This window comes from Microtus pennsylvanicus, chromosome 8 (genome assembly GCF_037038515.1).
Source record: "Microtus pennsylvanicus isolate mMicPen1 chromosome 8, mMicPen1.hap1, whole genome shotgun sequence".
Lineage (NCBI taxonomy): Eukaryota > Metazoa > Chordata > Mammalia > Rodentia > Cricetidae > Microtus > Microtus pennsylvanicus.
Genome location: NC_134586.1, coordinates 25287988 through 25339966, shown reverse-complemented (window position 1 = coordinate 25339966; position 51979 = coordinate 25287988). Strand labels below are relative to the sequence as shown.

The following is a 51979-nucleotide window of genomic DNA, read 5'->3' as shown; positions in this document are numbered from 1 at the left end:
GCCTCAAGGCTGCCTGCTTTCCTGGACTTGGGGTTAGTCTACCACCTTCCAAGTATCATTTCTACTTCTACTTCCTCTGTAGCATCTCCTTTTTCTGACTCACTCGCTCCCCCGTGAGTACATTGGGAGCACAAGGGCGATGCAGCATAAATACACATAAATCATGGCTATAAACTCAGCACTTGTGAAACTGAGGTCAGAGAATCACAAAGTCCCAATCAGCCTGAGGGTATAGTGATGACGTGTGTGTGTGTGTGTGTGTGTGTGTGTGTGTGTGTGTGTGTGTGTGATGTATATGTGTGTATGTTTTCTATATACATAAGTCAATCACAACTACAGAGCACCTTTTGCCTTATAAGGTACTGGGAGCCATTACTAAGCCTGTCACAAACGGTCAGATTAACATAAAATAGACCCAATCAAAGATATCTTTCATGATATTAGTCACAACTCTGAGCCTATCTAACAACTACAAGTGAATACGTGTATCCAATTCAAAATTTCAGAACACTAAAAATGAAACTTACTGAATTAAAGCAAAACCAACAAATACATAACCATGAGTTTTTGCTAAATTTCTTACTATTACTACATTTTGATTTGGGATTCTTTTTATTCTAAGCACTTTTCTGTTTACTCTGGTTTTAATTTGCTGTTATCAACTTTCAAACCCTAATTATTTTTCTGTCCTATTTATTGGAAGTTGCAATAGTTCTAAGCATCATTTAGCTAATGTTCTTCAGTAACTGGTAAAAATACTAGGCAAAAAAAATCAGTAGTAATTTTAGAAAACTATTTCTTACTAATGATCTTTCTTTCCTTTTCTTTTTGTGGTTTTCTGAGACAGGGTTTCTCCAACTAACAGCCTTGGCTGTCCAGACCCCTGCTTTGTAGACCCCTGAGTCGACTAAAGGCATGCGCCACCACGCCTGGACCAGTGATCATCTTCTTCTTCTTCTTCTTCTTCTTCTTCTTCTTCTTCTTCTTCTTCTTCTTCTTCTTCTTCTTCTTCTTCTTCTTCTTCTTCTTCTTCTTCTTCTCCTTCTCCTCCTTCTCCTTCTCCTCCTCCTCCTCCTCTTCCTCCTTCTCCTCCTCCTCCTCCTTCTTTTTCTTCTTCTTCGTGCCAACATTAACTTTATTTAATGATTTTCTTCATGATGAGGAAAATGCTACCCAGATAAAAGACATCAGATGTTGGCTCAATTCTACACAACAGCACCGCTCTGGAGCCAAGAGAGACATGCTCACCATGGTTTAACCTAAGAAATTAATGACAGCTTTATTTTTTCTCTCTCTCTCGCTCTCTCTCAAAGTCACCTAAGAGGGACCTCACACTGTGATTTTAGGCACTCCAAAAACTATCCAAGACCCTGAAAGTATCCTGGGGTCACCACTCTTGAGTCCAGCCTTGGATGTCAAAAGAAAAGCCAGTCGATGGGTGCTCTCATTAGTCTACTGGGCTAATGAACTTTGGTTTGGACATTTTCAAAATACCAGTTTTGGGTTTTGCTGAGTCTCTGCCTAGGGTTTGTAATGAAAAACTCCTGCTTTCTCCTTTCTCTCATGTCTCTTTCTAGACTCAAGCACTTCTCTAAATTACTTAGAATGAGTATAACTTTTTTCTCTTTTCTGTGTGCATGCTTTCCCTAACACTTAGCTCTAATTCCTGTGGACTCGCCCTGCGACAGCCCCATTCTTCCTGTGTGTAAGCCCTCTGGTGCTTACCGTTAGTCCAAGACCTATGCCTCGTTAATGAGGTAGTTACTTCAACATATCCACGGGTCAACAGCCTGTAAAACCGGCTTTCTATCATCCTCCTCCAGCCTCCCACTTTACCCCCCTGGACCTGAAAGATGCCCTTACTGTCCCCTTACACTCTGACTCATGCTTCCTCTTTGCCTTCACCTGGAAGAACCCTGACACCGGGTCCTCCAGGCAGCTTATGTGGACTTACTTCCTCAGGGCTTCCGGGACAGCCTTCATTTCTTTGGTCAATCCCTGGCTCAGGATCTTTCCACCTTTGACCCCGGTCCTAGCACACTCATCTAATATGTAGATGACCTTCTTCTCTGCAGTTCCTTCCTGCCTCTGTCCCAAACAGGCCACCTCTTCACTTCTAAACTTCCTCAGCTCCCTGGGATAATGTGTTTTCCCATCTAAGGCTCAGTGATACTCTCCCACTGTGGTGTATGTGGGCATTTGACTCAGCCCAGGGTCTAAGACCTCTGACAGAGTCCAAGCTCTGTGGGATCTACAGTCCCTGAGCACAGCAAATCAGATTCTCTCTGATAGAGAGCCTGATAGGATTCTTCTACCACTGGGTCCCTAACTTTGCCATCACAGCCACACCTCTGTACCCAGAGGACAGGGAGACCCTCATGGTGCCCCTCACACACCTGGCAACCATAGGCTGCCACTTTCTTTTACTGCGGGATGTCCTCCTAACTGCCCCCTCCACTCTTCCAGGCCCCACTAGACCTTAGCACCTCTATACAGATGAAAGGTTGGGAGTGGTCATTGAAATTCTAGTCTGGGGTCTTCGAATTAGACGGTTGCTTTTCTGTCTAAACAACTAGACCCCACCATCTGTGGATGGCAGCCTTGCTTGAGAGAGCTCTAGCAGCAGGGGCTGAACTCACCCAGGATCCTCTCAAGATCACCCTGTTCCAGCCAATCACAGTAAACTCCACCCACCACCTCTTAGACCTCCTGAGCTTCTCTCTTTCTCTCTCTCTCTCTCTCTCTCTCTCTCTCTCTCTCTCTCTCTCCCCTTGGGCCCTCATGAGTCCAAGTCTTTCATTTATTGTTTCTATAAAACACACAAATTACCATGGTCTCCAGGCCTGCCCTGAACCCTGAAACCCTGCTTCCTAGCCCTTCCTCCTCTGGTACCCCCTCATGTTGTGGAGGCCTTACACTCACCTCAGGCTGGCGTCCTAGACCAACCCCTCACAAACCCCCAACTCACCATCTCTGTTAACAGAAGCTCTTATAGACAGACCAGGAAACCACCAGGCAGCATATGCAGTGGTCACTTCCACTAAAACAGTTGAAGTGGCCCACCTGACAATGGAAACCTCTTCACAAAAGGCCAAATTAATCACCTCGACTAGAGCACTCCAAATAGCCAAGGATCAGCAGGGTAACATCTATGCCGACTCTAAGTCCTTCTAATAGTCCATACCCATTCTGTCCTGTGGAAGGAAGGGTCTTCCTCACTACCAAGGGCACTCCCATAGGAGGCCCTCCAGCAACCTGCAGAAGCAGCCATAGTCCACTGCAGGGGACACCAGTCCTCGAGGACCCAGTGGCCTTAGGCAATGTCAGAGCTGACTCAGTATCCTGGACACTGGCCTCCAACTCCACTGAATTAAAAGAATATGTTTTGTTTTGGGCACCTTCCTATCAGCTGCTATCAACCAGAGGAGAGAGACAAACTCCTAAAAAAAAAGGGGGGGGGCATGTGAAGGATGGATGGATCTACTTAAAGAACTTCATCATCCTTCCCCAGGACCGGGTTCTCTCCATCATTTCAGACACCCGCCAGACCTTACACATAGGCCCCACAGCTTCGTTCCACTTCTTAGATCCCCTCTTTGGCCCCACCCATCTTCAAGCCTGTATTTTACAGGCCCACTCCTCCTGGCAGACATGTCTGCTAGGAGGCAGCCTTCGCTGAGACTTCGCTCCCAGCTGAAGGTGTGATGTGATGGCTCAGGTACCCCTTGAACACATTATCCCTCGATTTAGGTGCCGCAGACCATCCAAACAGACAACAGGCAACAGGCCAGCCTTCGCTGCTAGGGTCATGGAGCTTGTGTCAGAAGCTCTCAACATTTCCTGGAAGTACCACATTCCCTACTGTCTACCATCCTGGGGAAAGGATGAGAAGGCCAACAGGCTCATCAAACAACAGCACCAACTCTTCTTTGAACTCAGGTTATCTTGGCCCTCCCTTCTCCCCATTGCCCTTACACACATCCGGGCCACCCCACATTCTCCTACAGGCCTAAGCCCTTTTGAACTCCTTTATGGAAGGTCCTTTCTCCTCAACCAGCACTTCCCAGCCCAAACACCTCCACTGCCTGGGTACCACCCTATCTCTCCCTTTTGAGGTCCCTTCTACATTCACATGCTGACAGCTATCTGCCCCCCACACCAACAGACCCAACCGCTCCTGAGCCTGCTCCACTGTCCCCTTTGTATGAAGTGAGGATGGACATGACTGCTCCAAGGTATGACTGAGGGGGAAGGTTTTTATTTTATATATACGTGTGTGTGTGTGTGTGCGCGCGCGCGTGTGTGAGATAAAGAGTACAACCGGAGGCATCTAGAAGAGTCGAGAGCAGGAGAGAAAGTAGTAGACTTTTCAACATGGCCAGGAGACTAAGCTGGCCCATGAGAGGATGGGGAGGGGGGGGGCAGCAAGAGAGGAAGAGAAAAAAAGAGAAAGAAAACAAAGAGGAGAGAGAATCAAGAGAGAGGGGGCCAAAGAGAGTCAAGAAAGAATGGCAAGAGAGAGAGAGGCAAGAGGACCAAGAGAGGGCCAAGAAGGTCAAGGGCCAAAATGGCAGGGTTATATAGGAATGATTAGCTACAGGGAGGGAAACCCATGAGCTGGAGTTTAGGGTGGGGTGTAGAAGGTACAAAGTGCCACGTGTGCACAGATGGCACCAGAGAAGCCAGGAAAGCTACGCGTGCAGGCATCCTTCAAGGGAAAGAGGTGTTTAAGCTGTCCTCCTCCTGGAATGCGGGCCACGGGTGTAGTTCACAGGCTGGTGATCTTTTGCTGTCTGATGAGCCAGGCTCTGCCCACGTCTACCAGAATTTACATTTCACTTGTCCCAGTCCCTCGCCCTCTAAATCTTGAGCATCGTTTCTAAACTATAAAACTCATTCTTGTGAGTGATGTCATTTGTACTTTTCAACAGCCTAAGTGACTTCTCTGTTTGTTATCTTTGGGCCAGGCCAATCCTGACTCCCACAAGGACTATGCTTACCTCAGTCACTCTCCCTAGACCCTAATCTTTAGCGGTGTTTCTAAGTCAACAAGAATCTCTCTTAGTAACAAAGCCATATGCGTTTTCTAAAGAGCGGCAAAGTAAACGTGTCTTAAGCTTTGTTGCATTCGTGGAACTAAGTTAATTGTTATCAAAAAATTTATTTCCAATTGTGCTGGGTTAAAATAAAGGATCTGGTGGTCAGACTGTCAAAGTATTGGTTCAGCACCGGTACCAGAGTTGGGCAGAACCAGTTTCGTTCCTGTCTCTTCAGGGATTCTTTCCCAGCCTGCTGTAAAGCCTGCACGGAGCCTCCACAGTAGGGGGCGGGATAAGAGAGCTAAGAGGAGCCAGTGGTGCATCCTGGAAGCCAGAATACACTTTGGTGTGTTAATAGACAACTTGGCTAGTCGTTTGTTTCCCGTTTCTTTTTGGACCCGGCACCTGTCTGCCCACTTAATCAGCGGACTTCATAATGCTATCTCAAAACAACAGCAGACCCAGACAGCTTCATCCAACGCAAAAGCAAACCAAGAGCCCTGTAGATCGCTTTCCCAGCCACTTTATCTGCTCCTCCAGCTGGCTCGGTCCACCGACAGTCTCTTCCTTTCACAGACACACTGGGGGACCTAATTCTCCACCCCTCTCTCCTCTCGCCCCCTCTTTCTTGCCAGTGCTCAGTCCTTGTCCCTCAGCAGGAGAAACCGGGCAGCTGGAGGACACCCAACTGCAGTTTTTCTCTATGGGAGTTCCCAGGGCTGCGGCTGAGGACAGTCTTCCTCGGGAGCCAGGCTAGGGTGCGGAACAAATATGGAAAGTGTAAGGCACAGGCTGGCTTATCGCTGCCACTTCCTTCCTTTCTGGGAGGTTCTCTGTAAAAGCATCCCCATTTCTGTATCCTTCTCCTTTTTCCTTGCCCAGCACGGCTAAGCCCCGCCCTCCTCTTCCTTGTCAGCCGGGCTCTCGCGACTCCCGCCCCAAACCATCCTAGCTCGCGGCCATCCTCCTCTCTCTGGTCCAGCCTCCAAAATCTTACTCCAGCACTGCTTTTCTCAACCGGAAAATTCACCTCGCCTCCCCTTTAAGTTTTCCTCCTGTCCAGAAGGAAGAAAAGTCAATAGCTACCTTCTTGCCTTCTCTAGAATGATGAGTTCCTCCCCATCCCCCTCGCAGCTGGTTTGAGTCCAATTTCAGCCTATGAAATCCCCCTCCAGGTCAATGCGCGTTGATCTGACCAGCCGCAGCTCTGAAGTGGGACCCTGCTCTACCACCTCGCCCCCCCACCCCGCCCCCGCTGAGAATCAGATTATGACCCTCACTTCCTTGCACTCAAGCCTGGATTGCGTTTGGAAAATGTTCAGTTTAAAATGTGTCCAATTTACCAAGTCCCAAGCTACTTTATTTAGCCTGCAAAATGCTTTCTTTCAGTAACACAGTCCACCTTCCTCAACCAGTTTCTTTCTTTTCTACCATGCTGCTTCTTTCTCCTCCTCCCTGCTCTCCAATTAGTTTCTTTTCTCTCCTCCTCCAACCTCGGAGCTGCAGCCCCCATACACACACGCATGCGCGCGCGCGCGCGCGCGCGCACACACACACACACACACACCTATATCACAGCTCTCAGTTATGAGCTATAAACCAAAAAAGGGCTTAAGACCTCCCAAATGTCAAAATTCCCTGCCTAACCTCCCCACCCGCCACATACACACTTATTTTCAAAGCCCAATACAGGCTTCCAAAACCTCATGCAACGCTCTCCCAGTGTCCATGTGTTATTTGGTTTGCTTATTGACTGTGGCTGTGTTTTGGAGGGGTCTTATGTGATCTGTGGATGTCATCTTGAAAGACCCCCAGTGTGGGGAGACTCTTACTACTCATGTCTCGGGATAACACGACCCCCCCAGTAACTCACGAGAGACCATCCTTGCTGCAATCACACGAGGTTTATTTGACAGGTACCAGTGCACTGGGGCCGAGACTCATAACCCACGCAGGGAAGGAGTTCGACCCTGAGTAACTGGGAGAGGGGGTTTTTAAGGGAAGAAACCACAGCCCAGTAATACAAAGGGGTAGGGAGTGCATCATAGAAAATTCCAAAAATACCAATGAAATCACAAGGGGGCAACTCCCTGTTTCTCAAGATTATTCTCAAGATTACAATCTAACTTTAATCTTCAGCTAGTTCCTGAAACTGAACGGGTTAATCCTAGATTTCTGATTCTTCCCTCCCTGCTTAGATTTTTGGCTCTATTTTTTCCTGCTGGGGGGGGGGGTCTGGATTTATCCAGGTCTTTCAATCTTCTGTCTCAAACGCAATCTAAATAATAAGGCCACTTTTAAGGTTATCATGTATTATACACCTGATTTTTAAGGTGTGGGTATATATGTTTTAGTATGTATGTGTATGTAAACTGTTATGTCATTCAAATCCACTGGGAGAAGCCAGAGACTTAGTGAAAGCACCAGTATTAGCACAAGACACCCCAAGACCAAGTTCTCAGCACAGAGGAGATTTGCCCCAGAGGGACAAACGGCAGGGAATAGGAGACAGAGAGATAGAGGACAAGGGCAGAGGGGAAAGGAACAAGGGAAAGGGGACAGAGGTATTTGTCCCAGAGAGAACTGCCTCTGGATAGAGAGGAAACAGGTGTAGCCCACAGGCAAAGGGCAGTTTATGAAGGTAAAAGGGGAAACTCCGCGTTAGGATGAGGTGTTTAATTTTGATTGGACAGGATAATTAGGGTAGCCAAAGGGGACTTTTGATTACTGGACTTCAATACTTTGATAGCTGGACCTTGGTAGTCAGCCTAGGGAGGAGGGGGTGGCCAAATAAGGGACTAGACCTTGATGGCTGGCTTTAGAAATGTTAAATACTAATTTAGCAAGGCAGAGGGAATCAGGGAAGGGCAGGGTGGCCAGAGCCACGTTTGCCACACTCTGGGGTCCTTTCACTAAGACTCAATTCAAATTTAGATTAAGTGAATGTATTCTTACTGTTAGCAGAAGGGTGATTGTCAAACAGCGTGCTGTGCCAAAAGGGGGTTAAAGTGAGGCTTTAAGGTGCTCATTACTGTTAGGATTATGCTGGGCTGCCCTGTCACCTGGCAGTGTGAAACCAGGCAGTACCCTGATTCTTTTTTTTTTAAAGATTTATTTATTTATTATGTATACAACATTCTGCCTTGATGTATGCCCGCACGCCAGAGGAGGGCACCAGATCTCAGTACAGATGGTTGTGAGCCACCATGTGGTTGCTGGGAATTGAACTCAGGACCTCTGGAAGAGCAGCCAGTGCTCCTAACCTCTGAGCCATCTCTCCAGCCCCCAGTACCCTGATTCTTTAAGAGACAAGCTCTGCCCACTCCCAGTCTCTCTCTGCCCACTGAGGCAAGCTAGTCTCGACCCCTCTGAAGAAGCAGCTCTCTCTCGCACCTTCTCCCTCTTCCTTTTCTCTTCTCTCTCTCCTCTTCCCTCTCTCTGTCTCTCTCCCTTCCTTTCTCTTTCTCTCTCCCCCCCCCACACCCTCCCAATACCCTCTAAATAAGCTCTCTCTACCCAAGCTCTCTCTGCATGGCATATTGTTTCCCGCCCACATTTCTCACCCGCCATGGTGCCCACCAAATCCTTCATTACAGCTATCCATAGAATCCACAGCTGGGCGGGAGGGCTTATTTGCTTCCCTCAGTTATTTCTGACTTCTCCGGTATATAGTAATAAAAAGACCATGTCATTCCTTCCCCATAGACATAGCAGGTTTTACAGTGGCCAGGGCGGCAGTCAGTACCTCACAACCTATTCTTATCTCACCTGTTGGCCACTAGGATCTCCCAGGCATTCCAGAGCAAAAGTCAATGGCCCTTAAGGGATGTCAGGCTTCATGTTAAGCTTCTTTAGTCATCTCAGGGTCCTGTGTAAGTTATTACTCGGGTCTGAGCACCCCAATGCCTGGGAGAGAGCAGTTCATTTCCAGACAGTCGGAAAAACACAGTGCCATTAGGTTAGGGCTGGCTGTCATGTCCCCATAAAAAAAAGACAAGATCTCCTGAGTAGATTGGGAGCATGGAGACCTTGGGGAGAGCTGAAATGGGGGAGGGGAGAGGCAGGGAGGGGAGCAGAGAAAATGTAGAGCTCAATAAAGATCAATTTTTTAAAAGATGATATTTTGTTTAAGGACCTTGGAATTTAAAGCAAGTTCTGACATGTTTCATTATGTTATAAATATATTTATATTTGGAGGTAATAACTAAATTCTACAATGCAATTTCCTGAGTATTCATTTAAAATACAATTGTTAGGTTGACAAAAAGAAAAAGGTGTTTTCAGGACTTTAAAAACAAAATAAATCAACGGAGAAACATCTGGTGGAAACATCTGGAGGAGGGGGAAGGATGAAAAATTCAATGGCTCCTTGACAGGCACAGACAGGGAAAGGGGCCACAGAAAGATAATGAAGATGGCAAACTTGCAGCTTCTTCTTGGCCTTCTGACCTGAGGTAACAGCCCCAGGGCTCCCCCACACACTTTCCCCCCACCCCACCCCCTCCGACCTAGTTTCTCCCTCAGCTGCTGGGCGTCCCCGCAGCTGGTAAGCAAAGACCTGTCAGGACAAGCTCAAGGTCTGGCCTGGAATTCTTCACCCAAGGTTGTTGTGGGCCTTCAGCTTGCCTGGGCTAAACTAACCAATTCTGAATGAGAGGAAGAAAACCCCACCCCCTTCTAGCCCACCACCTTTAAAATCTCTCCCTCCCGGCCCCTTCCAGGAAAGACGTGGCTTCCTGAGTACCCTGCTTTGCCGAGGGTCACCTCTCTGTGTACTTTACTGTGTGCACGCTTTAGTTTCCTTTGTTATTGGTCTTTGTTTTGTTTTGTTGTTGTTGTTGTTTCCTTCGAGATTGTGTTTCTCTGTGTAACAAACCTAGTTGTCCTGGAACTAGACCAGACTGACCTCGAACTCACAGAGATCTGCCTGTCTCTGCCTCCCTGGTGCTGGGATTAAAGGCGTGCGCCAACATGGCCCGGGCTGGGATTAAAGGCATGTGCCAACATCGCCAGGCTTGTTGATTTTTGGGTTGTTGTTGTTGTTTTAAAAAAGATGTACCTATTTTTATGTCTATGAGTGTTTTGCCTGTGTGTATATACACCACAGGCATGCCTGTAGAGGTCAGATGAGGGCACTGGATCTCCTGGAGCTAGAGACAGACAGTTGTGAGCTCCACATGGGTTCTGGGAATTGAACCCCAGTTCTCTTTCAAGAACAATAAGCTTGCTTCCCTGCAAGTGTGCGTACTTGCGTGCATGCTTCCTTCCTTCCTTTCCTTTCTTCCTCTCTCTTTCCCTTTTGTTTTTGTTTCTTGAGACAGGGTTTCTCTGTGTAGCCCTGGCTGTCCTGGCTGTAGACCAGATTGGCCTCAAACTCAGAGATCTGCCTGCTTCTGCCTCCTGAGGGTTGGGGTTAAAGGTGTGCTCCAGTAAGCATTTTTTTTTAAGGAAAATATCTTATTTACCTACTTACTTATTTACCCCAATAGTTTGTAAACTAATTTAAAACACTTCATTTTTCTTGAGGCCAAGGCAAATGGATCTCTGAGTTTGAGGCCAGCCTGATCTACAGAGACCAGGGCTACATAGAGAAACCCTGTCTTGGTGAGTTGGGGGGGGGGGTGATGATCAAAAAAGAAGAAGAAAGGAAGAGAAAGAGAAATTGATCTTGGACTGACTAGGATCCGCCTGCTGGCTAGCATTCATTCACAGCGCTGGAAGGTGCTGTGCAGGCTTCTGGGCAGGGATGGGGTGGGGATATGACACATTGTTGGTTTTATCTAGCACTGGACCCTGCATGCTGTACTACTGATCTAGCAGGCAAGATGTGCCCACTCGTTCCCAGCGTGGAATACACTTTTACTGGGGAGACACGCATACCATACATGGTGGCTCACCCCAGAAAAGGAGCTTGTGACAGACCAAAACAACTGTTGTACCAAAGTCCAATATGGTGAGCCAGTGGGTTTTTTTTTTTAATTGGGGTTACTAACAGGAGTGTGGGTGAGGGGTCACTTACAAGAAGCATGGATGATTCAAAGGCTGCATCCTCAGAAAGCCCACCCAGCAAAGGTGATGACTCTGAAAAGCTACAGTGCTGGAGCTCTCTCCCTAGTTAATCCCAGCAGCTCTTTCTTACCTCAGTTTGGCTGGTGTAGTCTCCATCCCCAGCAACCATCTATTCCCTTTCACACGGTTGGTATGAGCACCCAGGCATCTTTCAAGTTTGTGTTCTCCAGTATACCAACCTTTTGTGACTTTTTGCTTATCCCCTCAGGTTCTTGGATCTTCCCTTCCCTCCTGGGAGAAACGTTTCCTTTTGGAGGGAATGTTGCAAATCTGAGCTTGCCACATAACAGTGCACTAGTGGCAAAGCTGCTGAAGGAGGTAACAACTGCTCTCTTAATTGGATTGGAGGCCTGCTCCAAAGGAGGAAATTAAGGCCTGGTACGTCAAAAACCAAGACTAGGGGAAGCATTGGCCTTGGGGGAAACCTAATAGCATTGTTTTGCTAAATAGTAGTGCTATCAAACTGCCTTCTAAATAGTTATGTTTACATTCTAGATTTGAGCTACTCTCAACCTTAGTCAAGAAGCTTCTTCTTGCAATAGGTAGAGGTTAATGCAGAGGCTCAGAACTGTTCAAAATGCTGAGGATATGTGACCGGATGTTCAGTTATGGATGGGATGTCTATGTCAACCCCTGTCTCCTAAAGCTCAGGGAGCATTCTGGAAGAGGCAGGTGGAAAGAAGAGGAGGAGTGATGTGAAATGCTGTCCTCTGGACATGAAAAGCTGTTGCACACAATCTCACAGCAGCTGTGGTTGCCTGTACACAATCACACCAGTTAAAATTACAGCATGAGAGGAAAGCACCCAAGGGCCCACTCACTCCTGACTGAGGATCTATGGCAGTCAATGGCTAGTAGGAAAGGGACAGTCATTTCTCCCTCAGAGTAGGTGGCTGCCACTAGGTTTCCAGTAACTCTGTGAATGATTCCACACCCGCGTGCACATGGGCATCCCTAAATAGACTCAGTGGGTTATTGCGGGGGGAGGGGACATGAGGTTGGGAAGTAGATGTGTTGAGGGGGTTCCTAATGGAACTTGGAAGGATGGAATGGGGTGGATATTAAGACCCATTGTCTTATATGGAATTTTCAAAGACTTAAGAAAAGGGAATATCAGTTCCCAAGTGGAAGTTCATTGTAACCAGGATTGTTCTACACTCTATTATCAAAATGTGGCACACAGTAATTGCTTATTAAGCATTTGCTGGGTAAGTGATTAAAGCGAGTCAGTAGAAATAAGTCAAACACTCACCATTTTGTAGCATCGGTTAGACTGTAATCTATGAAGCTAAATAATACGCAACTATTCAAAAGCTTATTCGTAGGCCTGGGGATGTTGCTCAGCAGCTTTGTATGATTGCTTGTTAGCTCTATTTTCCAGTATCAAACAACTTCTATTATTACATAATTCAGGGTTTTTTTCCACTTCTTCTCCCTCCTCCCAGAAAATATCCAATACCCAGCCCACATACTCACCAAGCCTAATATAAATGTATCAGTTAAATAATGTAAATCAACTCTAAGATGTGTGCCTGTAATCCCAGCACTCAGAAGAGGAAGAAAGGAAGACCTCAAACTCCCACTGTCCCTGGACTACAGAGCAACATCCTGCCTGGAAACAAAAATGAGCAAAAAAAAAAAAATTAACAACAACAACACTCACCTCTATCTGGTTTAGCTTATTCACCTATAAAACTGGGTAAGGTACTTCCTCATAAGTATGGTGGTGTGAGGATTTCAGTGAAGAATACTGTAAACCACTTTTAAAAAGTGAGATCGGTAGGCAGAAGCAGATGGATCTCTATGATTTCAAGGCCAGCCTGGTCTAGACATTGAGGTCCACGTCAGCCATGACTACCCAGTGACTCCAGATCTATTCATCTCAATAAATAAATGAACAAACCAACAATCAAACTATATTACCCAGCTATAACATGACTCGGCACATAGCAGAATGACTCAGCATCCTACTCCATAGACACTTGCTCAGCTGTGTCCATTGCATCTCTCTTCATAACAGCTAGGAAACGGAAACAAGCTATATGTCCTTCAGGTGAGAAGTGGATGATGAAAATGTGGTACCTGCATGCTCTGCAATAATGTTCAGCTGTAAAGAAAAGGGGAAAGCAGAATGCTTGAAGGTAAATGGATGGGCCTAGAAAAGATTATATTGAGTTTGGTAACCCAGACTCAGAAAGACAAATGCTGAATTTCTCTTTTATCTGTGGTTCCTAGCTCCAAATCTTCAGATGTGAGGATATACACAGAGTAACAGCAGAAACCAGGACACTGTAAAGGAGCTGCATGATGGGGGAGGAGCTTGAGAAGAGAATGGCAGGACCTAGGTGATATGAAGTGGAAAATGGAAAAGTGGGGAGGGGGTTCCAGCTGAGTGGGGAAGGGGAAGGGCAGTCCGTACAGAAGGAGGGAGAAGGAAAATGGACAAATAACACCAAGGTTTTATGATAAACCCTTGTGGAAACTTATTTTATATTTGCCTAATATGATACATAACACACACACACACACACACACACACACACACACACACAGGTGTATCATACCATCTGGACTGACTATTGCTCCCCACAATTACCATAGATTACAAAAAAATTGGAATAACCTCCTGTATCTTATTGAATCACCATGGTTTAAAGCTAGAATTTAACAACACTAATAGCAGAAATGCTACAAAATGATGGAAATTGAACAGTGCTCAGTTGAATCACCTCTGGGTCAAGTGAGAAACAAAAAAGAAATTAAAGACTTCCTAGAATCCAATGAAAGTGAAGGCACAATGTACCCAAACCTATGGGACACTATGAAAGCAGTGCTAAGAGGAAAGTTCATAAAGTGGAGAAATCTCACACTAGCAACTTAACAGCACACCTGAGAGCTCAGAACAAAAAAAGCAGATTCACCCAGGTGGAGTAGAACACAGAAAAAAATCAAAATGAGGGCTGAAATCAATAAAATAGAAACAACAACAAAAAACAATACAGCCGGGCAGTGGTGGCGCGCGCCTTTAATCCCAGCACTCGGGAGGCAGAGGCAGGCGGATCGCTGTGAGTTCGAGGCCAGCCTGGTCTACAAGATCTAGTTCCAGGACAGGAACCAAAAAGCTACGGAGAAACCGTGTCTCGAAAAATCCAAAAAAAAAAAAAAAAAAAAAGAATCAATGAAACAAAGATCTGGTTCTTTAAGAAAATAAACAAGATAGACAAACCCTTATCCAAACTAATCAAAAGACAGAGAATATAAAAAATAACAAAATCAGAAATGAAAGGGGGGATATAACAAGAGATACCAAGGAAATCCAGAAAATCATTAGGTCATACTACAAAAACCTGTACTCCACACATTGGAAAATATAGAAGAAATGGACAATTTTCTGGATAGGTACTTCATACAAATATTAAATCAAGACCAGGTGAACAATTTAAATAGACGTATAACCTGCAGGGAAATAGAAGCAGTCATCAAAAGCCTCCAAAATAAAATAAAATAAAAGCCCAGGGCTGGATGGTTTCAGTGCAGAATTCTATCAGAACTTCAAAGAAGAGCTAATACCTATACTCCTCAAAGTGTTCCACATAATAGAAACAGAAAGAACATTACCAAACTCTTTTTATGAGGCTACAGTTACCCTGATATCAAAACCACACAAAGACTCAACAAAGAAAGAGAATTCCAGACCAATCTCACTCATGAACAATGATGCAACAAAAATACTCAATAAAATACTGGCAAACCAAATCTGAGGACACATCCAAATAATCATCCCAGAGGTGCAGGGATGGTTCAACATATGAAAATCTACCAATGTAATCCACCATATAAATAAACTGAAAGAAAAAAAAACCATATGATCATCTCATTAGAAATCCAGCATCCCTTCATGATAAAGGTCTTGGAGAGAGCAGGGATACAAGGAACATATCTAAACATAATAAAAGCAATATACAGCAAGCCAACAGCCAACATCAAACTAAATGGAGAGAAACACAAAGCGATTCCACTAAAATCAGGAACAAGACAAGGCTGTCCACTCTCTCCATATCTCTTCAACATAGTTCTTGAAGTTCTAGCTAGAACAATGAGACAACAAAAGGAAATCAAGGGGATACAAATAGGAAATGAAGAAGTTGAACTTTCGTTATTTGCAGATGATATGATAGTACACATAAGTGACCACAAAATTTCTACCATGGAACTCCTACAGCTGATAAATACCTTCAGTAATGCGGTAGGATACAAGATCAACTCAAAACATCAGTAGCCCTCCTATATACAAATGATAAAGAAGCTGAGAAACAAATCATAGAAACAATACCCTTCACAATAGCCACAAAACCATAAAATATCTTGAGGTAACACTCACCAAAAATGTGCAAGACCTGTTCAATAAGAACTGTGAGTCTTTGAAGAAAGAAATTGAAGAAACATCAGAAAATAGAAATATCTCCCATGCTCTTGGATATGTAGGATCAACATAATAAAAATGGCACTTCTACCAAAACATATCTATAGATTCAATGCAATCCCTATCAAAATCCCAACACAATTCTTCACAGACCTTGAAAGAACAATACTCAACTTCATATGGAAAAGCAAACAACTCAGGATAGCCAAAAGAATCCTGTATAATAAAGGAACTTCCAGAGGCATCTCCATCCCTGGCATCAAGCTCTATTATAGAGCTACGGTAATGAAAACAGCTTGATATTGGCATAAAAATAGACAGGTTGACCAATGGAATCAAATCAAAGACCTAGATATTAATCCACAAACCTATGAACACCTGGTTTTTGACAAAAAAACTAAAATTATACAATGGAAAAAAAGAAAGCATCTTCAACAAATGGTACTGGCATAACAGAATGTCAACATGTAGAAGAATGCAAATAGATCATATCTATCCCCATGCACAAAACTCAAGTCCAAATGGATTAAAGACCTCAAAATAAATACAGCCACACTGAACCTGATAGAAGAAAAAGTGGGAAGTAACCTTCAATGCATGGGCACAGGAGACAACTTCCCAAATATAACCCCAGTAGTACAGACACTAAGAGCAACAATAAATAAATGGGACCTCCTGAAACTGAGAAGCTTCTGTAAAGCAAAGGACACAGTCAATAAGACAAAAAGGCAGCCTACTGAATGGGAAAAGATCTTCACCAACCCTACATCAGACAGAGGACAGATCTTCAAAACATATAATGAACTCAAGAAATTAGACATCAAAATTCCAAATAAACCAATTTTTAAAATGGGGTACAGATCTAAACAGAGAATTCTCACAGAAGAATCTCAAATGGCCAAAAGACACTTAAGGAAATGTTCAACATCCTTAGCCATCATGGAAATGCAAATCAAAACAACTCTGAAATACCATCTTATACCAGTCAGAATAACTAATATCAAAAACACCAATGATAGCTTATGCTGGAGAGGATGTGGAGTAAGGGGAACACTCTTCCATTGTTGGTGGGAATGCAAACTTGTACAACCATTCTGGAAATCAGTATGGCAGTATCTCAGAAAATTGGGAATCAACCTACCTCAGGACCCAGCAATATCACTCTTGGGCATATACACAAAGAATGTTCAATCATACTACAAGGACATTTATTTAACTATGTTCATAGCAGCATTATTTGTAATAGTAAGAACTGGAAACAACCTAGATGTCCCTCAACTAAAGAATAGATAAAGAAAATGCAGTACATTTATACAATGGAGTACTACTCAGAGGTAAAAAAAAATGACATCTTGAAATTTGCATGCAGATGGATAGAACTAGAAAAAAACACCCTGAGTGAGGTAACCCAGACCTAGAAAGATGAACATGGTATGTACTCACTTATAAATGGATACTAGCTGTAAAGCAAAGGATAAGGAGCCTATATAGTTCATGATCCTAGAGAAGCTAAGTAACAAGGTGAACCCTAAGAAAAACATATACAAATCACTTTAGGAAGGGGAAATAGACAAAATCTCCTGAGAAAATTAGGAGCATGGCAGTGGGGGGGAGGTCAGAAGGGGAAGAGGAAGGGAGACGAGGAGAAGGAGGAGAATGGAATAGTCAAGATGGGAGAAGGATAGAGACAGAGAGCAAGAAAAGAGATGTTTTGATTGAGGGAGCCATTATGGGGCTAGCAAGAAACCTGGCTCTAGAGAAATTCTCAGCAATTCACAAGAATGACCCCAGCTAAGACTCTAAGCAAAGTGGAGGGGGGCCCAAACTGGCCTTGCCCTGTAGTCAGACTGATGAATATCTTAAATGTCATCATAGACTCTTCATCCAGCAACTGATGGAGACAGGGGCAGAGACTCGCAGTGGAGCACTGGGCCAAGCTCCCAAAGTCCAGTTGAAAAATGGAAGAAGTGAGGATATAAGCAAAGAGGTCAAGACCATGATGAAGACACCCACTGCAACAGCTTACCTGAGCACATCCACTGCAACAGCTTACCTGAGCACACCCACTGCAACAGCTTACCTGAGCTAATGGGACTCGCCAAGTCCAGCCAGATAGGGACGGAACCAGCATAGAACTAAGCTAGACCCTCTGAATGTGGGTGACAGTTGTATGGCTGTGGCAGACTGTGGGGCAACAGGCAGTGGCCCCAGGATTTGTCCCTGCTGCTTGAACTGGTTTTTTTTTTTAACCCATTCTCTTTGGATGGATATTTTACTCATCCTGGATATTGTGCGGAGGGCCTTGGTCCTTTTTTGGAGCAAACAATGTGCCTTGCTGTCTCCGGGGCATGTATGGGGGGGGAGGGGAAGGTGAAAGAACTGGGAGGAGGGAAACTTGAAAAAAAATATAGTTTGTTTTCTCTTTTAAAAAAAAGTAAAGAAGGCATAGTGCTTTATAATAATCATCATCATAAAGAACCGTAGACTAACAAAACTCCCAGTACAAGCCATGAGAAATCTCTTGAACAACAGTTAGTCAGGGTCGTCCAAGTGACTCCCAAAACAATACAAACTGTGTCTGTTGCCCTTGGTTGCCTCTCAGAGGTTGAAGATAGGCCCCTATTGCTGAAGACACTGCACATGTAGGATTTGGGAATCTTGCTATTTGAGCTGGATCGAAGCCTCCTTCTTGCAGTCTAGCTTCCATGGTACCAGAAAACACTATACAATCAGCCACGGGAAGGAGGCAATTATAATCCTACCCATCTGTGACACCTATAAATCAGAACAATAAACAGCATAGCCAGAAATCCATAAAGGTACAGTAAGTCTTACTTACAGGTAAGACTCCGCAGACTGGAATATATTTATGCATGAATATGTAACAATAATAATTTTTTAAGACGCTATCAAATTGAGGGGGGCATGGAAAGATCTAGGTGGAGGGGTTTTGGGGGGAACTGGAGGAAGGAAAAGAAAGAAGGAAAGGGAAGTAATTGTATTTTAATTAAAACTTATTAAAATTTTTAAGTTAACTTTTGAAAATAGTGTGGGACACTTCAGCGCTAGCAGTTTCAAACATAATACTACCTCTAACATAAATCCGTATTGAAGCAGAGTGAGAGAAGTGCACACAAAAGCATAAAGCATGTAAGAGTCAGAAGGGCACGACAAGCTAAAGCCAAAAGAACCGTCAGAGGAAGAAATTAGGAACTTGGAGAGTGAATCCAGGAAGCCATACCAATTAAGTTTCAAACCGAGTAAGAACAAATAGCACTTCAGAGAGTGGCTAATAAACCCAAGGAGTCTTAAAAGGATCTTACCAAAGGCACAACGACCCCCGGGAAACAAAATGCAGGCAAGAGGACCCGCACACATAGGGCAGGCACCTTGGATGAGCAGAGTATGCTTATTTAGCAAGATGCCAGAGGACATGTCATTGCAGAGGTAACAGTAATAACAGCATGTCCCCAGTGAGTTAGAAAATTCTGAACAAAGGTGTTAGGAAAAGGAGAGCACGCAGGGTCCTGACGTTCCGCTGTCCTAGCCGCTGAGTCAACTAAGTTTAGACCAGGAGAGATCCCAGCTGGCGGGTGGCTGAGCAGCGCCGCACAGAGGCCACCACGGTAGCAGAAGAGCCCTAAGAACAATTCCCGGAGAGACTCGGGAGCAGAAACTACAACTCCCAGCGAGCCCAGGGAGCGACACCCGGCTTCCGCCGGCCGCCCTCTGGTCCTGTCTTCAACCCGACCTAGCCGGACACCTGGCACGTGACCCCCGCGTGAGTCGGGAGTCCCAGCCCGGAGTCCCTGGAGGCGGGGCTCGAGCCTCATTGGTAGAAAGGCGACGCGAAAAGAAGAAGCTGATCTTGACAAGCTCGGAGTGAATGGGCGTTGATGGGACGGGGACGTAGCGAACTAGGCTGCCGACCAATCAGCGTCCAGGGGCAGGACCCGGGCAGGATGGTGCTGCGGTCACATGCCGCGGGGGTCTAGTGGGAGGAGCAGTTGCTCAGCAGCCTCTCGCCGCTTCCTGTTTCCGGTTTCTGGAGCAGGGCGCAGAGCTGCGCTTTGGAAAGCACTGGCCTCCGCCGGGAACCGAGGACCGGGGTCTGCGGCCCGCCGCTCTCCGGCCGCGTCTCCTAGCCCCAGGGCCACATTCTTGGGGGCTCCTTAGCTTCGGCTGCTGTGTTTTCCGTGACACGTGAGTGTGGGGGGCGTGGAGGAGGAGGCGGGCTGGGGTCCTTGCACACCCCTGCGCCACAGGAGACGCAGTCCCGGAGTGTCGCTCGGCGGTGGTTCCAGCCGAAGAGCCTGCTAGGGAGCCGTAGGGACGAGTGGAGGCGAAAGGTGTGAGCACGGAGAGCGTCAGACTACCAGGAGTGAGGGGGAGGACGTCCAAGATCAAAAAGGAATTTAAGATGTTTTGAAGGTGGGGAAAACTAAGTGCCAAGTGTGGAGATGTGCGAAGTGTTCCTGGATGCTTGTTGAAAGGATTTTGACCTGGGTCATGGAAGTAAAGTGGCGTCGTTTCGGGTCAGGTGTGGGATTGAAGCAAATGAAAGGCGAGGATTTCCAGGATCCTGGAAGAAGTTCGAGGAACGCTTGGCGTGGAAAAGAGTAACAGGGGTTACCTGTGTTCTTGTAGGGAGTTTGAAGCATAGAACCACTTCCTTGAGGCTCTTTGAGCATGGGGCTTTTTCTGCCAGTTCAGACTGCTCTTAAAAGGGTTGGCTGCCGTGAGCCAGGAGGAAGAAAGTAAAGCTTCCATTAGAAAATGGAAAATGGCCATAAGTGGGAAAGAGCGAGGATAAGTGGTGTCAGCAGTTTCCCAATCCCTAACTTAGTCACTGGCCGACCTGTAAAGGAGACCGTTCCAGCGTCGCCAAAAGATCTGTCCCTATAGAATAAGGAAATTGAAGATTTTTCAAGGTCACACACCGAAAAATGCGTGCCCTTTAAAGGTCTATTTGTACCATATTAAAAAGAGACCCCGCAGCTTGAATTGCATACTGTTCTCTACTTGTGCCGGTGTTTATCAGAAGTTTCCCAACGAATGCCTTCATGCCATTAGTCATCCAGGTTGCTCTAGTAACTTCACTCTTTTAAGCTTTGTTTGAACTCAGTAGGCATCCGTAAGCCTCGGTCCCCTTATCTTACTTTTCCAAGAGACTGAACTACTGATAAGTTCTGGCTTAACTAAACGGATTAAGCATCTAGGTATACACCACACTGAACCAAAGAGAAGCAGCTCAAACTTACAGTCAGATCTTTCTCTCGGTTTTTCAAGACAGAGTTTCTCTGTGTAGCCCTGGCTTTCCTGGGACTTTAGACCAGGTTGGCCTTGAACTTAGAGACCCACCTGCTTCTGCCTCCCGAAGGCTGGGATTAAAGGCAAGCGCCAGCTGCTGCCCTGCTTACAGTCAAATCTTAAGCTAGAAAGAATGTAAACTTATTCTTCATCTTGAACAGATGAGCAAACGACAAGTCCTTCAGCTCATCTAATGCCTACCACAGCTTGTTCGCATTCTTCATCCCTTCTCAGTTTTGTGAGATGTTTTGCCCTCATTTGGGAAGAGAAAGCAGCAACAGTTAACTAATGAGGAACTAACTTTTAGGCCAGAGTGCAAAGCATTTGTCCTGGGAGAGCATCCCTCCAAAATATGCCGGGGGTGGGGGGAGCATCAGAGCACAGAATGTTAGCATTTCAATTGGGTCCTGAGAACACTTAAGGGAAATGGTACAGAGTCGGTTAGCAGAAGAACCACTCAGTGATTTGACTGCTTGAGCTGTGTATTGAGCAATAGACGAGCTCAGGGAAGGCCAGGGTTTACGTCTGAGCTCAGGGAAGGCCAGGGTTTACGTCTGAGTTCTTTGTCACAGTCCAGTTAACTCTGTGAGCAGTTGCTTCCCTTTCCTGCCTTGTCTAAAAGCAAAAAAAGGCAGCTCTGCTTTGGCTTCTCCTGGCATCCCAGAGAATTATGATGGAAGCTCTATAATGCAGTGGCACGCAGACCTTGAGCTCTTCCTCCACCAGCTGTGTCGCTGGTGTTTGTTTTGTTTGTTGTTTGCCTTTTGAAGAGATGATTAAATTTACTACATAAGGTTTGGGGAGGGTTGAGTAATGCATGTTAAGTATTTCAAGTAGTGCCTGGCTGACGGCTATCGCTCTATCAAGGGGTCCTGTTGTTTAGCATTTGAGATGTCTTAGGAGAGCCTTTGACCTCTTGGCTACCAGTGATTGTTGTGTGGAAATGCCTTGTTTGTATTTCTGTAGTGGATTGATGTTTGGGGTATGTGAAGTCAGGTAGATAGGTCCCAAGCATTTGTTGCTTTCCTTGCATGTGGGAAATAAAGACTCAGATTAAGTTTCAGGGAGAAAGGGAAATGCAATTAGATCACAAGGCCGGAGCTGCCATTTTCTTGTCATAAGGAAAGTCTGGAAGAGTCAAATGTCTCAGAAAAACATGGAAACTTAAAAATGAACAATGTCAATGGCCTGAAGCATTCCTAATAGATTCAAGTGAAACTTTCACTATGGCTTAACTACAAAGATGGTAAGGGATATCCAACTTTTCAACGTTGAAATATGACATTGTCATCCACAGATATGTTGAGCTGCATTCACAGATAGCCTGGGGGGGGGGGGGGTGTCTCACATGGGCCATAGATAGGCCTGTTAGAATCATACAAACAGGAAGGGAATGCAGCAGTGTAGAAGACAGCCATCTCATGGAAAGTCTAGAAGCCCTTGAGATTTGTGACTTGGAGAGGCTGGAGCAGGTTTTGGAAAACTTCTAATCCCTTGTTTTGACCGAATGAGTTTTCTTCTATGACTGGGTGGTTTTCCAGAGAAGTGGTGTGTGAGTAATAGAGGTGAGTTGAGGTGCTGTGGCTGCCTCCCTGCCATCCCACATGCTTCCAGTGAATGTAAAGAAAGACTGCTAGGTGCTCCTGGAATGCTCTTAGCCTATTCAGTCCAGCACATCCAAGTTCCTTCCTCTACTTCACTTCTTTCTAATAACCTCAAGCTAGACATACTGGAAGGTCTGTTCACGTCATGATTGGACTGTTTTAAGGCAGGCCACTGACTTCAGCTTTATTTGTAAACTAGTAGTTCACTTTGGATGATGGACTAGTACAGTGTAAATTTCATCAAACAGTAACAAAGCAAAGACGGATGTACCCAAGCTAACATAATTCATTATTTTCATCTTCTTACCCTCATAGTTTGCTTTGTTTTATTGAGCTTTTGTTTTCTGAAGGTCTTTGAGACAGAATCACTCACCAAGTATCTCTTGCTGATCTCAAACAGAGATCCACATGCCTCTGCCCCTGAGGGCTGAGACTAAAGACATTTGACACTACACTGGGCATAGTTCGTTTGGAAGCAGATTCATGCTTTTTGTTTGCATAATCAAAATACCATTAATTTTTGCAGTCATGTGATTGATCTGTTTCCTTTCCTGATCCTTCACCCTCAACACACTCTTCCAAAAGGATGTTCCCCCTCTCTGGCTGCTGGAGGACTGAACTGTTACTGTTGCTGGTCCTGGCTCTGGCTGTGAGAGAATCCTGGCAGACAGAAGAAAAGTCTTGTGACCTGGTAGGAGACAATGAGAAGGAGTCGAAGCAAGAGCAGGCTCTCCTGGAGAGGCTACGGCCACTGTTCAACAAAAGGTAGATGCGAAGACCCTGACAGGGTTTAAGAAATTATCTTTATTAAGGGTCTTTTCCTTTCACTGACTTTTCTTCAGCTTTACTGTGGAAGGAGTGCGTGAATGATATGGTCTCTAATCTGAGTTCTGGAAGTATTAGTTTTATTTGGCTGTAACACATTTCCCTCTTACTGACACACCAAGTTCACAGCCATGTGATCGTGTGTGTTTTTCTTGTCTTCACAGAAAAGTTACCTGTTTCTAATGACTGGGTCTAAAGCACAAGCTTGTAGAAATCAGAACATAACTTGATAGCTTCATATACTAAGATTTCAGAAACATCAAACAGACACGTTTAAAAATATGCATGTCTAAGTATGTCTTCATCACTGTCAGGGCATTTTTAAGTATAAAAATGATCCTTAAGGGCTGGAGAGATGGCTCAGAGGTTAAGAGCACTAGTTGTTCCTCCTGAGGTCCTGAGTTCAAGTCCCAGCAACCACATGGTGGCTCACAACCATCTGTAATGAGATCTGATGCCCTCTTCTGGCCTGCAGGCATATGTGCAGACAGAACACTGTATACATAAAAAATGATTTTTAAACATGGGACTGTCCCTTGTTGTAGGGAAACAGCCAACACTTGCATAACTAGAATAGGTGTTCTAGAATGAATAGCTGTTTGGGGTGGTATATCTAGCTTTCTATTATCAACAAGCAGGACAGTCTCTGAAGCGATAAATAACTCATAAACAACAAGTGTGCATCTAGCACATTGGTTGTCATCAAAGGGAGGGGTCTGTTTTTTTTCTGAGCTTGGTAACTAGTGATATTGTTCTTTCTCTTCCTGTTTGTCTTCTGAAGTTTTGAGAGCACTGTGGGCCAGGGCTTGGACACATACATCTACAAATTCAGAATATGCCGGGAAGCTGGCAACCACTCTGGGGCAGGCCTGGTGCAGATCAGCAAAAATTCCTGGAAGGAGACGGTGGTTGGGAGGATCAATGAGACTCACCTCTTCAATGGAAGTAAGCTATTTCCTGCTGACTAATCCCACATAGTCTCTAACAATCCTGTATGTGTTGGCCCTCCCTTCTTTTTGAGTAAGTCATGTTATGGAGTTTGGACTACCTGAGACTTCACCTCACAGTGCCTAGTTCCACGGCTGCTCTGGAACCACAGCTCAGGACACCTCTGTGTCTGAAGACAGTGCAAAACTTTAACAAAAAGAGTAGAGGATTGGGAACAGTTGAGGTAAAACATTCACCCTCATGCACAGAGTTCTGGCTTTGATCCTGAGTAGCACAGGAAGAGAGCTGGAAGGAAGGGGTAGTAGGAGAGACTGAAGGAGCGAGAGTGAAGATGGGTGTGAGTCCAGCCAGGATTTCACACAGCCTGCAGTCCTTCTAGGCTCCCAAATATGTCATGAGTTCCACACCAGCCACCGCCATTTCTCATCAAATTAACCAAATTTGCCAGTTGAATTTTAAAATACCTTTTTTGTGCAAACCAGTGAGTATTTAAGGAAAAATAATTCACCACCTTTTTGTACTAACATAGTTGTGTTTTCCAAATGTCAGGAAAGTGTACACTGGAAGGGAGCACTTGTGACCTGGTTTCTTCCCATAAGCAGATAAATTATCTAGTTAGATACTCATTACATAAAGAACAAAATAAAACACATGAGTGAATTCTTTACCCAAATCATCATTTTCCTAGTATGATGGTGTCTTAGTCACTGTTCTAGCGCTGTGAAGAGATGCTGTGACCAAGGCAAGTGTCATAAAAGGAAGCATTTGATTGGAGGCTAGTCCACTGTCACCAAAGAGGGGAGCGTGGCGGCATGCAGGCAGACATGGTGCTGGAGAAGTAGCTGAGCATTCTCCATCCTGATCCATAGGTAACAAGAGAGACTCTGGGCCTGACATGGGCTTTTAGAACCTCAAAGCCCACCCCCAATGACACATCTCCTCCAGCAAGGCCGTACCTCCTAATCCTTAGAATCCTTTCAAACAGTTCCACTCCTTGGTGACTAAGATTTCAAATCTGTGAGCCTTTCAATTCTTACTCACTCAGATCACCACAGATGATTTTGAGGCACCAGCTCACTGATTTTAAAATCTTCTCATATGCACAGTTAAAAGCATCCTTACTTATTCACTTCACATGGTTAATGGTTGAGCAATATTTTGCAAAGGACTTTAAAAGTAGTAAATACTGAGAGAAATGTATTCCCAACTCAGTAAGCATCCACTTTGAGTTTATCTGTGTTGTCTTGGACTTCTGATGCCTAGCAATCATATAGAACCTCCTCTCTTTTTGCTACATGTTGAGAAAATGGTCATTAGTCAATAAAAGCACAGATAAGAACTATTTTTAATGTTGCCTATCTTTAATGTAGAAAGTAAGATTAATCTTAAATAACTAGTTCTTACTGTCTAACACAAGGAAACACAGAGTTTTGTTGAGAAACACATTTTAAGGCCAGGCATGGTGGCTCATGCCTGTGACCCCAAAACGTGGGAGGCAGAGGCAGGAAGATGATAAGCTGAGGCCAGCCAGGCCTATATAATTAGTGAGTTAAGGCCAGCCAAAACTACATAGCGAAACTCGTCTTTTACAAAATAAGAAGTTTTAGCTTATCATTCATATGTATAGATTATAGCAATTAGCATTAATTAGAGTCAGTTTTGGTGGCTAATTCCACTCTCCCGTGCGACCCTCTGTTGCCTCTGTTTCCCCTGCACTCCACAGTGCCACTGTTGCTGTCCTTCCTTAGGTAACTGGATCATGCTGATCTATAAAGGGGGTGACGAATATGACAACCACTGTGGCAAAGAGCAGCGTCGTGCAGTGGTGATGATCTCCTGCAATCGACACACACTAGCGGTGAGGTGAACTGGGGTACAGCAGATTGAAAGATCTGACAGTGGGGAAGGGGCATCAACAGGAAGACAGTCTGTGTGGAGTGGCCTTGATGGGGTAGGGGTGGGGGGTTAACAGGAAGACAAGTCTGTGTGGAGTGGACAGGAGAAAACTAATTGAAACTTTCAGTGTGCCAGATTCACACCATACATGGAGCATGGACTACTTAGCCAGGAGCAGCAAATGTTTGGGGGTTTATTTGAGGGGTATTCTTGTTTGTCGGATGCAAGTTGAAAGAAAAAATCGTATACATATAGTTACTGTTTGGTCCACTTATCATCAGGGCAATTTTAACCCAGTGTCAGAGGAGCGGAACAAAGTCCAGGATTGCTTGTACCTCTTTGAGATGGACAGCAGCGTAGCCTGTTCACCAGAGGCCTCCCACCTCAGTGTGGGCTCTATCTTACTGGTCATGTGAGTACTTTCTACCTCTTCAGTACATGTGTGTTTACATACACAGAATCGGAGGGGGCTGACTATAAAATACCTGACCATTCAAGTTGAAAGAAACTAGGTTGGGGATGTAACTTGGTGGCATGGTGCTTGGTTAGTGTGCATGAGGTGTCCTATGTTCGGTTCCTGGCAGTGGCAAAACAGGAAAAACAAAAAACAAAAACTTTTTTTCAAGACAGTCACTATGTTGCTGAGGCTGGCCTCAAACTCAAGAGAATTGCTGTCCCTGCCTCCCATGTGCTGGGATTAAAGGTGTGCACCACCATTCCTAGCTTATGTTTTTCCCAGGAAGGCTGGACAGTTTTCAGTACTGTCCTATTAATTACATCAGTAGAACTTTGAAGAAACAGAATCCTGGTTAATGGTGATTCCTGGCTATTAGAATCATATACCAAGTCTTTTCCCCCTTGGGTGTTTATTTTTGTCAGATTGGCAGTGTCCTAGCAGGTCTTCTAAGGAATACCAGCCCTTTTTTGTTTTCAGTTTAGGGAACAGCTAATATTGAATATGAAGGTCAGCCTTGGCCTTCTGAGTAGCTACTGTAGGAAGGTGATGCCTCTTCAGAGCTGATACATTTTAAGTGATGTCCTTTCCTCTCCAGATTTGCATCCCTGGTTGCCGTCTACATCATGGGGGGTTTCTTATACCAGCGACTGGTGGTGGGAGCCAAGGGAATGGAGCAGTTTCCCCATTTGGCCTTCTGGCAGGACCTTGGCAACCTCGTAGCTGTAAGTGGCAGTTCATTTGAGCTAAGCCTCACATTTGGGATGTTCCCTTTGTGGTCCCTGGAGAAAACCAGTTGTCACAGTCTGAGACCATGTGATCTCACTCTAACACAGATATTCTTTCCTGTGCTTTCCCCTACAGGATGGTTGTGACTTTGTGTGCCGCTCCAAACCCCGCAACGTGCCTGCTGCCTATCGTGGAGTTGGGGATGACCAGCTGGGGGAAGAGTCGGAAGAAAGGGATGATCATTTGCTACCAATGTGATTGCACTTTTAATGTCCAGCCACCTCTTCAGTCCCCAAACCAAAGCATACACAGCCAGACTTCTCAAGCCGTCTCTTCGCATCTCTCGCCTTGCCATTAAAATTCTTGCTTTCCAGTGGGCTTTTGATTTGACCCTAAACTGCCTCCCTCTGCTCCTATTGTTTCTCCTCCGCACAAGTACAGAGGGTCTTCGGGGTTGACTCTTGTGCCGCCAGGAAGAACAAAGACAGCTAAATGGGCAGGGAGCCACGAGCCCTGTCCGTCTAAACATTTTCACAAGTTGAGACACTGGATTTCTTTAATTAAAAAAAACAAAAGACAAAGGCTGCTTGTAGCTCTGACGGCTTCCTGTTGTTGCTATCCCCATAGCAGTCTCCATGATGGACTGTGTAGAGCTGCTTTGCAGTGCTTACCTGGCTGTAGCCCAAATACTGCCACTTGCTTTGAGCCTGCAGCGAGTCACTAAAATGTCCCTTGTGTGGGATTAGGACATGAAAGAAATGTGAAATTTCCCCACTACAGGCTTCTAAGGTGCCGTCACATTGTTCTGGTCTTTCTGTGGCTGGATGGCTACAATTGGGCTCTGGTTGTGGTTATAAATCCATATGTAGCCCAAGTACGTAATCAGGCAGTCCTATACTAAAGGAAATAGACCTATGCTCTGGAGGCCCTAGAACCTGTGTCCCCTTGTGGTGGGATTGCTTTGCTTTTCTTTCGTTTCTTGTTCATCCCTCTCCACTAGTACTTCCAAACTTGTATTGCACTTTTCTCACAGGTCTGTAGTTTGGCTTTTTATATTTTTCCCAATCTTAAAGGGAATGGAAGCAGACGTGGACATGGAGGTTCTGCAGTTCTCTGCTCTGGGTAGGGAACACTGCTGCCCCCGTCCCTCCTGCTGGCTCAGGGAAGTGTCTTACCCATGTACCTATGAGAAAAAGTGTTTAATCCTCTCCCACTTCTGTTTAGGCCATGTGCCCAGAATCACATAGTGAACACCTAGGCTACTAAGTAACAGCTCGGCTCATCTGAACACAGGAGAGGTGGGAAGGCAGGGCTACCTGTTACCTTAGAGAAGGAAATGAAATGATACACTCTAACTTCTCAGTACCCTTACAATGGTAGTGGGCGTTTTGTTTTCTTTCTATACAAGAAAATTAATGTTATTTTTTAAAAAGGCATCTCATTTGTTGTTTGCATCCTTTCCTGGTGTTTTAAATGAAAAATAATACACCACTTTTTGTACAAAAACATAATAATTAAAAAACATACAAGACATGCTGGCTTTGTCATTTGTGTTAAGAATAAACTATGGAATGAAGTAACAATGGAGACCAATTTTCAGCCTTTTACTGAGGAAGAAAAAAATATTTAATATTTTGTATAAGGAATAATAGTGCCTAAGGCAGGTGCTTACAATCCTGACCTTAGCCCCACACACTCCTGTTTTGTAAAGCTATAGGAAAGAGCAGAGGTGGAATAGAAAAAGGGTTGAAGATAACAAATGAGAAGGGAGCGGGGATGCAGAAAGAATGACGAAGCCACACGTGTCAGTCTGTCGAATACCTTTAGTCCCTGCAGCAAATCAGATACCAACCAAGTGTCTACACTGGCTGGTGACCCTGCCATGGATGCAGGAGGAAATAGTACTAAGGGAGAAAATGATAACAGAAACTGAGCTACAGTCACAATGAGACAGTTGAGAGAAGGAGAGTACCAGGTTTTGCTACTTGTGTCACACAAGCTAGGAAAACTGCCCTCTCCCAGTGGGGAAGCAAACCTACATCTCACCCATCTCCATGCCTTACCATTCAAGACATTCTTCCTCTTGAGAAGTGAGACCCTGGCTAGTCAATCCTCTCCAGGATAAGGTTGAGTAGTCCTAGTCTCTAGTCTGCCTGCTTGAAAACTGGATTAGGGTAGGTGTGAATAGTGAGAATGGGTTGTGTGTGTTTTAAGGTGAAACCCAGAGAAAAATGGCAAAGCTGCCACTATGTAGCACCAGCAACCAACGCTTGCAGAAGTCTGTCTCCATACCCCATCTGGGGTCATGTAAGAGGAACAGCTCGCTCTTGCCTGCAAAGTCTGCTGGCCCCAGGTTATAGCCTGAATGCTTGGGGCATTTGCTTTAGGCTGATTTGTGCAGAGGGCCACATTAGGTCTCCTTGAGGACATTGATCTTGGCACAGATTTTGAGGGCAGGACCTAATTTGATGTTCATGGCACTCATAAGATGTTCTTCTTTAAGTAATAAAAGGGCCTGTCCATCAATCTCCTGGGAACGAAACTCTTCTGCGATCTCCTGACAGCCTAAAAGGAAAAGATGGGAACACATGAGAAACTGCATGGTAGCATCAGAGGAAGGGAAGAAACTAAAGATAAACAGGCCTGGTGATGGCTAATCCCAAAGTACCATAGATTCAGTAACAGAAAGATCTGAGGCAAGCTTTAAAAGCAGGTGAAATTAGAGCTGCTGACGACTCCATATAGCTTCAAAAAAGCAACAAGTTGTTCACAAATAATTTCCTAACCCCTTTAGAGATAAAGAAAAACTAGACACTAGCTCGGCGGTGGTGGCATACGCCGTTAATCCCAGCACTGGGGAGACAGAGACGGGTGTGTCTCTGAGTTTGAGGCCAGTCTGATCTACAAGCAAGTTACAGAACAGTGAGGGCTACACAGAGAAAGCTTATCTTAAAAAACCAGAAAAAAAGAAAAAAGCTACACACATGGTTTCTTAACAATGGCAAAAAGATTAACAGCTTTTGCAACATTATCCTTTAAGGACCTATAATTCAGACAGATAACCAAAGACAGCAATGATGTTTAATGGAGGCAAACAAAGGCCTTTTCTCATGTACTCCACTGAAAAAGTCATGTATGCTCACTCATATCCAACAAAGAGATTTTTATCCAAAAAAAAAAAAAAACACCCAAGCGAGAAATAGTTAATTCAAAAGTTAAAAAAAAAAATGTAGACACTATAGTTAATGGCATTGGCCCAGAAGAGAATTAGTGAAGTACACTGTAGGAAAACGGCCAGAATATCTAGCAAAGAGCCTCTGCTGTCGGACAGACAGCAGGCCAGCTGCTGACAGGTCCATCAGGTGCCCTTGCGGGATGATGTAGGGGAACTGTGGGCCTAGTTCTGCTCAACAGGCTCCCGGTACCTTGCAGAGAAGCGATGAACTCGTAGACCTCCTCTACACTCCATCGGCTGGGATTGCTGGACAGGAACACGGGGTTGATGCCATGTAACTCTGGTGTGGGTGGAGCTGTAATGGTGTTTCCTAGGTCACGTTCTCCGTGTCCAGGTCTTACTGACAGTGGACCAGGAGATGTTGGGGAGAGTGCTTCATCATAACTGGAATTATCTGAGCCCCGGCTAGAGTCCTCTTGGCCCTTTATAAGAGATAGCAAAACGTGCAGCCAGGTAAGGACGGCATCATTGAGTTCCTTCCCTTCCCGTTACCCTGCACTAGACAGAACTGTGTCTTAACAGGTGAACTAAAGCTGTACTTCATTTGCAGATGCATCATTCAAATATATCATTTCTTTAACCAAATTTGTTCCCGAATTATCTCCAGTACAGTGAAGGATTCATTTCATGGATGTATGAACTTGCAGTCAGATGAAAGGAGATGGGACAGTCTCTTACAATATGGATCAATACATCAATACAGTCAGTGTTAAACTAGAGTTCTGTATCCAGTGCTTTTACCTAAATTAAACAAAGGAACGGGAGTGGGGGTGGGGCACATTCTACAAACTAGCTGGCTCTGTGACAGCAGCTCACCCGATGGCGCTTGCCCTGGATCTTGGCACGAGCAATGTCAGAAGAGCTGCGGCGGGGTCCACGTCTCCGAACACGGGCATAGCTGGCTTCCTGAAACTCTTTCATTTTTTTCCTCTTCAAGCGAAACTGGTGGCTACAGCTCACATTGTACCTACAGGTCAGGGTACATATAAGATGTCACGGTGCTATGGAAACAACACACTGCCCTTTCATAAATATGAACTGGTATTTAAGAGTTGGCTTGGGGAACAGACTGAAAGCAGAGGGAAGGGACAGAACGTCCGATGGGAAAGCCAGTGAGGGTCAGCTGGTGCCCAGCCTACCTCTTTGCACATGTCATGGAGCAAAACCTCTTAGAACCACGGAACTGCTCTGCCGGGGCGTACTTCCCACAGTACTCGCACTTTAGGAGATTTGCTTTCTTATCTAACTCTGAAAAACAAGGAGTTCATGAGTTACTGTAGTCTCTGCTGCCCACAATCATTAGGCTTGGAGCTGGATACTAATTTTCCTCAGGTTTTCTGCAAAGACCTACACAACCTAACTGAGAATCCCTAAAACAAAACACCCTAAAGGCTTTTCCCTCAATGTACTCGTAAGGCCTATAATCTCAGCACACAGAAAACAGGCAGGAAGGTGAATGTCAGCCTGGGCTACATCTACAACAAGTCAGAGACCTACCTAGGTGCAGGGCAAGACTGTGGAGAGATGGAGATCTTCACGTCTAAGATTGTTTCCATGTTAGCTATCTTACTCACTGTATTCTAGTTCAACTCAGATTTCAAATAGGACTCTGTTCTGAATACGGAGGAGGAACTGACCAATATAGAGAAAGACACAACACCCTTTCTCCACAAAGATTTACAAAAGCATAGGCAAAATCTTTTTCAGTACTTTATGTATGGCTTCACGCACGTCTGTGCGAGACAGACTTTATCTACAGTCCTACTTTATTAAATACGCAAGGACTGGGGAGGTGTGGCCCAAGTCTGCAATCCCCAGACTCAGGAGGGTCTGAAGTTAAAGGTCAGCCTGGGCTACCTGGTGATAGGATGTAGCTCATTAGTAGAACTCGTGCATAGTATGTGCTAGAAATGGGTTCAATCCCAATACCCATCGACCATCTCCATGAGCACCCAATACGTACCTACAGAAGGGCTGTCTCCTCCCAAAGGCCCACTTGACTGACTCTCACTCAGCCCTGTTGGAAGGCCAGCCTGCAGGGGCTTCTCAGACTCCTTCAGTAACTGAGAACATCCCACCTGTCCCAGAGAAAGACCAGTTAAGGTAGCCTAGCTCCTTCTTTCCCTTCTACAGCCTTCCATGACATTCCCCATGCCCCTGCCTGGACGGGTTCTGAGGTGAGAACCAAATCTGGCTCGCAGGGGATCTTTTCCTTAGATATCTCTGGGGGAGGGGGTTGAGGCAGAGTCTTACTGTACAGCCCTGGCTTTCCTAGAAGTTGCCAGTAGACCAGGCTGACCTTGAACTCAAGAGATCTGCCTGCTCTTCTGCCACCTAAGGACTCAAAAGTGTGAGCCAGCACACCCAGCCAGGTGTGTGTATGTGTGTGTGAGAGCATGTACACACCAGGTAACCAAAATTGGATACTTTAGAGCTGGAATTAGTATAAGTGGTTGTCAGCTTTGTGACATGAGTGCTGGGAATGCAACGCGGGTCTCTGCAACATACACTGCTAACTGCTGAGGGATCTCCTCTCCAGTCCCGGGATCTTTCCATAGCGCAAACAAGGGTCTCTGACTGGCTTTTCCCATCTAAGCCACCTAGTGTACTTAACTGAACACTAGAGTTGAGCAACCTTCCTGTCTTCTGTGCCCAGCATTTCCACTTTCTGGTCCCAAAATTCCCCTGCATTCCTTCCCTCTTCTGTAAGGAAGTTAGCAGCACAATGACGCACTAGTGACTAAATAGTTCTGCACTTGCTGTTCTGGAGGAATCTGAATATAAATTGATAAATAAGGTGATATCTCCCCTCCCAGTCCTCCTCTCAGGCCCTGCCCTCACCGGGAAAGGCTCTGCTCCCTCCTGGATCACAAAACCTTCAATGATGTGCGTAAGAATCTGTGGCTTCACAATGGCCTGTGGGGGTTTTGAGTCACCCATCTGTCTGGACACCAAGGCCAGAGTAGGAGGTGGTGCTGATGGGGGAGGGGCCAAGGCTACTAAGTCACTGCTTGGAGGATTAGCACTCAAACTGGCCACTGCTTCAGCTTTCTCTGGAAAAAAAAACAAAAAACAAAAGCAAAAACCACAGAGACATTAAGGAACAGCTGTGATATGCCACACTAACTCCCCAGCACTGAGGCAGCCTGACCCCTCCACAACATGCTCATCTTTGCTCATTCACCACGGAGCCCATGTGTCTCTCTCTATTGACCGCTCACCAAGTTCAGGCCCGTTTTCTACTGAACTAGATTTCTCTTTTAGTTTACTGAGAACATTTCTCTGTTCTCTTGCACCAACCAAGTTTTAGAAGTTGCTTACCTCCAACACTGTTCTTCTCCTCCATTACCTTTGGGCTCTCTGATGCTGGTGAGGCCTTTGCAGGAAGCAGAGAGCCCAATGTGGAGCCGTCATCTCTCTCCTCCTCAGACTCAGCTTTGCGTTTCACAGCCAGTGTCTGGGGCTTACCCTGTAAGATGGACAAACAAGAGAGTAGCTAAGATCTAGGCGTGAACGGAAAACTGTAGTTGTATACTTCTGGAGAACACTCTTAGTTCCAGATGCTCAAATGTGTTTACTTCCTTTGATAAACCTCTTGGTCATCCCCAATTAGTGTAACTTCTACACCAGGACAAGAAAACAACACTGTCCTGACTTGGGATTGAAAGACTCATTGTAGACCAACTAACAACTGTTGGCTTTACGAAGATGGACTTGGTCAAGGCACCCTTGATCTAATTAATATACATATAAAACCCTAAGATTTTAGTAATAAATTTGGGAATTTGAAGTTTAGATATTACACACATATATTTATACAAACATATTTTTTTTTGTTTTTCTTTTTCTTTTTTTGGGGGCGGGGGAGGGTTGAGACAGGGTTTCTCTGTTGCTTTGGTGCCTGTCCTGGAACTAGCTCTTGTAGACCAGGCTGGCCTCAAACTCCCAGAGATCCGCCTGCCTCTGCCTCCCGAGTGCTGGGATTAAAGGCGTGCGCCACCACCGCCCGGCTATACAAACATATTTAACATACATACATATATATACATGTGTATATATATGTATGTATCTCACTTTCAAAAGAGAGCGCATACACGCCAGCATTCGCCTTCTCAACTCTTCATTCACCTATCAAGTTTTATTTCCACTCAGTCCCAAGCCCACATGGATGTAGATAGGCAGTAATATCTTCAAAATGATCAAGCATCACTCACCGGCAGGTGCACAGACTGCATGTAGAAAGCTGCAGGGACTTGGGCCACAACAGGGGAGGAGGCTGTAGGCCCACCCTTTACCACATGTGCTGTTCCCTGCACAGGAGCAAGGGTCATTCCAGGGGCCAAGGTAGGAGCACACTCCTGAAGAGCACCAGAAGCCTGTGATGAAGGTGGCGAGGAGGCCAGATGGGCCTGGCCAGGCTGGACTGCCCCTGGCATTCCCCGGGAAGTAGGTACAGCAGCTGCCAGCTGTGCTAATCCCAAAGCCTGTGCCTGTGCTGTACCTGGCTGCCGAGTACCAACAACCTGCACAGGGATATGTGGTGGTGGTTGCTGGGTAGCTGACATCTTAGCAGCTCCTAGTTGAGGTGGTTTGATAGGTGCTACAGGTGGTTTGGACTGAATAGGGATGGGTGGTTTGGGGGTTGGGTCAGGTGGAAGAGATAGGGGTGAAGATTGAAGCATGGGTTGGACCACCAGGGTCTGAGCTTGCTGTTGGGACTGGGAAGGTGGGACCTGCTGAGTAGGTGGAACCTGGGGTGGCTGAGGGGCAGTGAGGGTTGTTGCTTGCTGCTGCTGTTGCTGTTGCTGCTGCTGCTGCGCCAGCTGGAGGTGTGTAGCTGTGTGCAGCAGCTGGGACTGGCGGTGCGGGAACTGTTGCTGGTGGTGGATGGCGATCTGCTGCTGGATCACTACTTGCTTCTGCTGGAGGTGGATCTGCTGCTGCTGCTGAATCAGTGAGTGGGGCTGGATCTGTGTGTACGTGGCTATGTGTGACACAAGCCAGAGCAAAACAAAGACAAGAGCAGAAAACAATAATCCTTCTAAATTAAAAGCAAAGCCATCTGTCTAAGACGTACCAATGCTGGAATCAATGAAAGCAGATCTCATCATCTGGGAATCAGGCAGTGAAAGGAGATCTGGCCTCCCTTGAACTTGAGCATCATGTCATTTGCACTTTCTACTGAGTTAGACAGGACTGACTACCTCCAGGACAGAGAGCTCAAGGGCACAGGAGACTCAGGCAAGTCCAAGGCCTGCCTGAGCAAATTAGTGAGCGGTTTCTAAAAACACAAGTTAAAAAGAAAGACAGGACTAGTGTGGTAGAAACTTGCCTTGGATGCTTACGGCCTGGACTCAACCTCAAATAACATGCGCACACAAACACACACGGAAGGAAGGAAGGGAGGGAGGGAAGGAGGGAGGGAGGGAGGGGTGAGAGGAGGGAGGAAGGAAGAGAGGAAGAGGTGAGAGGGGGGAAGAGGTGAAAGGAGGGAGGGAGGGAGGGAGGGAGGGAGGGAGGGAGGGAGGGAGGGAGGGAGGAAGAGGTGAAAGGAGGGAGGGAGAAGGGAGGAAGAAGTGAGAGGAGGGAGGGAGGAAGGGAGGAAGAGGTGAGAGGAGGGAGGGAGGAAGAGGTGAGGAGAGGTCCCTTAAGTCAGGAATCATCTTCTGTGAGTTCTTCTCCTTTGCTATAACCATCCTATCCTTTCACTTGGTACTTAGCAAAGAATGGTTGACCCCTCCTTCATTACCTCAAGGCTGAATCCATGTTTTACTCATTTTGACATCCCTAGACCTCTTTCCATTGTTTGATACATAAGAAGTATTTAATATTCACAGAAGGAATAAATACCCTGAGGTTAAGGTATTCTCTACAAGAGCCTCCATTTTTAAAGTCACCATCTACAAAGTTATAAGAAAGCAGACGCAGGTTCTGATTACTGTTTCCTCCGCTGTAAACTGGAGCTGAGAGTCCTGCCCTGCATATCATTAGACTGCCCAAAACACACAAGGCATGTGATCTGAAAGCACTTTGGGGACAGAAAGGCTAAGGTATATCTAATATTGGTAATTTTTGTGATGAAATTATCCAAATATATCACTGATAAAGGTGGTAGAAACAAAGAAAACAAAAGCTAACATGACCAAGTATAGACATTGGCTCTATTTGACCCAGTTTGAAAGCAAGTACAAACTAGGGTTGTTGTTATTACTAATTCCCGTTTGTCCTTACCATTGATACAAATAATCACAAGTCAACTACACACAGTAAGCTACAGCTCCTCTTGCTGGTCTTACATACCCTGTGGTATTGACACTACGGTTGCTTGAACTACCCACTAAAAAGAGGAGAGAACTCATACTTTATACTACACTATAAGTGACATGAGGACAGGGACTCCACCTTTCAGAGACATATCTCCAGCACATTTGTTGACTCCACTAGAATTCAGTGGAATGAATAGAATAACCTGAAAAACCCAGGACCCCTATGAACGTAGACAGAGAGCAGCTGGGTGGTGGTGGCGCACACCTTTAATCCCAGCACTCGGGAGGGGAGACACTCGGGAGGCAGAGGCAGGAGGATCTCTATGAGTTCAAGGCCAGCCTCATCTACAAGTGCTAGTTCCAGAACAGGCTCCAAAGCTACAGAGAAATCCTGTCTTGAAAAAACCGTAACATTTAAAAAATGAGCGGAAAGTAGACAGAGGCTTTATAAGCAGCTAGCTGCAGAGGAACCTGGTTAGATCTTCATCTGTATTATCCTGTCACTGAGCTAGCATGTTCAAGACCAGTAAGATTCTCCTCCTTCTGTCATTCCACAGCCCAGAGTTCAAAAAGGAAGTGTGTGGAGAGGGTGGAGTTGGAGGTGGGTGTAAAAGGTGACACCTTACCTGAACTAATGAGCGTCTGGCTGGGGGCAGGCGTGGCCGTCCGGGTCAGGTTCATGCCCACACTCTGCTGGCCACTCCCTTCTGCTTCTGCCTTCTTGGCTGCTGCACTTTCTGCCTCCGTTTGGCTGCCCTGGCTCACAGTCACTGTCTGAGCTGGAGGTAAGGGCTGAACCACTCCTGTGCCCTTCCTGGGACAGCTTCCACCACCCAATCCTGAAGAAGACAACTGACCCAAGCCCCCAGGGGCCTGGCCACCTCCACCTGGACCCATGGAGCCTGGGAGGCTATTCCCGCTGCCTCCACCAGCTTGGCTAAGGTTGAGTGACTGGCCTGAGGCCCCAGAAGAAGCCTGTGCCACAGCTAGGGCCTGGCTAGAAGCCTGGGAGAGGCCAGAAACAGGAGAAGCTCCAGGAGGGATGGCCTTCTGAGTGGAGCCTGGCATTTGGGGTCCTTGAGCTGAGGCCTGCTGGTTCCTCACTGCCAAGTTCTGCACCTGGAAGATATAATGTATGGGTGTGTGTAGACTGACTCCCAAGCTGAACACTGGTTATACTGCTATACTCCAGAGCCCACCTGACTTCTCCACCAACATACCCAAGTCCTTCCAGTCTCCAAAGAGCTTTGTACACACATCTGAATTTTCAATGTCATTCACTACCAAGTCTATCATCAAATTTCAACATTTATTCATTCAAAATATGTCTCTGACTTTTTCTTTCTTCATATTCGTTTAGCATCTACCAAACACCTCTACTACACTTCAGGTACTGCCGTGGCAAAGTTACATGCTCCTGCTGCATGGCTTCTGTTAGATGAGAAAAATCAGCAATATATACACAAACACAAACCAAGTTTTCAGCACAGGAATGGCAGGCCTATGATTCCTAAACAGAGGAGGAGAGACAGTGGAGAGAGGGACCTAAAGGCATATCTAAAAGCATCTACAATACCACAGAATTAAAAACTAAGATGTTTTAAAATAAACATTTCATCGTATTGAGTTACAGGGAGCAGAAAAATAAACAAAAAGGTAGTGGGGCTGGGTTACTAGGGTCTCAAGTGTTAAAACAGTCTGAGTTGTAACCTACAAATAGCAAATTTAATCTGTCTTGTTCACTGTTAACAGTCTAGAATGTAGCAGTTGGGTATGAACAGAGAGGGAGAGAAAAATAGCTGCCTAGTTGATTTATTAATCAGACTACTATCATAATTAGTCTTAATAATAATCAGAATAACATGATAAAATCTATAGCTGAAGCCATTTCTTTGTAAATATTTTGAGAAAGAAATTGCCATCATACCCTAATGATAACTATTCACTATTCACACGTTTACACGCCCCCCCCCCCCCCCACACACACACAGAGGAAACACCAGGAGTTCCACAGGAGGAACTGCCAGGCAGCAGTATGGAACACCATACAGAGTAACAAAAGCTGGGTAACAACCCAAATGGCCATCCACATAAGAAGGATACTATATTTAGACAACAGAATATTATATAAATATTAAAACGATAAATGACTATAAGACAAATGTATCTTGATAATACACTGTGAAGAAAACATTCTCAGGCAGGGTGCAGAGGCATGCTGCTGTTATCCACGCTGTTGAGGTTGAGGTAAGAGGAAAACAAGACCAGTATTTGAGGCTGGTCTAGCCAACATAGCAAGATCTGTCTCAAAACACAAAACTATATTCCCAAAAAGATTACATAAAGCTAAGTTTCTTTAAATACAAACAAAACATGTCATATACAAAATACATAACAATATTTGAATTATATGTTGCTATTTATATGTTATTATATATCATGTTATATATTGTATACATATGAAAAGATATATCTAGAATATGCTTCAAATTAATCCATGGTCAGAGGGTAAGAGCCTGAACAGAATGGCTACATATTGGCAATTGCTGAAATTCAATGGTAAATACACAGATCCAATTTTGTGCATATATTTATTTCCCATGAAAACTAATTTTCAAAGTAAATTTTAGAAGTATGTAAAGAGCCGGGCGGTGGTGGCGCACGCCTTTAATCCCAGCACTCGGGAGGCAGAGGCAGGCGGATCTCTGTGAGTTTGAGACCAGCCTGGTCTACAAGAGCTAGTTCCAGGACAGGCTCCAAAACCACAGAGAAAACCTGTCTCAGGAAAAAAAAAAAAAAATATGTAAAGAGGCAGTGAAGCTATATTAAAGGGACCAAAGGAAGGATGATCCTAGAAACCAGCACATACACTCGATGCTATGGGGAAGGGCAGGCCTGGACACAGAAACTGTTCCATACATGATGGTTTGAAGCACTGGGTATTCAACCCAGGGCACCTTTCACACACAAGGCAAGCACTCCACCCCTGAGCTACATGCCCAGCCTGCTTGCTAGTTCTATTAAAAGTAACTGAGTAAGAGGCTAGAGAGATGGCTCAGGGGACTGAGGGTACTTACTGATCTTGCAGAGGACCCAAATTCTATCCCCAGAACCCATATGGTGGCTCACACCCTCCTCTAACTCTAGTTCTGAGAGACCCCTGCACACACACGCTACATATAAACTCACGAAAGCATACACATATTATGAAAATAAATCAGTGAACTTTTCAAAAGTAAGCCACGGAAGAGCCAATGATAATGATGTGTAAACCACATCACTAGAACTGATCAGGACGACCACCTAGAAACCCAGCAGAGGACAGGCGGGTGAAGGTAAGAACTTGAATCCAGAACATTGGGAGAGCAGGCCAGCTTTGCAAAGGTAACTCTCATCAGGAGTGAGGACTGACTGATTACACAGCTTCCCTTCTGCAAATGGCCAGTCCACATTTTCCTACTCTCCCTATACCTCAGAAGCTCCTTCTCTTTTCTCCTCTCTCTACCTCTGTGGCCTCCACCACCTCTGCATTCCCAGCATGTGGCTCCATCACTCCCCTTTGTCTCACTACTCTTCCTCTAACAATGGGCAATCTGCTCTAGACCCTCGCCCTCCTGCTTTCTAGAAAGCTGATCATATCAACCCGTGTGAGCAGCCTGTGCCCCTCTCCCTGCCTGTCCCCGCTTTCCCAGTCTATTTCCCACCCCAGCTTCATCCTGCTTTCTGTCCTCTCCAACTCCAATTTCCTCATTCACACTCTCCAGCAAACAGTCCTTCAAGTCCCATCCCTCCGACTCCTCTGAAGTAGCTCTCCCTCCAGATTAACAAACCATCCTTGTTTTCCTCCTTTACACTGAAAAGAAATGAGTGTTCCCCCCACCACATCCACAACCATTGCAGTCTTGCACTGTCCTGTTCCACTGTCTTCATGATACCTATAGCTTCTCTTTGTTGTTCTTTCCTGCTTCCCTGTCAGCCCATCAAATTTCCTAAGGGCTCACCCCAACTCTCAGAGTTCTACTAGACATTCTTCTCAACAGACCATATGCTTTCCGTAAACAATTTTAAACATTCCTTAACTTCAATAGATGGATCATCTATGTCTGCCATACCATTTTCACATGTTTAACTTCAATAGATGGATCATCTATGTCTGCCAAACCATCTTCACATGTTTCGCTCTCAGCTAGCTTCCCCAAATTCGAGGAGCATGCAGAGCCACTGTCTCGGTATCTCATACATGTCTCAAAAGCATCTTTAATTTGGCATGTACAAAAAACTGAACTTCAAGCTGGGCATGATGGCACATGCCTCTAATCCCAGTATTCACGAGGCAGGGGCAGGGGGATATCTATGAGTTCGAGGCCAGCCTGGTCTACAAAGCAAGTTCCAGGACAGCTAGGTCTACACAGAGAAACCATGTCTCAGAAAAAAACAAAATAAATAAATAAACAAATAAACAACTTCAGCCTAACCCATTTCTCCAGTCTTCACCTCAGACACAGCACCAACAGCTCTACAGTTTCAGATCCTTCAGGCTCTCCAAACTGAATCGCTCACCTTCAATAAGTCTTGTTACTCAAATCCACGCATTCCTATCCATCTTCACTGCTATGCACCCCAACACCATCTTTCTCCTACCTTACTCTTTTCTCTATTAACACATTCAACAGCCTTTACAGTCTTTACACTAAAGCAAAAAAGACACACTCCCTGTCACTTTCACGCTTTGAAGTCCTTCTCTAGCTTCCCATCACCCTTGTATAAGGACTGAAGTCCTAACCACAGACCCAAAAACTATGTGAGATGAGATTTCTCCCAATGGTCCAGTCCTCCCAGAAAATCGGCCATCCTATAATCATCAAGCAAACCAACTCTTCTTCCCTCGGGATCTTTAGACATCATGTTCTCCAGGCACTCAGCATTTCCTTACATCCATACCTGGCTAATGCTTATTATAGAGCCTGTGTTAAATGTCACCTCCTTGATTTCTAGCCCATCGCAAGCCTAACTAAGTGCTTTTCTTTATTCTTAGATCATCTTCTTCTTACTAATGAAGCAATTATTATACCACTCAGGTACTGTTTGCTTAATAACTAGTACTTTAAAGGTTCATAATCTCCACAAATGTAGGTATCATGACTTTCCTGAGCATCCAAGACTACAGAGTGACTGACAATAGTTAACAACCGTAAACTTTAAGCCTAGATATGATAAAAGCACTTATTATCAACTCAATCAGTCCCCACAACACGCCGCACATTGGATATACTCTATCCACTATACAGATGAAGAGACAACAGCAGAAATACATTAGAGCACTTAATCAAGATGCTACAGTTAAATGCAGAGTTGCAGCAGGACCCAGACACCATGTATGCATTCTAGCCACTATGTTCATATTCACTGTTGCTGATGCATGCATAAATGTATGCATGTGTATATGGATGGATGGATGGATGGATGGATGGATGGATGGATGGATGGACAGATGGATGGATGGACAGATGGATGGATGGACGGATGAATGGATGATGGACAGATGGATGACGGATAAATTAAAGAACTGCTATAAAAACACAACCAGCTCCTCTGTGCCTTCCACTGCCAGAAGAGCCTACAAAGGTATTTTTTAACTCGATGACCCCAAGAGTCTTTTAGCAGTTCCCCTCCCCAGCACCTTGACTCTTTCTGAAGTATTTTTCTTATTCTGTTTATCTGCTGTTCAATAGCCAATAATGGTCTCTGCTATTTTAAAGTCATCCACATGAAGAAAACTACAACCTCCTTTCCTTGGCTTTCAGTCTCCTTCCAAATAATGGCATCTTCTACCATTAGGCCCATCGTCTCTTTGCATTGTTTTTGACAAAACTGGAGATCCATCCAACCCAAAGTGCGCGAGAGGCGAAGGGTCTAGCACAGACCTACATCAGACCCCTGCTGTCGCTACTACCCACCCTTTCCACAGGGGTCCCATGTGCATAAATGAACTGTGCCCTCACATTTGCTCTTCTTTGTCAATTGTCTCCTCACTCCAAATCAAATCTGCCTATCTTCAACACTCCACTCAGGTACCCTGCAAAATAACAGCCAGTTCTTGAAGCTCAGGTGTCACTTAGGGTCAGCTGCATTTCATATGACACTGCTGTCCCCCCAGCTCTTTGAAGAGTTGACTCCTCTCTTTTTAATCCCCCAAAGCTCTAAACACATATCCAAACACAAGGTATTTATCTACTTTCTGCTAGATTTGAAGAATGAGATAAACATTATAAGGCCCTAGTTTACATCTCATCCATAGGCTAAAAATTAAAATATATGTGTTTTGGGGAAAAGTCACAAAAAGTAAATGGAAGAAAGACTATTGAGAACATGGACAGGGACAGGAGACTGAGAGCTGAGAACTACAGTAAGTCAAGAACAGAAGGAACCAAACATCCTACCAGCAACTCAGCCGGGGTGAGTTCACACCTAACTCTACAGAACTCCTCCAACATCCTGAACTTCTGGTGACATTTCTAGGAGGGACTTAAGACTCAATAAAACTAACTTACAGAAGACAAAAGGATGCCCAGAAAAATCAACTTGTATTTTAAGACTTCCAGATCCAAAGGGATCTTTTTAGGCAGTTCTACTTCCTTCTTTAGCTCAAATCAACTCACAAGTTTTAAGGGATTTATAGGAGTTGAGGAAAAAGAAGCCAAAACACACAAAATAAGAACTATAAAATTCAATAAAGGGGCAGAGTATGGGGCCTGGTCTATGGTCATCCCCTTCATGCTCCCGGGCTTCTCCACAGTAAGTGGTTGCCACTGACCTGATCTGCATCTGCATGAACTCCCGGAGACTGAGCGGGCGGCACCTCCTGCTGGACTGCAGCCACTGCCCCATTGGGCATCAGGATGAGTTGGGAGGCTAGAGGCACATTCCGGCCCAAGGTCCGGTTAACCTGCAATAGGTTCCCCAGCTGTGGCTGGCAAGGGGAGGAGGTAGGAGAGGAAAAAGAAGAAAAGAGAAGACAGAGAAATGGAAGGAAAGGACCACAAGACAAAATAAACAGCAGATATTAAACAAGTGAGCCTGCCCCTTTCCACACCAACCCAAGAACCTTTCATTCTCCAAACGTGACGACTCATTCAGAAGAAAGCCTAGAATGTACAGAGGACTACGGAATGATAAGGAAGACACTTAGACAACGAGGATGTCAGACACATAGGTCTATACAGAAACAGGTAAGCCGAGAGATACTTAGAATTTGTGTATCCAGGTCACACATTTAAAGGCTAGACTACATCTATCACTGATTTATCAAATGCCAAGGCCACATCTTCCAACAGACGATCTCAATGTTATCTAAAAGCATTTTTTTTAGCTTACATAAGACATAGGGAGTAGGTCAACTTGTCTTAAAACGTGGATGACGAGAATCAAACAGCTTTCAGGCCAAGGGTATAGCCCAGGGGCAGAGCACTTGCCCTGGGTTCCCCCAACACCACAAAAGTAAATACATAAAATACTTCCATTCTTTGCCAGGAAGACAAATTATGAACTATGCCCCCAGGACAACGGTGGCTATGGCTATGGCTTACCCGCAGATACATCTGGGCCTGGGACTGGTTGAGGGGTGGGGAGGTAGTGTTCCCCAGTAACACAGACTGGGTCAAGGTGGTAGCACTGGGAGAGCTCACACTCTGGGATCGGCTGATGAGCTGGGCAGCTGATGTGGTCGCCAGATTGATCTGTGCAGTACATAAGGAACCAGGACTGAGGATTTGTAGAGAAATCAAAGAAAATATACACAACGACAACTTCAGAGGGGCACATCCAAGAACAGGATGTCACTCTCAGGAAATCAGGGTAAATAAATAATAACTTCCCACCCAAAACTGTCATCCTAGACACTCTGGAGTATTACGAAAGCAAAAAAAACAATCAAAAAAGAAAGCAATCCTACAACCACTAATGCCAACACTTGAGCAGGCAAAGGGCAGTAACGAACAGATTTTCTTTCTCTCTGGAAAGCAGCTTTTCATTTGTCATTTCTTCTTGCGCAAGATTTTCTCCTTCCTTCTTTAGGTTTTCCCATTTAAAGACAATGCATGCCTGCAATCCCAGCACTTGGGAGGGAGAGGCAGGAGGGTCACTGTAAGTACAAGGCAGCATGGACTAGCCAGAGAAAGCCTGTCTGAAAACAAAAACTACACAGACTCAAATAGGTTCCCTGTTCTTTTCTTGCCAATCAGAGCAATAAATATCCACTGGAGACACGATAACCCGCAGCCCAGCTGCAGAGACCAGACTGGACAGACACCGCCCTCGAGGAGAGGCAGCACTCACCGAGGCCTGGGTAGTAGCAGTCTGCTGCTGTGCGGTGCTGCTGTTCGGGGAGCTAGCCTGCCGACTGGCAGCAATCGTGGCCTGTTAAAAGGGAAGCATAACAGAAACAATGAAAAGGCTGTGTGTCTCCCTGTCTTCTAGTATTAATTCATGGTACAAAACAGAGATTTCAGGTAAGAGAGGCGCTGGAGTAAGGAAAATATATCACTATCCCTGCAACCTCAAATGACCATAAAAGCTGCCCGGTACCATCAGGGTAGGAGGCAACTGGTCCTCTCTCTCAGTCTCATCATGAGTCACCTGATACATCTAATGCAGAGCTGTCCAATACAACATCAAATATGGAATTTCCTACTATGCATATTTAAAAGTATTAAGTGGGATGATATAAATTTCAGTAACTTATTAATCAATACATACAAAATAAATATTACCATTTGCGGAGAGATATTATCATTTCAACATTAAACTAATTAGAAACTACTGAGACAGCTTACCTTCTTTTGATCAGTCGAGCTCCTCTAAATCTTATAGTGTCATCTCAGTTTGAACTAGTCACATTTCAAGTACGCTATAGCTACACATGCTGGAAGCTAACGTATTAGACAAAGCAGGTCTACAACACAGCCATTCCACCACTGAAGAGTATCCCACAGTTCATACACAAACCTAGAATCTAAGAACCACCCTTTCTCCTACTAGTACAAGAGGCAAAGGAAGGCTTTGGTGTAGGATGCAGTTTGCCCCAGACTGCTCCTCTCCCGTAAACCTACAGTGCCTGACCCCTTCCCTCTTGTCCCAGCCGGCTGCTGACCTCTCACCTGCTGAACGGCTGCCAGGCTGTGCAGCTGGGCATTACTGAGCTGCTGCTGGAGCATGAACTGGTGGAAATACTGAGCTGCATTGGGTTGCCGTTGCAAGGCTTGCAAAGCCTAGAAGACAGGACACAAAATAAGAGTAATCATTCCTGGTCCTATGCACATCACCGTAACCACCAGAAAAGGAGTCAGGAAGGAGATAAACCAAGGAGGATGGAGGCTAAACCATCATCACTGTCTGACTCGTCGTGACTTTGCTGTAGTCCATAGAGCATCTAAAACAGGACAGACAGCTGATTATATGCTCTGTCCTTGCACAGCAGGAAAAGGAAACCAGTGTACATCAACTTTTACTTCCAAAAATGAGTCCTGGAAATATATATGAAGATCTAGACAAACTGCAAATAAATGGGACACTGGTGAGTATAAGGAAAAAAGCTGGACATGGTGACAGATGCACTCAAAAGAATGAGGCAGGAAGGTGATGAGTTCCAGGCCAACCAGGGTTACAGAGTAAACCGCATCTCAAATAAATAAATAAATAGACACTAATAATAAAAGCAAAAAGCTATGTGTTGTAGGTGTCTAGCATAGATATACAGATCCTTAATTGTTTGGAGCTAGATGACAGGAAGGCAGTAGTGACTTCTGAACAATTCTACCAGGCAAAACTGTCAATTAATTGCTAAGTTCAAATATCTACTGTGCCATGTCAATGATTATTTATAAAAATGATAGTAATCACTTTAGTGTTAACTGGATTTTGCTATGTTCTTAATAATTACAACTGTTCTACCAAAATCTTTTAAGTAAAATGCTTCATTTCAAAACAGGGTATTTAAAGGATGGGATATATTTGTCCAAAAGTAAATGTCTAAAGAGGTCCATGGTATTTCTATTAGTCAGAGTAACTTAAGAGACCCAAAACTGAGAACTTGATTATCAGAGTAGGAAAGAGGCTCAGTGGGGAAGAGCACTTGCAGCACAAGCCCAAGGACCTGAGTTCAATCCCCAGAACAACTTAAAACAAAAGGCCAGATGCAGTGGTGCACATCTGCAATCCTGGCACTCTTTGTTTGCTTGCTTTTGTTTTCTTCTTGGTTTTTTTCAAGATAGGATTTCTCCGTGTAACAGCACTGTCTGTCCTGGAACTCACTCTGTAGTCCAGGCTTGCCTTGAACTCAGAGATTCACCTGCCTCTGCCTCCCAGGTTCTGGGATTAAAGGCGTGCGCCACTACCGCCCAGCTACCAACACCTTAAAATGAAATGATAGGTGGAAACGGAACTTGCCAGAAGCTCGTGTGCCAAATGGACCTATATGTACTACAGAAACAAAACCCATAAGTTGTCCTCTGACCTCCACATATCCAGCACTATAAACACAAGCACACACAAAAAACAGTAAATAATAAAGGTTTTTTAAACAATGAAGAGAAATGGTTAATTAAAACCTAGTTAAACAGACTAAACCTTATTTATTCATGTGTGAACTTTATAGTACTTCGTATTAAATCAATGAATCACATTTACAAAACAGGTTCTCACTAAGTTGCCCGAGTTGCCTTGAACTTGGTACACAGCTAAAAACAAAACAACCAAATTTCCTTCTGGGTTTGCTTGCTCTAATTTTGTAAATTGCTAAGATTCTGAAGTGGAAAAAAGCTCACTCTTTAGCTTCTCCAGAAAGAATCTGGGGATGGTGATCTTCCAGCATCTTGGCCTAATCCAAGCCAATACTCACAGAACTCGGCCGCAGCTGAGTCTCACCTGCACGGCTTGCCGTTCATACAGGGACATCTGCGCTATCTGGGGCCGAGAGCTGCCCCCTGAGCTGGAACTCCCATTGGTGGAGGTAGAGTTCTGCTCACTCTCAGTCTCCATGACAGTGTTCCAGGGTCCCCAAGAATGGTGCTCTGACTCAAGCCCTAGATGGGAATCAGCAAAGGATTAAAGTTATACCTCGAACCTAAAATGTCATTTCATATTATCATTATCATTATTATTATTATTCAAAACCACAGTCAGCCCACAAAGTATCTAAGATTCTTCCTCTGAGATCTTAGAACTCTCAAATCTGCAACAGCATCTGACATCATGTTTCCCTCACGCCATCGTCTTTTCAAGCTAGTCACTGTCTCAAGAGACCTTGCATACCTACCTCCTCCTGAGCACCATTAAATAAAGTGACCACCTACGTGCCCCAGCAATTTTCAACAGTTTAAACTTGACCCATTAAACCTTGCTGTCATTTTTATCTCCATCACGCCATTATCATCCTAACAAAGGACAGCATTCCTGGGACCCTTTAGTTGCTTCCTTTTCTTGGCCTACACCCCTCACCTGCACTACTTATTATTGTCCCCATTTTACAATAGCGGAAACGAGCATTTTCTGTGTATCAAGTCTTTACTTTGCCTCTTCCCAAAACAAAAAAAGCAAACAAAAAATCCTGCCATCAAAGCAGTGTCACCCAGTGTGGGTACTCACTATCCTCATTTCATGGAGAGCCTTGGATGCTGATGAGGCAGTCAGAGCAGACAGGTCATGGAAGGGGATACGCTGGGGACTACCCACATATCCCAAGTAGCTGACTGGCTACAGGCCAAGCTACTAATTAAAGCCTCGGGCCTCTCACTCCTCCTTATATAACTTGAGTGTCCCTATTAGCAAGTAAGGTATCAAAGTGAGCATGTGACATACTCCTAAGTAGCATTCTGACTCAAAAAAACAAGATTCAACTTTACCAAAGTGTAGGAATTTACCCTCTAGAAGCTACATCAAAACTAGCAAAAATAAAAGAAACGTTCTTCTAAAGCAGCACTAAAATCACATTATTCTTCCCCTTTTTCTCTTCTTTCTTTTGTTAAACTCGCACTGTACTTTCTTTACTTCTGAGACGCCAGACTACTAGAACATCAGGTCACCAAAGCTCTATGCAGCTCAGGAATATAAAGCTGGCCACAATTTCCCAAACGAGCAAAGACGTAAATAAAAGTCAAACTCTTGGCCTTGTCAATTAAAGTTGAGATTTCTCCTAATTCTTCCCCCAGCGTCCCCGCATCACATCCCTGTCCCCAGAGAACTCTACCCACTGTAGGAAGAGCCAATGTCACTCCACACATGGATATAATGGAAGGGGCACACAGAGGACATTTCATCACCAGCTTCACCTCCAATCTACCTTTCTCCCCACACCTTTTTTTGCCAAAATATCAAAGCACTAAACAGATACAGACCCATGAGTCCTCAATATCAGCATGTGAAGGAAAAAAGTGGGCAAGGATTAGAGGCAGCATTGGCACAGTTGTATGTAGACATTGCTGGACTGAGCTCACTGGACTCACAGACATCAAACCCTGTTACTTGCAATAGAGGCTTGTATAAAAAAAAATAAAGTTCATACACTCAATGACCCCTTCATTTCCCCCAGATCGTTGAACAGAAAAGGGCCAATTTAAAGTCTTTCCACTGGGGAAATTGCCATCCAAAATCTCGCAGGCACACATTTGTTTTTAAGTCACATTGTGAGTTCCAGATTAACTATAGAAAGTGAAGATAGGAGTTTAGGAAGCAATCTAAATTAAAAATTAAAAACTGGGAGAAGAGTGAAAGGCCACCCTAAAAGGTACCTCCATTTGGTGTGAATGTGGAAAGACTCAACTGAGGTAGCTGCACACCGATGGGAGGGAACTAGAAAGTAATATTGAGGTGGATACGGTACTGGGCCTATAGGATCAAGTCCCTGAGTGTAAAACTCTGTTGCAGTAAGAATGGAGCAAGAAGCAGGGGTTGGGGATGCCTCGGAATGCCCCCCACGGGTTCTTGTTCTACACAGAACCGTGATGAAAACGCAGTTCCAACGAGAAATAAGCACACCGGGAGAAGGGGGTGGATACAGCGCTGTGCCCGGAGCGAACGGACTCGTAAGCAGGGCAATGTGCATTCTAATAGTCGGGAGCCAAGCAGGAGGGGCACAGAAGTCAAGGAACTGGAGCCTGGGGAGTCCGGCGGAGCGCGAGAAGCAGGGAAATAACCAGACAGCATGCTCGGAGGTAAGGATCGAAGTCGGGGCAGGGAGAAATGAATGAGAAGACGAGCGGCCAGAGGCAACGAGGTGACGGACACACAGCACCGAACACAGCGAGCGCAAAGCACGGAGACCGGGACGCGCAGCACCGAAGCACCGCAGAGCGCAGCAGAGCGGGAGGCAGGAGCGCGGCTGGGGGAGGTACCTGGGCGTTGCACACGCCGAGGTGGCTGAGGAAACATCCCCGCGCCGCCGAGCCCCCGGGATGCGGCCCCTCCCCGGCCCGCGGCCGCTCGGTTACCTTCGCGCCGGGCTCCGCACCCGAGTCCTCGCGGGGGGCGTCCACCTCAGGGGCGGGGGAGGGGGGGTCGCTCGGTCTCGGCGGCGCTCCGCCTCCTCCCCTTCCTGGAGGGGCGGGGGCCCAGGCGCGGTGGGAGGTGCCCGGCGCGGCCGCCGCTCCCCGCCCCTCCCGCCGTCCCGGTGCCGGCCGCGCCGCGGCTCCGCCAGGCCGGGGGCTCGCGCGGGCCTGTCACTTCCTGCCCCGCCGCGAGGGTGGGGGACTAGGCCGGGGGGCCGCGGGCCGGCGGGGAGGGGGCTGCGGGGAGGTGCTTCCGGGGCAGCCGACCCCTCCCCCGGCCCGCCCCCTCCCCGCGCCCGCCCTCGCGCGCGTCCCTCGCTTCCTGCCGGCGCCCGTTGCCATGGCGACGCCGCTCCCGGGCCTCGGCGCTCTAGGCCGGAGTGGTTTGGGGTGGGTTTTTTTTTCTTTGGTTTTTTTTTTTTTCCTCCCCTGGCTCTGGTTCTCTTTCTCCTCCTTTCTTCCCCCCTTCTTTCTCTCCGAATTCCGCTCGCCGTCGGAAAGGACGGAGCTAAGAAAGCGCTGGCCTCTAGAGGGACTCACCTCCGAGAAGAGAGGGAGAGGGGAGAGGGGAGGGAAGTGACGTGAAGGGGGGGAAAAGAAGGTATTTTCTGCAGCTTCTGGGAATAGGGGCTCAAAAGAAAGGATCAAAGGGACTGGCAGGCAGAGAGGGAGGAAGCGGGGCAAAGACCCTTGAGAAAGGACGGTCTGTGAAAGGAAATGGAGCTGAGGGAAGGGAAGAGGAGGAAAGAGAAACTTCGAGGTTGAGGGAACGGCGAGAGAATGCTGATTGTTTTATCCCTCGCCTCAACTCCAAGAAGGCGGGAAAGAACGCTGCCCAGAAACTGAACCCGTTAGAAGCTGCAATTCATTTAAAAGCAGGACCTTGCTTTGAATAACATTTAAGTCGGTGGTTTCTGGGTTGATTGTGTGCTTGTGATCTCTAAAGTCACAGGCACGTGTGAAAGAATTAGAACGCCCAAAACAATGGAAAAGGCGGGGTGTAAAGAGATGAACAATGGTACTGCCTTTGCAACGCCTGAGCATACGGCGGGGAGGTTCGTTTTATTTGTAACACTAATTTATCAGGATTTAGATATGCCCAGTCTTTCGGTGGTGGTCTTGGGACACCTACTGTGTGCCGGTCACTCTTGGAAGCTTGAATCTTATCGGTGCACAGATAACAAAGATAACTGCTCTCCTTTGCCTTTGCCGAACGGTGTTGCCCTGCGATAATAACTGCGATTTATGCTTTATCTGTTGCTCTCATAGTCTTTTGCCAACCTCAGCCTTAATTAGCTGTTTGCTCAAGCCCACTCTTCATTCTCTCCTTTGAAAGCCCATGTGTAATTTGTAGAGAGAAAAAAAATTGAAGCATTCTCATTATAAATTAGATCCATTTGTGTTTGTATTGACTCCCACTCTTAATTTGTTAGAGCCAGAATTAAGTAAGGTAAGACGCCTTACTAGGCGTCTAGGAACCAGTTAAACAAGTATGCAAACCCCAAAGGGCAGCCAAAGGACTAGAGAGGCAGAAGCACAGGTGTGGAGAGGTGAGAGGGTTTGCTGCCAGGCCGCGGAAGATGGGCGTTGGCCGGGGATGAATGGAAACGTTCTGGCAGGAAGACTGAGTGGTTTGAAACCTG

General features: G+C 45.6%; 2 protein-coding genes across 7 annotated transcripts; one reads left to right on the top strand and one right to left on the bottom strand.

Moving 5' to 3' along the window:
• Positions 1 to 19288: 19288 nt before the first annotated feature.
• On the top strand, positions 19289 to 28830 carry M6pr (mannose-6-phosphate receptor, cation dependent). Of its 2 annotated transcripts, none has more exons than XM_075982868.1 (7): positions 19289 to 19734; positions 23031 to 23210; positions 24052 to 24215; positions 25967 to 26076; positions 26396 to 26526; positions 27167 to 27293; positions 27433 to 28830. In XM_075982868.1, the coding sequence occupies exons 2-7, from the start codon at positions 23032 to 23034 to the stop codon at positions 27553 to 27555; spliced, it is 834 nt and encodes a 277-aa protein (XP_075838983.1). In that variant the 5' UTR covers positions 19289 to 19734; position 23031; the 3' UTR covers positions 27556 to 28830. The 2 variants fall into 2 exon arrangements, with proteins under 2 accessions (XP_075838983.1, XP_075838982.1); XM_075982867.1 differs by having other exon boundaries at positions 19486 to 19734; positions 24052 to 24220; positions 25972 to 26076.
• A 54-nt stretch (positions 28831 to 28884) lies between these two features.
• On the bottom strand, positions 28885 to 50403 carry Phc1 (polyhomeotic homolog 1). Of its 5 annotated transcripts, none has more exons than XM_075982864.1 (15): positions 50280 to 50403; positions 47719 to 47876; positions 45954 to 46064; positions 45133 to 45213; positions 44385 to 44534; positions 43613 to 43768; positions 37425 to 37917; positions 34747 to 35516; positions 33854 to 34001; positions 33374 to 33585; positions 32496 to 32610; positions 31672 to 31780; positions 31349 to 31499; positions 30723 to 30954; positions 28885 to 29862 (listed from the first exon to the last, which is right to left on the bottom strand). In XM_075982864.1, the coding sequence occupies exons 2-15, from the start codon at positions 47830 to 47832 to the stop codon at positions 29708 to 29710; spliced, it is 2997 nt and encodes a 998-aa protein (XP_075838979.1). In that variant the 5' UTR covers positions 47833 to 47876; positions 50280 to 50403; the 3' UTR covers positions 28885 to 29707. The 5 variants fall into 5 exon arrangements, with proteins under 5 accessions (XP_075838979.1, XP_075838977.1, XP_075838978.1 ...); XM_075982862.1 differs by having other exon boundaries at positions 50184 to 50316; XM_075982863.1 differs by lacking the exon at positions 50280 to 50403 and adding an exon at positions 49188 to 50153.
• Between the last annotated feature and the right edge of the window lie 1576 nt (positions 50404 to 51979).

Bases quoted from the DNA above. Each gene is read 5' to 3' on its own strand.
- Phc1 (XM_075982862.1), bottom strand. From the start codon at position 50,220: ATGTTTCCTCAGCCACCTCGGCGTGTGCAACGCCCAG. The intron at 45,214-45,953 runs GTGAGAGGTCAG...CCCTTTTAACAG, and splicing joins GCCTGGCAGCCGTTCAGCAG to GCCACGATTGCTGCCAGTCG. The intron at 32,611-33,373 runs GTGAGGGCAGGG...TCTCTGGGACAG, and splicing joins AGGGAGCAGAGCCTTTCCCG to GTGGGATGTTCTCAGTTACT.
- M6pr (XM_075982868.1), top strand. From the start codon at position 23,032: ATGTTCCCCCTCTCTGGCTGCTGGAGGACTGAACTGTTACTGTTGCTG. The intron at 26,077-26,395 runs GTGAGGTGAACT...ACTTATCATCAG, and splicing joins GCAATCGACACACACTAGCG to GGCAATTTTAACCCAGTGTC. The intron at 27,294-27,432 runs GTAAGTGGCAGT...TTTCCCCTACAG, and splicing joins ACCTTGGCAACCTCGTAGCT to GATGGTTGTGACTTTGTGTG.